This window comes from Nelumbo nucifera, chromosome 2, assembly GCF_055504915.1.
Source record: "Nelumbo nucifera cultivar China Antique chromosome 2, China Antique-T2T, whole genome shotgun sequence".
In the NCBI taxonomy this organism is placed as follows: domain Eukaryota; kingdom Viridiplantae; phylum Streptophyta; class Magnoliopsida; order Proteales; family Nelumbonaceae; genus Nelumbo; species Nelumbo nucifera.
In genome coordinates, this window is record NC_142650.1 from 56,902,597 (window position 1) to 56,974,287 (window position 71,691).

At 38.1% G+C, this 71,691-nt stretch overlaps 4 protein-coding genes, 1 long non-coding RNA gene and 1 other non-coding gene across 10 annotated transcripts; 3 read left to right on the forward strand and 3 right to left on the reverse strand.

Moving 5' to 3' along the window:
* Positions 1-12,736: 12,736 nt before the first annotated feature.
* LOC148802244 (uncharacterized) lies at positions 12,737-14,194 on the forward strand. The gene is made up of 2 exons (XR_016082086.1): positions 12,737-13,795; positions 13,853-14,194. It is a non-coding gene; the product is annotated as an uncharacterized LOC148802244 (long non-coding RNA).
* Positions 14,007-15,521, reverse strand: LOC104587353 (uncharacterized). The gene is made up of 2 exons (XM_010244920.3): positions 15,194-15,521; positions 14,007-15,003 (listed from the first exon to the last, which is right to left on the reverse strand). Exons 1-2 carry the CDS (start codon positions 15,245-15,247, stop codon positions 14,245-14,247), a joined length of 813 nt encoding a protein of 270 aa, XP_010243222.1. The 5' UTR covers positions 15,248-15,521; the 3' UTR covers positions 14,007-14,244.
* A 9,676-nt stretch (positions 15,522-25,197) lies between these two features.
* Positions 25,198-27,960, reverse strand: LOC104587352 (uncharacterized). Of its 2 annotated transcripts, XM_010244918.3 has the most exons (11): positions 27,724-27,960; positions 27,428-27,488; positions 27,133-27,308; positions 26,989-27,026; positions 26,741-26,849; positions 26,589-26,612; positions 26,391-26,459; positions 26,248-26,289; positions 26,036-26,135; positions 25,888-25,942; positions 25,198-25,797 (listed from the first exon to the last, which is right to left on the reverse strand). In XM_010244918.3, the coding sequence occupies exons 3-11, from the start codon at positions 27,280-27,282 to the stop codon at positions 25,497-25,499; spliced, it is 888 nt and encodes a 295-aa protein (XP_010243220.1). In that variant the 5' UTR covers positions 27,283-27,308; positions 27,428-27,488; positions 27,724-27,960; the 3' UTR covers positions 25,198-25,496. The 2 variants fall into 2 exon arrangements, with proteins under 2 accessions (XP_010243220.1, XP_010243218.1); XM_010244916.3 differs by lacking the exon at positions 27,428-27,488 and having other exon boundaries at positions 27,724-27,959.
* A 324-nt stretch (positions 27,961-28,284) lies between these two features.
* On the forward strand, positions 28,285-28,358 carry TRNAI-UAU (transfer RNA isoleucine (anticodon UAU)). Its single transcript has one exon. It is a non-coding gene; the product is annotated as a tRNA-Ile (tRNA).
* Positions 28,359-29,950: 1,592 nt separating this feature from the next.
* On the reverse strand, positions 29,951-40,711 carry LOC104587350 (actin protein 2/3 complex subunit-like protein). Of its 4 annotated transcripts, none has more exons than XR_733581.3 (15): positions 40,408-40,611; positions 40,088-40,172; positions 39,829-40,012; positions 39,687-39,749; positions 39,474-39,579; positions 37,813-37,917; positions 37,650-37,726; positions 37,386-37,515; positions 36,849-36,921; positions 36,416-36,607; positions 33,074-33,194; positions 31,268-31,492; positions 31,133-31,193; positions 30,705-30,760; positions 30,307-30,446 (listed from the first exon to the last, which is right to left on the reverse strand). XR_733581.3 is itself a non-coding variant. In XM_019196005.2 (15 exons), the coding sequence occupies exons 1-13, from the start codon at positions 40,469-40,471 to the stop codon at positions 31,134-31,136; spliced, it is 1,485 nt and encodes a 494-aa protein (XP_019051550.1). In that variant the 5' UTR covers positions 40,472-40,611; the 3' UTR covers positions 30,333-30,446; positions 30,730-30,760; position 31,133. The 4 variants fall into 4 exon arrangements, 3 of the variants coding, with proteins under 3 accessions (XP_010243216.1, XP_010243217.1, XP_019051550.1); XM_019196005.2 differs by having other exon boundaries at positions 30,333-30,446; positions 30,730-30,760; XM_010244914.3 differs by lacking the exon at positions 30,705-30,760 and having other exon boundaries at positions 29,951-30,446.
* A 14,620-nt stretch (positions 40,712-55,331) lies between these two features.
* On the forward strand, positions 55,332-58,881 carry LOC104587349 (putative pectate lyase 18). The gene is made up of 3 exons (XM_010244913.3): positions 55,332-56,116; positions 56,244-57,353; positions 58,558-58,881. The coding sequence occupies exons 1-3, from the start codon at positions 55,947-55,949 to the stop codon at positions 58,793-58,795; spliced, it is 1,518 nt and encodes a 505-aa protein (XP_010243215.1). The 5' UTR covers positions 55,332-55,946; the 3' UTR covers positions 58,796-58,881.
* The last annotated feature ends 12,810 nt before the right edge of the window (positions 58,882-71,691 follow it).

Genomic DNA, 71,691 nt, shown 5'->3' on the forward strand with positions numbered 1-71,691 from the left:
TATTTTTTAAAGTTTCAGTTATTTTTTGGGATGATCCAAATTGACCCATGGGTCAACCTGTTGTGGATGCATTCGTGGGGAGGACGTACTGCCGCCGGCAGCAACAGTAAGGAGGGGCCCACATGGCGGCAATTTATCTTATCAGCTCCACCAGCTTATCTTATCATATCCTTAGTAGTCTCTCTTATCTTACTTTATCTATTAGAAGAATAGTTGAAGTATGTTTATCTATTAGAAGTAGGAGTTTGATTGATCTTAGAGTTTGATTTATCCTAGCCTTATCTGTAAGTAGTCGAATCCTACAAGGAGTCCTCCTACAGGGGGGCTCTCACCTCTTGTAATCTCCTATTTAAGGAGCTGCGAATTGAGAATAAAGGCATTCAATTTTCAGTCAAGAAAAGAGTTGAGGAGAGTTAGGGTGATCTCTTGGACAAATCACCCTTAGGTCGCCACGATAGGGTCTGCACGCAAAGGGAGGGGCAAGGGGAAGCTAGAGGTTCTCCCCGTGGACCGACCCGTGACGAGATCCTACGCCCGGGCCCATAACATTTTGGTATCAGAGCCGAACGTCATGGGCGATATGGAGCAGCTATCATCTAGGGTCCACGAATTGGAACACCGACTCGCGGAGAACCACGCGGAAGTGAGAGAAGTCAAGGAAGATGTTCAAGAGCTTCGTCGCCTACTCGAGTCGTATTTCTCCACCAGGGAGAGGAGCCCTGAAGGGGCGACCACCACCAGTAACCACTGACCAGAATTGGCGGAGGCATCCGGCGAACAACAGATCGCCACCCCAACAGCCGCAGTCATACCCAAGTATAGTAGGCTGGAGTTTCCTTCATACAGCGGCAGCGGCAGCGGCGACCCACTAGGATGGTTGTACCGCTGTGAGCAATTCTTTCGCAATCAGCGCACGGAGGAAAGGGATAAGGTCAGTCTGGCCGCGTTTCATTTGATAGAAGAAGCACAGCTCTGGTTCTACCAGGTAGAGCAGGAGGAACCAGGACTTAGTTGGGACCAATTCAAGTCCTACTGCCTCCTCCGGTTTGGGCCCCCATTGACAAGCAACCCACTGGGAGAATTAATTAACCTCAAGCAAACAGGGACCATAGTCGAGTACCAGCACCAATTTCAGACCCTTCTCGCCAGAGCCGCCTCAGTACGCCCAGATCAGCAGGTGGATATGTTCACCGCTGGATTAGCCGAGCCCCTGAGAGTCGATGTGGAAATGCAGAGCACTCTCAACCTGGTCACCGCCATGAACCTAGCCCACGCTTTCGAGCGCAAGCTACAGATCAGCCGAGGATCTTTCAGCATGGGTGTTCAACGACATCATGGACAAATCCGAAGTCAACTGGGGGGGGGCTTCTTTGGCATCCAGCTGGGAACAAAAGCTTCACACAGGTAGCACTTCCAGATCGGCACCTAGCATAGGAAGCAGCATGACGGCACCTCCCATCAAACGCTTATCTAGAGTTGAGATGGCGGAGCGCCGGGCAAGAGGGCAATGTTTCAACTGCGACGAGCTGCATTCAGTCGGGCACCGATGCAAGCGGCTATTCTGCCTCCTGGTCGACGAACTAGAGGAAGATGAGGAGGAACCCACAGCACTAGAACCCGAGATCTCCCTCCACGTCATCACCGGGATAAAGACCTCTCAAACCATGCAGCTACGGGCACAGGTGGCAGGGAAACCAATACGTATTCTTGTAGACTCGGGAAGCACACACAATTTTGTCAGCGAGCAAGCGACACTTCAACTGAAACTACCGGTAGAAAGCAGGCCGCAACTACAGGTAGCCGTCGCAAATGGAGAGAGTTCACAGCCCTGGAATCTGTAGGAACATCCAAATACAGGTCGAATCTGAACCCTTCTCTGCTGATTTATTTGTGCTGCCCCTGGACGAGTTTGATATAGTGCTTGGAGTTAAGTGGCTCATTACTCTAGGCCCTATCCTATGGGACTTCAGTGCCCTAACCATGTCATTCCACCTGAATGGAAAACAAGTCACCTGGCAGGGAACCAGAGTAAAGGCAAAAAGACCGCATGTGCATACACTCCATGGTGAAACCATGCACGTCGCAGATATGGAGAGACTTCTCACCGACTTTCCGGACGTATTTCAAGAACCCAAGGGACTCCCACCTGTCCGATCATGTGACCATCGAATTCCTTTAATACCAGGTTTAGAACCCGTCGTCGTCCGGCCATACCACTACCCGCATTTGCAAAAAGACGAGATAGAGAAAGTGTGCGGAGATGCTGAAACAAGGGATCATCCGCCCCAGCCGCTCCCCCTTCTCTTTGCCGGTTTTATTGGTACCAAAGCAAGACAACACCTGGAGGTTTTGTGTGGATTACAGAGAACTCAACAACAGAACCGTCAAGGACAAATTCCCGATTCCCGTGGTAGACGAACTGCTGGATGAACTCCACGGGTCTCAGTACTTCTCAAAGCTAGATCTCAGATCAGGGTACTTTCAGGTCTGGATGGCCCTCGAGGATGTGGAAAAAACAGCCTTCTTGACGCATCATGGTCACTTTGAATTTCTAGTCATGTCGTTCGGTCTCACCAACGCCCCATCCACATTCCAGTCATTGATGAACGAGGTATTTCGACCCCACCTTCGCAGATTCGTCCTAGTGTTCTTTGACGACATCCTAGTTTACAGTAAATCATGGGTTGAGCACGTTCGTCACCTACGAACTGTTCTGGAACTACTGCGCCAACACAAACTCTTCCTGAAGTGGCCCAAATGTTGTTTCAGGGAACGCTTGGTCCTTTATCTGGGACATGTAATCAGCGGGCAAGGTGTCTCAGTAGATGGCTCCGAAATCCAAGCAATTCAGGATTGGCCCAAACCTCAGTCCACCAAAGCTCTCCGTGGGTTCCTAGGACTGACCGGGTATTACCGCAAGTTTGTGCAAAATTATGGACTCTTAGCTGCCCCATTAACCAAGATGCTAAAGAAGAACGCGTTCTAGTGGGATGAGGCAGCTAATGCCGCCTTCGCAAACTTAAGGGATGCACTCTCCTCCACCCCCGTGCTGTAGTTACCAAACTTTGACCAAGAATTTACGGTGGAATGCGATGCTTCCGGTATTGGTATTGGAGCAGTACTACAACAGCAAGGACACCCCATAGCCTTCTTTAGCCGCAAACTAGCTGACCGGCATCTAAAGCTACCGGCCTACGAGCGCGAGTTGATTGGACTAGCCAAGGTCGTGCAACATTGGAGGCCATACTTGTGGGGGAGACCCTTCATCGTCAAGACAGATCACTACAACCTCAAGTATCTACTGGAGCAGCGGCTTACCACTCCGCCCCAACAACACTGGGCGAGCAAACTGCTCGGGTTTGATTTCCAGGTAGACTACAAGGCAGGGACCTTAAATCGGGCCGCAGATGCCCTGTCCAGGCGAGACGAAGATGCTATGCTCCTTTGTGCAATCTCTCGGCCTCGCGTCACCCTATTGGAAAGCATTAGAAGCATGCTGCCCCAATCATCGGAATGGAGGGACCTTGTTTAGAAAATACAGTCCGGAACGACCAACTCGAACTGGTCCATTCACGACGGCCTAGTACTATACAAGGGACGGGTATATCTCTCATCCGACTGCTCCTTAATCCCCGCCGTTATCTTCAGCATTCATAACTCCACACATGAAGGTGTTCAGAAGACATTGCACCACGTCCACACCGATTTCCATTGGCATGGTATGAGGGCTTCGATTCGGGACTTCATCCAGAATTGTTCTATGTGCCAACAACAAAAATGGGAAAACTTACACCCGGCGGGCCTTCTCCAGCCTCTTTCACTTCCAACACAGATCTGGGCTGATATCTCCATGGACTTCATTGAGGGCCTACCGAAGGTAGGCGGGAAATCAGTCTTATTCGTGGTGGTGGATCGCTTTTCCAAGTATGCTCATTTCATTCCCTTGCCCCACCTATATAGTGCGGTTTCGGTTGCCCACGTCTTCTTCACACATTTTTCGTTTGCATGGGCTACCCGAATCCATCGTCAGTGATAGGGATCCGGTTTTTACTAGCACCTTCTGGAAGGAGCTATTTCGGTTGCAGGGAACAACCCTAGCCTTTTCCTCTGCCTACCACCCGCAGACAGACGGGCAAACGGAGGTGGTAAACCATACCATAGAGATGTACCTCCGTTGTTTTGTGGGTGACCAGCCACGATGTTGGGTGGATTGCCTTCCGTGGGCCGAATACTGTTACAACACGGCCTATCACTCTTCTCTTGGCATGACTCCATTCCGGGTCGTCTATGGTCGGGACCCCCCGCCTATTGTCCTACGAACCCGGTTCAACGCGGTTGGAAGAAATCGATCGTGGTCTACAAGATTGCGATGCCCTCCTAGCCGAAGTCTCTCTCCGCTTACAGTAGGCTCAGACACGCATGAAGAATGCCTACGATCAGCGCCACCGAGAATTAACTTTCGAACCCGGACAGTTCGTGTGGTTGAAACTCCAATCCTACCGGCAACACTCTCTCAAAGGCAGATCTTCCCCTGAACCGTCTCCCAAATTTTACGGGCCCTTCAAGATTTTACGGCGGATCGGGAAAGTTGCATATCAGCTCGAGCTACCAGAGCACAGCAAACTACATGATACCTTCCACGTATCCTTTCTCAAGCCATTTACAGGTACTCCTCCTGATAAGGTACCTCCCCTACCACCCTTAAGGGACGGCAGACCCATTCTCCAGCCTCGGGCTCTTGTTCGATCCCACGTCAATCGGGGTACTCTAGAAGTCCTAGTGGAATGGGATGACCTACCATCAGCTGAGGCCACCTGGATCCCCTGGCTTGTTCTTCAAGATGCCTATCCAGATCTCGAGCTTGGGGACAAGCTCGTTGCTCAGGAGGGGTGTAATGCTGTGGATGCATTCGTGGGGAGGACGTACCACCGCCGGCAACAGCAATAAGGAGGGGCCCACATGGCGGTAGTTTATCTTATCAGCTCCACTAGCTTATCTTATCTTATCCTTAGTAGTCTCTCTTATCTTACTTTATCTATAAGAAGAATAGTTGGAGTATGTTTATCTATTAGAAGTAGGAGTTTGATTGATCTTAGAGTTTGATTTATCCTAGCCTTATCTGTAAGTAGTCGAATCCTACAAGGAGTCCTCCTACAGGGGGGCTCTCACCTCTTGTAATCTCCTATTTAAGGAGTTGCGAATTGAGAATAAAGGCATTCAGTTTTCAGTCAAGAAAAGAGTTGAGGAGAGTTAGAGTGATCTCTTGGACAAATCACCCTTAGGTTGCCACGATAGGGTCTGTACGCAAAGGGAGGGGCAAGGGGAAGCTAGAGGTTCTCCCCGTGACGAGATCCTACGGCCGGGCCCATAACACAACCCCACCCGAAATCAACCCGAACCCGACCCACCCAACCCAATTGCCAGGTCTAGTTTCAGCACTAACTTGCTGCTTAAACTTGTGGGTAACTGGGTATAAAGGACACCACATCACTTCTCCTCGGTTCGCATGGGTTCTCCTTGCTCTGACCGTGTGGCAGTCCTTGGCTCGGCCAGTTGTCAATCCTCGGTCGGTCCACATGGTGATCCTAGTCAGACCCAGTTTATGACCACATCAGGTATATAGATGAGAAAACTGTTCATATGGTCAATATGGAGTTCCCCTATCAGATGGGTGGCTTGATATGATCATGCTTTTTTTTTTTTTAATTGACCACATCGGTTCTCCGCATGGTAGGGGACCCCTCAACTTTTGTGCTAAAGAAATACTTCTTACCTCAACTATCCTTAACCCCAAATTTCCCCACCCTATCTCTCATGATACCATGTATAAGAATGCTAAATACTGTTGTTTTTTATTGACTTCAGCCGGGAAATTGTTAAGATTTAGCACATGCCAACCAAATATTTGCATGGTTTGACCCATTGTTTTTGAACTATCTTGGTAACACCATTTATCTAAATGCAAATACACACAAGTTCTCTTTCCATTAAAGCCTTATTGGCCTTATTTGTTGATGAGGTTTGAATTAAGTTATCAGACCCAAACTTCCTCTATTATGGTGGTTTTCTTGCCCTCCTAGTCAGATTAAACTGCCTCAGGATGGGCTGGTGAAGGTAAACCCCTAGATGGGTATAGAATTGGCTAAACCAAGTGTGTGGACTACTTCATATGTTTTTTTTTTTGCCTGATCAATAAGACTTCTTTATATGTTTAAGCCTTTTTAATTTTGTCAGGCTTGGTTCAATATAGAACGGAATGGAGATGTACTGAAACCTACCATTACCATCCCTAAGTTCAGCTACCTGACTAACTTGTGGATAAGATTATCTGGGGGAAAATGTTAGATTCAAGGAGCCTCTTTAATGGTAAAAGGAAATATTAAAAGCTTGGTTGTTTGAACAAATAAAGAATCATTTATCCACTAGCAAAAATGCTCTTAATGATAAAAAACTTCCCTTGGATTATCATAAAAATTTCTCAGGGTTAAAGTTTTTCTCATATGTGCATATGCATTGAAAATTTTCCTGTTGATAACACATGATTTTGTTTTAGTTTATAGTCTTAGTATTAGTAATCATCGCTTGTAGAAAAATACTCTATTCAGATTCAACAAAGCCTTATTTCCAATCTTTGTTGAACATCCTGATGCATGAACACACAGCATACCAATGTAGTGCCAATTGTTTTGTGTAGAACCATTGCATGCAAAGACTGGATCTCTGCATGCTATATTTAGGGTAAAAGGTTCCCTTTGCCTCTTCCACATTAACTTACAGTTTTCTTTTCTATCATTTTCAAGTTTGGGAGGTGAAAGTGGCAGATTTGACTATTAACCCTGTTGTTCATTGTGCTGCAATGGGTGTTATGGATCAAAACGGTTACACTTTTATGGATATATCCATTTATATCGTACTTTTTTTTTCTTGTTCGTTTAGTATTGGTGAGGTGCACACTTACATATTCCCCCTTCTATTCAATTTCATTCTTTTGCAGCAGGGCATCTCTCTTTGTTTTCCATATCTGATTGGTAGTTTGGTACCGTAGAAGATAAGATTTCAGAGCAAGCTAGATTCTCTGATCAGGTAAAATAAAGGTAGCTCCTTGTCTTTAATGAATATTCACCTAGATGGATGTAATGCATATTTCTAGCTTCTTGGTTATAAACTGGTTGCTGAGATGCAGAGTGCTCAGAAGAGCAACCAGACAAACAATCCAGATGAAGATGGTGATTATTCAATGCAAAAAAAGTTTTGATATTTTTCAGCTTTTTAACTGGTAGTTATTCTCTTGAAACCCAGGAGTAATATATTTAACTTGTATAGGTAACCATAACTATTTTTTTTCTTAGTTATATTATGTATACAGAAAACTACAAATTCTAACATCACTGTTGTTGGATAAATCAATGGCTTGTGTTTTGGAGTATTGGACAAGCATTTTCTCAGTGGCCATCTTTGGATTTCCCACTTAAGTTGGATGATTGATCTCAAGCATATGTCTGCCATATTTATGCAGTGGCAATTACTTGATTCGTCTTGCTGATCTGCATTTGTCATCTTTATCTCAACTTAATTGGAAAATCTGTGTGTCAGGCGTTAGCCATTAAATTAGGTTAAATACTTTTGACCATCTTCATGTTGCCTTTTGTAGAGGCAATTATAGAGTTAATGTTTTGAGGAAAAATGAGATGCCACCTAGCTTCTCGCCTTCTCCACTGAAACAAGAACCTTCAAGTCATTAGGTTGTAGCTTAGCTGGTTATGCACTTGGGTCTTCAAAGAATTGGGCATCTGTCGAGTGAAACAGATGTTGGGCATTTTACGTTACAATTCAACCGATGAACAGCAAGGTTTAGATGTATTGGAGATATTTCTGTGCAGAATCAAGAACACGTGAATGGCCGCCGATCCAAAGATAGAGAAGTTTATATTGGACTTTGCCCAAAAGGGCAAAGGTGCCGTGCATTCAATGGGTTCTGTCATGTGATCTTTACAGATAAGGCTGGACTGAGTGGTGGAGGATCTCTTATCATCTTTAGTCAAATATAAATGAATTGTGAGCTTGGAGTTTGTGATGCATGTACCCACTACCCACAACCCCAACCCACCATAGATAGAATGACGTATTCTAGTTTCTAGTCCTCTTGTCATGTGCACCACAGGAAAGGCATACTTGGGGAAATACTAGAAAAATGGATTCCTTAGATGATACTAATTCTGATGGTTTAATTGACTTTTGTGAAATGCAAGGGAAATTCATTAGAATGGCCTGTGGGTGGTGGTCCTGGTAAACACCTTCCTATATTTGTTTATTTATAAATTGTTGTTGATGCATGATGCGTATATTTTGAACTTAATCCAAATGCCATCTTCCTATATTTAGATTTTAGAGGTCCTATTTATTTTTATTTTAAAATTTTTGTTGGTTTAATATTTTTTTTATTTACTTAATTAATAGCTGAATTTGTACTACTTTGCTTAAAAGATAAGAATACGCATGCATGTTATGTTTCTGTCGTTTCTGAACAATGGCACTCCTTTGTCCTTTCATGGGCGTTGTGGGTGGGTTTGCCCAGATCAGCACTCTTTTGAATTCTTATAATTTAAAGATTAGTATCTGGGACTTTGGGTAGTCTCACTTTAATACCCAAACTTCAAAATATACCACCTGAACTCCAAAAAAGTGTCAATTTAGTCCTCTACTGTTAATGAACGTCATATCAGGTATTAAAATTATCAAACTGCCCTTTAATGATTTCCACCATCACAATAGAAGCTCTAATGTAGACCAGATTCCCCAACCATGATATGGTGGTGTTCGCCTGTGTTTTCCCTCGCGTGTATACGGCAAGAGCAATGGCTTATATAAAAATATGTTGTAGGGACTTTTTTTGGTATCGTTTTGAGGGGCTACACAACCCCCCGGAGGGGGGGAGGGTAGCCCACCCCATCCCCGAACTCATAAAGTCATAATCCCCCAACCCAATTACAGGCGGGATTTGATCCCAAGCCATCCTTACCACCAGCAGGAGACCTTCCCAACCAGCTGACTGGCCATATAGGAAAAAAATGAATGAATGAATGAATGAAAGATTATTGTTACTTTGCTTCAGTTTCAAGAAAGAAGATGGAACAATGTCTTATTCTGGAGGATTGTGTTAGTATTTTTTAAAAAAAAATTTTAATTACATGTCATTATGCAATAACTTACAAATTGCTAATGGTGGGGATTAAAATGGCAATTTTCGGTTCAGTGAGACTACCCTAAAATATGTGTATTAATTTGCAATTTATCCTTTTTTTTTATGTGGTCTAACTTGTCACCTCTTTCATGTTCCAACGGTCAAAACCCATTTATGTATGGGTCCCACTGGAACATTGTGATGAACTGGTAATGTTTTACCAATCCAACTGGACATTTTTCATTGCCGCCCATTAAAATAATATTATCATATTTTTATAATTTTATTTATGCTAATTTATACACCAATTATATCATCTTGTAGATATAGATTGTCCTTATCCAGGCTGTAAAATGATCTAAGCTGTTTTTAACCTTATAAGACTTGCGCTGTGTTTGGTTGTTGTGCAAATGTGCAATTTTATTTGTATTAATATAAATGCATGGGAGTGTAAATGAAAAAACTGCAAATTCTCATTTAATTTTGTTTTATTCTGTTTCATGTCATAATTTACTTCATTTGTAATGCAATCAAACAAAATGAGCTAATTTTTGAAACAAAAACAGGTTAGAATTTACACTCAAATCTTTTGCACTTCCACAGTTTTGCATCAGTCTAGATTTATTTGCATTGCAACCAAACACAGCCTTAGGTTTTGTTTGGAAAAACGTTGGCTTTTGAGATTTGGGCTGTATGTTATGTTACAATGCTGAATCAATGTATCATAAACATAAAGGATGATTTGTATGTGTGTATGTGTCTTTTGTATTTTATTTGGCACATGTAAATGCAGTGTTGGCTTCACAGACTTGATCTAATCAAATATCTTTCTAAATGTTTTCTTTCTTATAGACTTTGCTGCTCGCTTCTTGGCTCAAGAAACCAAATCTAGGAATTGTATTTGAGTTGAGTTGGTGGAAGTCACCACCTTAATGGTTAGAACTTAGAAGTAGGGGTGTAAACTGATCGAATTTGAATCAAATTAGGCAATATTCTAGTTTAAATCCAATTAGAAAATTTGATATCCGGATTCTATTTAACATCTGATGAATCAAGGTTTTTAAAACCAACCCGGAGATCAAACCTATCAGGGGTCTAGTTTTCATGTCGAATGGTTGGCTCGTTCTGACAAAAAAATAAAAAATGGTCAAAACCATTGAACAGTTTGGATGGTTCAACCGCCTGGGTCAGCGGTTTGTTGATTAAATCAACATTTTTTATTGTAAATATCCGGTTTTGGGGAAAAATGAAACCGGTCACCTGATAGGTTTCTGGTTTTTTTGGTCTGACCGTTAGGTCCGGTCTAGTTTTGAAAACCATGCGATGAATATTGAAAATTAATATTTAAATCCAAATTTGATTAAATATTCAAATATTCAATTCTATTCGAATTCAGCCAGTTAATTATTTTAGGTAATTAATAAATATTTTATTTATATAAAGTATATAAATATATAAATTATTTGTATATATAAGTTATATAAAACATTAAATATTTTATATATTATATATAAGAATTAAATAATTGGTCAAATTTGAATATTTATCGAATCGAATCAAGTCATATCCAAATTTGATTGATTAGATATTTGAATTATCCAAATTCGATTCAATTATATTGAATCTTGAATTTGAAATCAGATTTTTGAATACCGTTGACACCTCTAATTGAAAGTTGGAGCAGGAAATTCTGTTGTATTCAGGATCTGTTGCTTGCTTGGCTGTATTCATGGGCCCCATATGTCAGTGACAGAAAATTGGTGTTCACTAGTATTTTTTTTTCTTTTTTTGTTGATTGGTTACATAGCAGGTGATAACCCTGATACACAGCCAAGCAGGCAACAAATCCAGGCTCCCCTCTTCTTTGGCAATGGGATCTCCTACAAACAAAACCTTTGCGCAAATTCTCCAACTATGGGCATCCAGCCACACGGAACATTATGGGAAATATTCCTGATATGTGATTGGATTCCATGTGTGCAGAATTTTCGTTTTCATGAGATCTGGGCCCTGAACTTTGGGTATAGTTGGAAATACAGTGCCAATACTTTCTTGTAAGTTCCCTCTTTCTTAATATAATTATTTATTTTGCTTATTAGAAAAAATAGCGGGTTAGTGGTGGCAGTTAGGGGTCTTCACGATTTGGTTAACTGAAACGTGGACCTATTTTTCAAACGAAATTAATAGTACCGGTTTTTGGAAAACTGATAATCAAAACCGAATTGAAGCTGATTGGTTAACCAGTTGATCAGTTGGGTTAACCTCCAATTTGGTTTGTCAATTTTTTGGTTTTTTGAATTTGATAATAGATATTATGAATGAATATATAATAAAAAAGCTAGAAATACATATTAAATGTAATATTATAAACATTAAATAACATATTATATTTTATATTTATATATATGTATACCGGTCAGTTTGATTAATTGCCAATTTTTTATATTGGTTAATTGTAACCGAACCAATACCTTTGTTTTTTCAAAAATGCCAAACCGATCAATTCAATTAATCGGAATTTTTAGTTTGGTCTCATTGATTTGGTTCGATTTTTGGTTTCTCGGTTTTTCATGATCATCCCTAATGGCAGTCAGGCTACATGTATAGGCTTATTGGCATTCAGTGATTCATTTGACTGAAAGCCTCTCTTTCCATGAATTTGAACCCACACCTCCTTAAGGGAGGGATGATGAATAACTGAGCTTATTAGATCATCCCGCGGCCACCAAGTCGTAAGTTGCTGGAGGAACATAATAATCTAAAATCATCACACTTTTGAGCTTCAAAGCACAAAGCCTATAAATGGGGCTTTATTGCTTTTGGGCTTTAAAACCTCCTACACAACCTTCTTTATTAAGTCATAGGTTCATTTATTTATTTATTTAGGCAAAATAAGAACTTGTTAATCAAATAAGGCTATGTTTGATTTGAGAGAAAAGGTAGGGAGAGGAAGGGAAAGGTGAGGAAACTTATACAATGTGGAAAAAGTAGGGAAAGGAAAGGAAAGAAAAGATAAGAAAACCTTTACAAATCTTGTATAGGTTTCATTACCTTTCCCTTCCTTTTCCCTGAAACCAAACATAGCCTAAGGGTATGAGTCGTATTTGATAAAAGTTTTGTCCTATTGCTAATATTCTACAGTGCCTTGTTTTTTACATGCCCGGATAAGAAAAGATTTTTCAACATAGTTGACATTGCATTTATGGTCACTCCGATTCAATATCCCCAAATCATTTTATTGGCGGTATCCAATATCAAAATCAAATTTTAGTTTAATTTATGAATAGTATTCAGCACCCAAGGAAGATTATCAAAATCTGATACAATGGATAAGATTAGTTCAAATTCGAATGTTAATTTGAATCTAGGCATATCCATGGTTCAAAGCATCCAGACTCTAAATATGAAAAAAATTGTTGAGAGTTTCAATCAGTGAAAACTCTTCTTTTTTAGTATTTTGATGCGAGAAATTGTCAACTAATATTTTGAATTTTAGGCAATATGCCGTGTATCTGATATATTATATTGATATTTTAAATCTTGAATATATTGGATTTGACTCAAATGGATACAATTGCAGCTCTTACCTTCTTTTTAGTTGAGAAACCGATGCATATATTGGCAATACAAATTGATAGAAAAGATCATTATTCATTAGAGAGATGCAAAATGTAGATGTTCCTAAAGCTAAAAGGTCTGAAGAGCTTTCCATATTGGTCTAATGAGTGTAACAACGACCCCAGACAAGGAAGGAACAATCAAGGAAGTTTCACCATGCCCATGTTTATATGAAGCACGAGCCTTTGTCAAGCAGTCTCAGAACCAAACGACAACAATCATCAACTCAGTACTCATCTATCATGTGGGTCCAACCCCACATCAATTTTATTTTTATTTTTATTTTTTTTGGTTCGGCGCCTAATATTCCAACCCAGTCTTGGTCAAAACTCACAAACCAACCTATAAAAGGTTTTTAACTCAGCAACCCACCCTCCATTAAAGTTTAACCCAACTCTGTTAATGGGTCTAGTTAGCATGCCCAGATGTCCTCTTCTCTTCACTCTTTGTTGCTTCATCCTGTTGTGGAGGATGATCTGTTGGAAGGTTGTATGATTGCTCCTTCATCTTTACCATTATCGATTGCTCTGCTTTTAGATTATAAAATGGAACAATGAAACAAAGTTACAACTTCAGTGGGAACTTAATTGCAAAAGCTAAAGAGTAATGAAACGATAAGAAATAAAGATTATATCTTGACCTTGATTTGGATTTTGGGGACCCATTTACACCCCTCACTGGTTGTTGCTTGTCCCTGTTTCCTACTTCCATACTCAATTGTTCTGAGTCTGAGCATCATCTACATGATTTATATCATCTTCTGGGATAAAGAAAGATAGATCCCATAGGCGAGCGGTCGGGATCAAAAAAAATTTCTCTGCTGAATGGACCGAGCTGACTCAGGAACTCTCTCGACTGGATCGTAATTCATATGGTGTGTGAAAAGCAATGAATCGGATATTTCGTCTACCACCTGCTCGGGATCCGATCAGTAATAGAAAGATTATGTGATAAGCCTATGAAACTCAGAAACCACCTATTTGTTATTAGGAGTAGGTGGAGTTGAAGGGATGAGAAGACATGCAACGATATCAACATGTATATTAGGAGTAGGTGGAGTTGAAGGGATGAGAAGACATGCAACGGATATCAACATGTATCTGTTAAACAGTAGTTGCAGAAACCCTCTTCTCATATGAATGTTATACTATAAATACAATTAAAGTTAATTAAGATGAACTTTTGGAGAATTCAAACCTCCATATCACATCAGAAAAAAGATATACCAATTTGAAAAAAAAAAAGAGAGAAAGAATCTCCATCAGAGCACAAGCAAGAAGTTTGAAGTCCAAGAACAATCTCTTTCTCTCTCTCTCTCTCTCTCTCTCTCACAGACACACTCAAGAGAAACTACTGTCTACTGTACACACTAAACAATTCACCCTAATTAAATGTCTCATATCAACAAAATCAGACGGACAAGGTAGAGGATAATGAGAGGAAAGTCATTGGAGAACCCTTTGATACTTGGTGGAAGAATCAGAGCCTTCACAGACTATTAGATCCCTCTTCCTTTTATTGACAATGCTGCCACAGTCGTCGTCACTGATGCCGTTGATAAAGGACTGCTGATGCAGGAGATAGGATGGTGGAGGTGGTGAAGGGATGGCCACCGGCGGGATATCTGTGGAATCAAGCGGTGGAGGGGGGTATCGCCACTGAGGGAGAGGTCCGGCCAGGAGTAGCGTCTGAAGTAGGGGCCCAGCTTTCATTACTGCCTGCAAAAGCTTCCCTTTCTCTGGCAATGGCTTCTTTGGTACTAGTTGTACTGTCGTTATTGTTGTTGTTGCAGCAGCTGCTGCTGCTGCTGGGGGCAATGGTGGAAGTGGGATTGGGTCCATCACCGGAGATGATACGATGCTTTCTTCGCAATCTGATGAGGATATTCCGGTGTTGGAGTCTCCACCTCTTCTGGTCTCATCTTCAATGCTGGAGACTCCAGACAAAGGAGTTGTTTGTTGGGGTTGTTGGTAAAGCTGCTGTTGCTGTTGTTGTTGCTGCTGCTGGAGAAGCAAGAGCTTTTCCATGAGTAGTGTTTGGCATTTGTCTTGGGCTTCGTCTCTTTCCCTGATGGCTCTGCTTAAGAGGTCTTTGAGATGGGTTGTTTGATCTTCTCTCTTCCTTATCTCCTCTTGAGCTGCTACCCTTGTTGTTTCTAGCTCAAGAGTTGTGCACAACAGAGAATGCCGCAGCTCCTCCTCAGTCTGTATATGCAAATTACAGAGAACATAACCCCATTACCAAGCATAATTTATGCAGAACTGCTAGAAAGGAACAAAACCCATAAAAAGAACCAGGAAGTTCGTGAACCATATACAAAGAAAACCCATTAATCTCTTACCAAAAGAAGACAAAAGACAAGAAAACAGGAGTGAGCCCAGATGAGTTTCCTACCTTTCCTTGGAAGAAAAAACTCCGGCCAAGAAGAGGGCTGCGTTGGCTGTCCATAACCTTGTAATGGGCTGAAACCAAGCACTACAGTCACAGGAAGAATGAGATGGAGGAGGAGGAGGAGGAGAATGTTTAGTGTGCTTCTTCCCCTCTTAATATAACAAGGTGATTTGCTTCCTCTGTTTCTTTTGCTCTTCTTTTGTATGCTTTTAATTTTTATGGGAAGGACAAAACGCATAAGTCCAAAAGCCAAAAAAAGCCAAACACACCATCCACATCTCTCCCTCTCTCTCTCTCTACTATACACCAGCAAGGGAACTGTAACTCTGCAAGGGCGGGAATGTAGACCGGCGATAAAAACGGGAGCTAAATCAAGTTCATATATACGTGAATCTTTCTTTTTAATTTATTTTATATTTTCGAATAAACCAAACAACCATGATTTAAAGCCCTTCTAACATATTATTAAAATAAGCTTGTTTCTAAGTATGATATTGTGTCAACTACATTATAATAAGCTTGAAGAATAATTAACACTAGAATTTAGAAATGGGTTTGCTTTTATTTTCACTAGAAAGATGTTTTTTTTTTTTTTTTTTCTTTCTTGCTTTGAAGTTCGGGAGAATTTTTGTTGTTTCTGGTGTAGTCTTTTTTACTCCAGTGAGTCTTGTGATCCTTGTAAACTGACGGGTTATGGCTTGAGGGTTTGAATTAGATTTCTGGGATCAAAACCATTTTATTCGTAGATCAATGGCCAGTCACATAATCGCCCATGTGATGTGCCTAACATGCTGATCACAGACTACCCACATTCTCTATCTCTATCTCTCTCTTGTCGTCTAGTCGATAGCTGTACCTATTTCAATTAGTCAGAGAAGGGAGCTGGAATTTTTCACCGAAAATTGCTCAGAAGAAAGAAGAATGGCTTCCATTGTATTTGACCAATCAAAGACTCACTATTATTGGATTGGATTGGATTGTTCAGAAGGAAGAAGAAGAATGTCTCCAGAGCATCTGCTTCTTGGTTTTACATATGTAATTATTGCAGATTTAATCATGGAGTATGGTAGCACTCTACCTAGTGATTTCTTTAATAAATCAATCAAATTAACTGCAATTTGTTAATGTGGAGCTACCAGCCTAACGCAAGCAAAAGTATAGGATCAACACTTTTTCAATTGTATCATTGTATGTAGTATTGTATTAAAATACTGTTGATTTGTTAGTAAAAGCTCTAATCACTCGCTAAATTCAATCTAGCCACTTAGGACAAATAATTAAAATGGGTCTCCAAAATTTGGAAGCAGATCCTATAGCTTAGAAAAGATGGTCAAAGAAAATAAAAATATAAAGCATAATGGAAAGACAAAAAAATAGCTGTAAATGGGAAAAAAAATCAAAAATGTCAAATGGAGAGAATCTAATTAGAGTATTAATCGAGGTTTTTAAAATCGGACCGGACAGGAACCGTTTTGGGTCCAGTTCCCAGGTTGAACGGTCCGACTGTCCGGTCTGAACAGACAGCCCGCTCAGATAAAAAATTAAATAATTAAAAACACAAAAAATGGCCAAAAACCATTCTCAGATCGAATGGTTCGACCGCTCAGGTCAATGGTTTGCTGACCAAGTATATATTTGGTTCCGTTTATGTTTATTGGTGGTGTCACATAGGCATCCCATCAGCAAATGCCTCATTAATTGCATTTGCAAACTTTGGTTTCTGTGCGCCTCTCCCATTTCAGGAAACTTCATTTTAGAGCTTCCTAAAACTGGTAGGCATTTATTGGCATTTTGCTGGTGTGGTGCCTAATGGCGCCTATGTATCATAAACGCTCTCATTAAATGTGTTTCTCGATTTTGCAGTCACACAAGTAATAAACATTTACTGAATAAACGTAAGCGGAACCAAACACCCTACAAACCAACAATTTTTTTTACCAAAAAGTGGTTTGGGGTTAAATAGAACCGGTCATGTGACCAGTTCCCAATTTTGCTTGGGGGCCCTTAAAAATAAATAAATAAATAACTCTAGAAGAACTCTGAAAGCTTTCCTTTAAAAATATGTTTTTTACCAAATAATTATTATAATAACAATAATGAAAATGATTATGATAATACAATGTTTTAGTAAAATAATTAAAACTATTTTTAAATTATTAAAAATGCTAAAATATTCAAAAAATAAAAAAAATCTTTTAATTAATAAAAATGATTTAAAATATTGCAATATGGAAATTTGTTTATTTTCTAAAGGCATTTTTTGTATGTATAAAGCATGGACATCTTTATAAATGTGCAAAAAAATAATTAAATCAATTATTAGAGATAAATAAAAACAAAAATTAAACATGTCATTAGGTTTTTGGAGATTGGAGGACCCTCTTGCTAAATATAAACCAGTCCAAAATTGGATGTTGAAACATGATTATCAAAGATGGACAAACATAAAAAATTCACTGCTTCAATGGAGTTTAATTTTACTCCTAAGCCACATCGTCTATAAAGGTTGTTTGAAAATGCATGGTATGGCTTTTTCATCCACCATGAAATGAAAATGAGCATTCATTCCTTTTTTAAGAAAAGAAGAAGAAGAAGAAGAAGAAGAAATGGAAGCTGTTTCCACTTCAATGGGCTAGCTTTTAAGGGTTATACAAAGGTTTAGAGGTATCTCAAGAACATGTATTTTAGAGGATGAATGATACTTCCTAAATAGATATACCTTGACACACTGTTGCAAGGTTTTTCTAATATTTTTGAAACCTCATCCTTGTTTTTTTTTTTTTTTAATTTTCTCACCAATCTCTCTTTGTGAAATGAATTCTAACACCCTAGTTGTGTAAGTAGTGGTGCCTACTGCCTACAAGAGAAAGTAGCATAGCATAGAGGGGTTTATAGACTTAGGAATCGTTTTATAACAACTAAAGTGGTTGCAGTGAATGACTTGTATCTTTGTCTTATAGTGAGTAAAAATAATCATATAATAAAATACCGAAGGGTATGATAGTCATTCGGCCATTGAGTAAAAGACAAAGAAATAAGTCATTCAGTTCAGTTCAGCCAGTTCAGTCATATTATGAAATGGCAAACGGGCCCTTTGAGATGGTTCCAAAAAAGAAGAGATTGTGACATGTGTCCTTATGGGGGGGGTTCAGATGTGAACATTTGTCCCATTTCCATCTCCTATAACCTGGAAAGAGGTTAGAGATGATGTTGGTGGTTGCAGCAAAGGCTACACTATAGATCTCCATGGTTTCTATCTTCTTTTTCTTTATAAAAAGGGAAAGAAAAAGAAAAAGAACTTTTGTAAATTTTTCTTCTTCAGATTCCAATCCCATGGCCCATCCGATAGAAAATAATTGAATGTGCTTGCTATACACTGCCTTTGAGGTCTAGCTTTTGGTAAATGGCATGAGGCGTATTCTAGAAACAGAATTTCTTAAGGAAGAGGTATGTCCCCCCTATAATCCCTATTCAATTGGTCAATGATGTTGACCAGAAATTGTGGAATCTCTTATCGGTTCTGAGTTGGGGCGTTTGGGCACTTGTTTATTGTTGATTGGCCCAAAAATAAGACAGATAAGACTAAATTTTGAATCAACCAGGAATAAATACTAGGAGCTGGCATAAGGTAAGTAAGGTTGTGTTTCTCATGCTTTTAGAGAATTAATTCTGATGAGTTTTTGTAATTCTAAAAATTATTTTTGAATTTGGATGTTGAAAATTGATTATAATTTACATTGAAGGGGATTTAGGATAGGGAGAGAGTAGGGTACATGTGAGGTCCACCGGTCTAACCATGAGCATGTTACACAGGTTTGATTCTACACCTCTATATTGTTGATAAGGCTCAGTTTGGGTGGAGTATAAATACAAATATGTAGAGTAAAAAGCCTTTATTTTGTACATATTTATACTGTACATATTTGTATTTATACTCTTTCCAAACTAAGCCTAAAGATGCAATTTCAGTGGGCTTAAGTTGAAATTTTGTCAAAAATTGAATGGATTGGAGAGTGATTAAAGGATTGGGAGAGAGTAGGGTGCATGTGAGCTCCACTGACCTAACCATGTGGAGTATGTAGTTACACAGGTTTGATCCCCCACCTCCATATTTAGAGGGACGTTAATAAAGATGCAATGGATTCAGATTGGGATTTTGTCAAAATTTGAATAAGCCCGAACCGGAAATCTGGGCTCAATGCACTCCAAAATCTTCAAATTGGATACCTAACTTGCACCCCTAATGTTGAGTATCTCAGCTATTGGCCCAAAACTAAATCTAAAGGTTTTCAACAGAAAAAAAAAAAAAAAATCATATTATTAACCAAACATAACTTAAATATTCTTGTATGATCCATTGATTCACTCTTCTTCTTTGTTGAAAATTGGAATTGTTTTAAGTGCACCTACATTAAAAAAAAAGCTATCAATGCATACATACATACATACATGTACTTATGGTGGATTCAGCATTGCAGAGATTAGAACATTTTGATGTTACTGTATTTAAAATTGGATTACATGAAAATTAAATGCCTCACTCGTAAGGCTTAGTTTGGAATGAGTACAAATATTTTGTATGTAATTGTAATCTTTCCAAAATCAGATGGTTAAACCATCATTTGATTAAACCGATGGTGGTCTGTGGCATTAACCATGCATTGCCATAATATGGATTTTGGAACACCCATTCTGAAGCCCAAGACCTGAGAAGTCGGCAATTATGAATTATGATATTCTCTTAATATGCCACGTGTAATTCCAACGAATCATTAGCTATATTATTAAACTTGCCACGTGTTGAATTCTCAGATAAAGTCACTTTTTTAGGCCGTGGTAAAGTGCAGGAGAGACACACTGACAGAGTACGAGATTATTTTATTCATTAGATCCAGCGCTCCCGCAAATCGCCGTTTAATTCGCTTCTCAATTTTCCTAATCAGGTAATAACCAACCCACTTTGCCACGTGGCAAACAGCAATGGGTAAAGCTAGCTTCCACGTATATAATTAAAACCCATACAAAATCTGGGCCCCAGCCTGCTTCACATGCATATGTACTAATGGAAAATCCTAAGACAAATAAATCCAGAGTTGAAAACAAACAAAAGAGAGGTAGATGCCTCTTTTAACAAGTCCCATCGCCATCAGACCCCCAGAAACACCTTTCGTTTTCTCTCTACCTGCCTCACTTTTTCTCTGCTTCTTGCACTGCCCGAGAGGCCTAGACAACGGCAAAACCCACCAATAAAGTCCAGTCTCTGGGTGGGCCGTCCAGTTTGTGGCCCACTATTCATCAAGCACTCACGTCCAGTTTACTTGCACATTACATTAGTCTTCATTACTTAATTTCTTTTTCAACAATAATGTAGGCGCCTAAGATCTCTGGGTGTTGGTTAGTTCGTCGCGATCACTTTGAAAAACAATAAAAATGAATTAAATAAAAGAAAGTTTGTTATCCACTTAGATTAAATATAAGGCTTATTTTGATAGGTTTTAAGGGCTTATTTGGTTCTTAGTTGGAATCAGAATTAGAATTGAAATTGGCTGAAATGGAATTTCATTCCTAAAGAACATAGAGGTAATGGTCATTTTCTCAAATGGAAAAATGTTATTCCACTGAAAATGGGAATAGGATTCTGATTCTAATTTTAAACCTCTATTCCCGTTAACCAAACGGGCTGAAATGGAATTTCATTCCTAAACAACATAGAGGTAATGGTCATTTTCTCAAATGAAAAAATGTTATTCCACTGAAAATGGGAATAGGATTCTGATTCTAATTTTAAACCTCTATTCCCGTTAACCAAACGGGCCCTAAATTTATTTAAAATATAGAATGGAAAAGCAGGAGACAGCAAAAATCATTGCAAGATCCCTTTTCCCCACACCATCTCTACTATAGCCTCGTGCTATAATTAATTAATGAATATTTTTTATATATATTTTACCAAAAAGCTTATTATCATATGCCATTGAGATCAACTCCATCAGCACCGTATCTAGTGGAGTGGACCCCATCGGCCCCATTAACTCGGGAGCAGTGTGATCTAGCTTTTGTTTGTTGCTTTAAAGCTATGGACAATGATAGCCACACGGGTCGTATGTCTACCATTGTTTTTTTGTTTGTTTGGAAGGGTTTATTAAAAAAAAATAGGCCCAATGCATCATTTCAATTCTCAAGTGAGCTGGTGTATATACATGCTGATTGACATAGCTTAAGCTTTAAGCTTCCATTGGGAGAGCTTAAGTGCTATCCTAATATTCACTTATATGAGTTTTTGGTGAAAAGTGTTTATTTCAAACAGGAATAATCACTTATTCAACTTTTTTGCCAAACACATAATGTTTAGAAAGTCTGGTTGATAGGGAAAGAAACAAAGGGATTAGTAACGTTGGAGGGTGGAGGGTGGAGGCCGGAGGCCGGAGGCCGGAGGAATTGCTTTTTTCGGTCCGTGCGGTAGGGCAAGTGTGTGGTGTCACGCGGTATTGGGAAGTTGGGACTTTAGAGTAAGAAATTATCACCTTTTTTTGTCGGCATGTGAGGGTGATGAGTGGGGACGTACTACTACTCCTACTACAACAAAACCCTCATAGCCAGATGAGCTCACAACAAAAATTTGTTCCAACACATTAACATCCTAACCTCACGGTGAGATGTATGGACACAGATGGTGTTGGTACAATTTTTGTTGTGAGCAGATCCTACTCCCACTTGTAAACCTCCTATGAGCCCATAGATTCTAGTTGGGCTCTGTTTTGGGAATCGCATTTGGTCTTTGGGCACAGCAGAAGAGGGCAGAGGTTTGTTTTTTGGTTGGAAGCTCACGGGCTGTATGATATCTACCTCGACTTCATCTACCCCTCTTGCCGTCCTTTGTTGAACAAATCCAGTATATAAATGCAGAGAATGAGAGAAGAGCTTCAGTTTCATTCGATGGAGGCCCATATCATTGCATGTGCTTAAAATGAAAAATGTTTGGGCCTGGCCCACGCTGCAGTCGGCAGAACAGATGGATGAAAACATGATTCAGGTGTGTGTGTTTTTGTGGGGCCTAAATGGGACGTCAGAAGTCAAAACCCAAAACTAATTTGACCATAGAAATCTCTTGCTTCTGATCCATGCATTCCAAACATCCAATTTGATGGCTTCTTAAGGTTGTGTTTGGGAGAATCTTGCATAATAAGTCACATTTGATTTGATGACTGCTCTCTTTTATTTATATATACCAGGGATTAATTCTGTCTCTGTGCAAGTATTGTAAATGCATATCATATGGCTGTGATTCCATAAGGTTGTGTTTGGGTTTCAAAAAAACGCGGAATCAAGTCTTCTTTGACTGACAGAATTGTTCTACGACCAGGGTAACAAGGGGTGGCCCAAATCCCAAAACCCCACAAACCCAACTCTAATAATGAGTTAGGATTCCATCAGGAGAAACCAACCAGTTGGAAATTTTGCCAGCAAAAGCTACATGGCACCCTCAAATGAAAGCGATTTAGACTTCCCACCAAATCAGTAGAAATCCCCCCTTCTATCCAGTGCCGACATAGTGGAAATCAGGAATCCTTTTCCACTCGGCTTTTCCGACTTTCTGTTTTTCTAAGAAACATATACTTCATTGGGAATGGTAGTTTCCATTAGCTTCTACCTATATATACAAGAGTTTACATCGGCGTCCCACAGGGTGTGCCCAACAGCACATCTCAATGCACGCTGAGATGTGCATGTGGGACATCTGTGGGGCGCTGATGTAATCTCGAATGAGTGAGTTTTCCCATTCTGAATTCTGGTAGGGAATTGAGATCTATTCCTCAAAGAGCACTCCCCACACTGATCTCACAGCCACATCTCGCCATGTAATGATAACATCTCCCATGAATAATAATATACAAATACAGAAGATATTCCTGATGTGCGGCTAATACATGTTGTGAAGTCGGTGTGAGGAGCAGATCCGGACTCTCTGGTGTGTATTGGGAAGTGTTGTAAGGGTGTCATGTAAGTCTAAAAATTAGGTTTTTTAGTCTCAAAATGAAAGAATGTCTCCACGAGGTGCAATGGATTGCAAGTTAACACCATCAAAAGAGTCAGACAGCTCTTTCACAACCCTGTCTACTACTCTACTTAAGAAACAATGTTGTTAGAAGTTAGAACCAGATTGGATGTAAAACTGGAAAGCTTAGCCAATCATGGTTCACTGGTTCAACCATCCTGTCCAGTCCGAGTCTGTTAACACTTCTTAGAAAAAAATAAAGTATATAGAAAATATTGGCTCTTACCCAATTGAAGGACACTGGACATGCATCCAATCAAATGTATTTTTTACTTTAATTTTAATATTTAGGGGTTTAGGGATTTAGAATTTAGGTTTAAAGTTTAGGAATAGGATTTAAGATTTAGGATTTAGATATAAAAGTCAAGAGGTTGTCGGACCATTTTGTCCAACCATGGTAGGAGCAAAGTAAAGCCTGTCATCATAAATCAAACTGAAAAACTCAACATGTAGATGTGGATGAAGATTTGCCCTATTAAAAAAGAAAGTAATATTTTCATACCTAAACCCTAAACTCTAACTCCTAAACCCTAAATCTTGCACCATGCATCGATCTGATTTTGAAGATACAATATCTCCTGTCTCCAACACTTCCAAAGAGGAAAGCCAATCAAATCAGTGTTTTACACGGTAAAGCTTGGGCTTTAATTTTGAACCCACACTGTTATGAATAGTGTAGACTATGTTTGGTTTGACAGGAAATAGGAGACAAACAGAGCAGGGTGCACATGAGGTCAACTGACCTTACCACTGAGAAACCTGCAATTATGCAGATTTGATCCCATATCTCCATATGTAGAGGGATGTCAAAGTGACCATCACAGATACTGAATTCATCTGCAGGGTGAGCTTTCCCTCAACATTCTGTTTTTTCTTATTTTCTATCAAACCAAACACAGCCATAGGGTAGAGACCGAGCCAGTAGTTGTAAGTTGTAACCTTTATTAAGATCCAATTTATGTAAAATTTTGCGTGCATTTGAGATATTGGATTTGTCCCTCTGGTGGCACACATGGGCCAGTCTGGTCCATTTCAGAAATGGACTTGAAATTAGGCTTAGACCCCAAATTTAAAGGCTCAGCATCTGGGCCACGGCCCACGATTGATGCAAGCTTAGATTGTAGTCATAGTCCTGATTAATGATCATGAGCATTTTCTTGAAGGCTATGAAAATTGGCAGTCCTTTGCATAAAAATTTTCTGATTGATACTGTGTTGGCATTGTATCAGGCAGGCTAGAATCATGGTGATCTAAAACAATAATATGAAGATTAAGGAATGCATTTGATCGAGAAGAACACACTCTGGAAGTTCTAAAATTTTGTTGGACTTTCGAAAAATGAAAATTTATCACAGCAAGGATAATAATGGATTAATCATAGTCAAAAACCAAGACTATGAAAACCATAACAGAACCGAACCTGGAGTTAAACTGTCCAAAATTTGGACCTGTTGTCATCAAGATGAAGTCATTGTTAGCTAGCAACAAAAATTGGACCATAAAATCGGATTTTATCCGTTTTTCATTTACTTAAATTCCATTTTAGATGAAGGCATTTTTTTAAGTTGAATTCAAATTCTATCAAAAACTGTATTCATGTTACTCGAATTCTATATAAATTCTAATATGATATATGGTGTGTTCTAATATGATATATGGTGTGCCTAAGCTTGATCATTCTGTGGGATTTTTACCAAAAAAAGAAAAGAACATTCTGTAGACTTAACTCTGTAATGGTTCTGATAAAATTTTAGAGAACAGCCATGAAAGTTCATTTTCATATCAGTTCACTGGAATCTTGCTAAAAACAGAATCTATCTCCTTAGAAAACAATATGACTTCACAGAAAGTACAAAATTCATTCAGTTGATTATTTTCTTACCTTTACATCAAATCATTAGGTCATATGCGCGTGCTGAGGAGAAACATTGAAAAAGAAAAGCAAAACCCATGGGGACAAAATAAAAGAACAACTGCATTGAGAGGTTTTTACCTGTTTGCAAAACTGTAGAAGGAAAAAAAAAAAAATCAATTATATATTTTCATCTCTCTGGCATATCATGCCTATCACTCGCAGATGATAGAGAAGAATACACCAAATGTGAATTAGCTAAATTTCACAGTTCCACAAGAAAAAAGGATTGTTACTTCTATAAAATCAATTAGATCACAGGACATAGTGATACAGTAACATGTAGGAAACACAAATGGTTCCACCCCTCTTGTACTACATGGAAAGTCAGTTTCGAATTACTCAGATCTCCGCATTTTTACATTAAGAGGCCTTTCCTTGTAAGATTGAACCTTCTCAGCTGCCCTACGCAAGGGTCTTCCAACTGATGATCTTCGTGACTGTTGAGTTTCAAACCTAGAAAAACTCTTTGCTTCTGCCTCTTCTTTTGTGGTTGACGAGTCCAATAAAGTATGAATATTTTCGTCCATTTGTTCATCAAGCAATTGATGGATTTGAAATTTGGCATCTTCTATCTCAAACAAATCTTCAGTAGGTTCAGGTTGTATAAACCTAGCAGATTGCCTTCTCAAACAAAGTCTGCTAAAGGAACAAAGTTTGTTACTAAGAACAATACTTGATGCAACTATGCATGTAATACTATAATACATGCTGATTGCAGACACAAACCTTTTATTGTCAGCCTTATCTTTTGTAGCTACTTGTGCCCCAGCAGGATCTGCAACTGCAGGACATCATTCAGAGTTTTGGATTATGCAAGGGCCCAATAAAAATCAATATACTTAAGCTAGTAACAGAGTCAAGTGCTAGTGATTACAATGGTTCCTTGAATGGCGCCTCCTACTAGGGTTGCAAGCCTTCTTATCATCATTAGTTTTCAAGGTCTCTTCTGCTGCTTCCTCACACTTAACCTTAACCTTGTTAATGAAGCACCATAAAATAAAGTAATGGGAATAAGAAGATTGCTGAGAAGCAAGATCAAGTGTAAAAGCATAGAAAATACACCACTCATAATATATGCTGAAATACCTCGGTGCTACTGTTTTGGCATGTTGCTTTTTTCTCTTTCTCCTGTGTAAAACAAGATGGGTTTAGTAAAAATAACGAGTTTATGCCCATAGCATTCGTCTCATGCAAATGAGAGAAAGGAGATAGATATCAGGCAAACTAACCTCCAGTAATAAATCCTTTGCTTTCAGCAGGGCTACCTTACACCCAAGTTCATGCTGCATTGCTTTTAGCTGCAAATGAATAATACCATACCAAATAATAGATTTATGAAACTGATACAACATGAAGATTTGAATGGAACTTCCAAAACAGTTGAACTTTAATTTTGCACATGGCTATCTTGGGAAATCAAATCATACCCTGTCTTTACCCAAGTTCAGTTCCTGCGAAATTAGAGAAATAAAACTAAGAACTTGTGTAAAAAATAGAACCAAATAGTTTTGATTAAGGAGTATGTATCTAGAAAATAAAAGGCATAATTGGTTATTAAGCATGATTAACGCCAACAGACCGTTAACATCTGGCTGTTTGATTGTGCAAGATGCCAATTCTGCTTTTGTAATTTCTGCAAATTCATCCGCAGTTTCTGCAACTCTTGCCCACTCAGTTCAATGATTTTGCTATAGATAAACATTAAGAAAAGTCCAGAAAAAGAAACAAAAGTTGAACATAGTTACAAGGAAGAAATTACAGATCAAAGATACCATTTTGCTTCCAATTAAGACGAAAGCAACGCCAAATAATCATGAAAAAGGATACTTTCTGTCTGCTAGAAGCCGCGTCAGCATAGCATTTTCCTGAGATGACAGGTCCAAAGGAGAAAATATAGTAAGCTAAAGCAACTACACCGAGGGGAAGGGGAGAAAAGAATGAAAGCCTCAAAGAAACCACTAAAAGAAATACCTTGCGCAGATGTTCGATGTAGTCGTTCGGCAAAAATGAAACGGGTAATGGCTTGTCATCTTGAACTAGAATACTTGGTCGATGTTGTGAGTTGGTTATATCTGAGAATCTCTTCCTTACAACGGTTCCCAAAGAAGTTTTCTTGACCATTTTCTCTCCTTTCACATTACCTAACTCTGAAACAATTAGAAAAGGAAAGTTACTCCTAACAAACCCAAACCCTAACCCTAATTGGTAAGCGATAAATGAGATTGCAAACAGAAACCTAGAATGATGAGAGAGGAATAAATAATACCTAGAGTATAATAATCAGTTATGTAACCCTAGAACCCATACATGGGTAAGCATGAATAGGACTGCAAATTACATAAAATGAGAAGAATATCAAAAAGAAATTACAGGAAAGAGAAGGGGTCGGGTCGTTAAGCTTTATTTGTGATCTATGAAAATGAGTGGAGGAGCAGAAAGAAATGTTTGTCTTCAAATATTCTCGGTAGATTTGGGGAGAAGATGGAGCTTTAAAAAGCTATGGAATCGTATTTCAAATCAAGAAGGAAGTATAATTTGCAATAATTAGAACGAGAGAAGTACCTGCAACTGCAAGTCCACAGTTTTCAGAATCAAGAACGAAAAAGCCCTCCATGGAGGGATCAAGAAATCCCCAACCTTCTGTGTGTGTGTGGGTATGGCAGCTTCGATTTCACTTCACCTGCTGTAAGACCGTGACTGTGAGACGTCGAAAAGAAGACGGTTTGAACTGGGGGGAGGGAAAAGAGTCATCAGAGGGAGAAGGCCAATAGAAGAATGGGGGAGGTTCGGTAACCCAACGGCTCTCCGAAGCAAAATCCGGACCTATTTTAAAATGTAAGGACAAGCGAACCAAACCAAGAAGTATCTGATCGACCGTCCAATGAGTTGACCTCCCATTTTAACGGTTGAGATCTTACGGGTTTTTACCTTACGACAAAAGCAAAGTCAAAAGACGATGGTGGGATGATAATCCAAACCGTTGAATTAATCCATTTGCCAATCCCAACAATCTACTGTTTCACTATGCTAATGTTTATCGAAAGCGATTAAATAGTCTAATCTCTAATTATGAGGCCAAAAAAAAGTTTACAAGAAAATGAAAATTCGATGTGACATAACATTGGTCCCGTAGCTCAGTTGGTTAGAGCGTTGGTCTTATGAGCCGAAGGTCGCGAGTTCGAGCCTCGCTGGGACCATTGCCTTAATCCATGAACTCACCTAACCGAAGTGTTTTGTTATCAAAAATCTAGTTATAGAATTTATATCAGAAAAAGGCAAATTCAATGTGATTCACATTTACACCATAAACAGAACCGGTTGTCTAAATGGTTTCTAAGCCGATCATCTGGATCAAGGTAGAACTATGGATTTTGAACATCTGATCTGGAGACATTCATGATTCATCTAGAGACTGCGAGCTTGGCTTTTGAATGTTGATTTACAAACGGAGCTGCGTTAGAGTTGAGATTGGAGGAATTAATAGGAACTATAAAGAGCTCCATTTGGTGTTTGATGAGTTTGCAGATAAAAATGTTTATAAATTGATCACCCGTTTTACCACAGTGATATTTTAGTTCTTAACACGATTGAGTTGTAACTGCGTTGAAGTTGTACTCTACCTTGCGAGTTCAGATCGGCGACCTTGCAGGCAGATGAATGCAGCGGGTACAGGGATTAGGTTTAGACTTTAGAGTTTCAATTTGGTGTATTGGATTTTATAAATCGAATCAAATTATATATAATTATATAAATATATGATGTATAAATATTATATATTTAAATAAAATGTATAAAATTATAAATATATATATTTTATAATAAAATATTTTAAGTTGATTTTTAGGGATACTATAATTAGGTTAAATCCAAGGTTCAAAATATCGATACACTCGATATGCCCCTACCGGGGTATCAGGTGAATAGATACTTTTTTTTAATTTTTTTCGAAACCGGTTCAGGGGAGCCGGTTTAGGGCTCCACCCCCTGAACCGGTTAGACCCCCGATACACCCACTATAGGGGCATATCGGAGGGGTCCCGGAACGATACGTATCGACCGATACAGGCCAATACGTATCGATACATTTAACCTTGGTTAAACCCAATAGAATTATAGAATAGTCCAAAGCCCTCAAACCATATTAGAAAACTGCACCAAACTGTAATGAAACAGTTTAGTCTAATTTGGTTTCTTTGCAAAAATGGTTTGATTTAGCTTGGAAATTTCTAAAATCATAATTTACTGATTTAATCTGGCATCTTCTCCAAACCGGACCACGAACACCCCTACAGATAGTTGCATTGATGAGCAGAATTCAGGCATAATTTCAGTTTAGTTCAAAGTCGAGCATCCTTTGTTAACCTTCTTAAGGCTTCGTTTGGATCCGGTGTAAAACGTCATCAATGTAAAAATACATTGATGGCATTTTACACTGAACCATATAATAGGTGACCATTACATTTTAAAAACCATGATAAAAAAAAAGTATAAAGTTTTACATCAATAATCGATGTAAAACTTTATGCTTGATAAGGATGAGGTTTTACATCAATTCACGATGTAAAACTCCACTCCATCCAAACGCCAACAAATCTAAACCGGAGCAAAGTTTTATATTGATCTTCATTTACACTCCTTCCAAACACCAACAAAATCGAAATGGTGTAAAATTTTACATCGATCTTGATTTACACTGATTTTAAACACAGCCTAAATACAGGGAAGGCCACTTAAGTTTGGCAAAGGACCAACTTAACAAATGTGAAACAGAGTAAACAGGGGCTGCAAGTCAGAGAACCATGAGTGACATGTATTAAGTAAAACAATGCTAACAGATAGATGTCATTACAGTAGACTGGATGATGAAAAAAACAAGGCCTGTATTTCTTTACAATCTGAAGCAGAACAGACGCTTTTCAGAAGGTGAAAACTTTCCCAAAAAAAAAAAGTTATCAAAATGGAAAAGACATTATAATCAAAAGGCAAAATACATAAAAGCTTTGTACATGTCCGGAAAATATGTAGAAATTACAGAGAGGGACAATTTCATTTTGTGGCACTAGGGGTATAGAGTCCAACATTCTTTCGGAGCAGAAGGCCCATTTCATTTTTAAGCTTCCATACCCAGCAAGGTTCACAGTTCAATTTCTCAATGACTTCTGTTTGAGAACTTCCATCTCTGTTGCATAACTTCCTAGATCAAACTGCACCCAAAGCCGTCCATAGACAATTATGGTCTGGACTGATTTCATTCACTTGAGCTGCACTTTCCTGCACCTGCGGTGCTGTTAAATGGACATGGAATTATAAGATGTTCTGCATATTCCAAAAATACAGACCAAGAAAACATTTATTTTAAAACTGGATAGCATACAATTGAAACCAAGTTCTACAATATGTAGGGATGACAACGCTTCAAACTCACTATCTCCAGACTATCCAGTTGAACTACTTTTGAGCAATAATTCATGATTTTTACACATCATTCTAAAAAAAAGGTATGACCATATTAAATGGCTAGACCTACTGGATTAGGACAGTACCATGTATACCCAGAAACCTACTCACATCATAGTAATCCAAGGCCTTTTCCTCATCTCTACAAGGCAAAAAGAAAAACATGAACGAATGGATGGCATACATTCTTCATAAAATGCAGTTGACTATCAATTCTACTACAACTCTACAGGCTGAAAGGGAGGAAACTAATAGTGTAAATATACTGTTTATGTTTTAGTCTTTCATTTTATGGACAAGTAAGAGAAGAAAATATTAAACAGAAGGAGAGGGAACAAATAAGAGCCCAATCAGGAGCTTTTTTAGATAGGTACCCAATCAGAAATTACGTTGAGCAAAAAAACACTTAAAACAAATTGCTTATTTTTCCCCATTTCATTAGTTTATGGAAAAGCACACATGAAGCAATATTCTAAATAAATCATCATCCATTAAAGATACAAGGGTTACATACTTCAATCATAATCCCTTCTATGCATGGTGCTTTGTAGGAGATAAGAAGCCCTGTTACGGACCTGGCAGGATATAAGGTAAGATTTGTTAGAATGAAATTCAAAATGGTATATCACAACAGAACACAGTTGCACACCTTTGATGCATAAGACCTCAAATCTGTGCTGGTAATTTGGCAAGAACAATTCCTAAGATAAACCCCCCACATTTCAAGAATCACTGGCTTGTCTTCTACTAGCTTATCAGAGAACAGCCAATTTTCTGTGAGAACCAAGTAGACATACATCTTGAAAAGATCGCAACTTTTGTCCTTTACATTGATTGAAAGGAGCAATTTAAGAATCTCTTCCATATCTTTAACCTGTACAAAAAATGGAAATATGTGTTAAAAAAAGGCTTACCATAACAGATGGAAACAAAAATTGAGGAGAAACATGGCAGATTTCTGCCATGAAATGGCCAGTATTTTCTTTGCTGAAAGAAATGCCTCATCATCAAAATTTGTTAAGCAAGTAATACAAAGTCATCATCGTGGTTTTAAATGACATTGAAATTTCTTGAAATTTTAGACAAAGCCACCAACATGATTTATGAAATATATCAGGCCGGTTTGTTTCAGTCAAAAGTTTGGCCATTTATTTCAACAAAAATTTTTGAGTGTAATCAAAATCATATAAATAAATAAAAAACACTATAAAATATTTACACATAATAACAAAATGATCAAAATTTTATCAATTTCTTTCCTGAAATACCTAAATTAAAAAAAAAAAAAAAAATCATCACAGACGAATGGTCCAAAATTTTCAAAACCTAAAACCTTGGTCTTCATGAAGAATGCTCAAAATGCATAGAGGCAATGATATGCACCTTTGACAACACAATAGATGGTTTTATTGTGACAGAATGCTGGAATTGCATCTCTCCTTGTGTAGCTTCTAATGAAGGACAAATGTTTAAGAATAAGGTAGTAATTATTAGTTTTTCTTTTGGTAGTGAATAAAAAAGAACAAACAGCCATAAACCATAAAGTCCTGTGAATTCTAATATACCTAGAACAAACAACCATAACCTGATAAATACTGTCATTTCAAGGTTGTGCCCAGGTATTGCAATGAACCTCAACCATATAATAGGCATGGGAAAGAAGCAACAAAAATATACATTAATTTTAGGAAAGTACAAGGATGAGTTTACATCAATAGTAGATACTCAATTAGCAACTCAAGGTCCATTAGGAATTGGAGGTGTTTTTAGAGATGCAGCAGGAGTAACCAAAACTTTATATTCAGGACCTATTGAAGTTCATGGTTCTATTAAAGCAGAATTAATGGTAATGTCACTAGGCTTGCAATTAGCTAAGAAGCTGGGATTCCAACACTTGGAGGTGGAGGGGGACCCCAAGGTGGTCATCCCTTTGCTAAACAGCAATATTCCAGGAGATTGGGCTTATAGGCATGTTCCAAGGGAAATCCAGTCTTTAGCCAAGGAAGTGGGAACTAGTTTTAGTTGGATTAGGACTTGGGAGAACAGCAAATGGGATGACAGATTGTTTGGCAAAACAAGGGATTCATGGGGAGCAGTTCTTTTGGGCTAATCTGTAATTGAGTTATCTTGGAATTCTTGATGGGTGACTGGACTTTTCCAGTCTTTGTACTCAATCTCTTATCTCTAATTAATTAATGAAATCCATGTTGCTTATCAAAATTAAAAAAAAAAAAAAAGCAACTCAAGGTGCCCGGATTATTGAGATATCAATCATTAAAAAGACCCTTGTAAAGGCATCTTTAACCTTTTTGCCACTCCTGTCAGTTAGAACTCCGAACTGCACAGGTACCTGAGTACCTTAACTCGATTGGCATAGTTAATGCCATATATGGAGACATTAAAGAATATTCAAACATGCTAAGTCAAGAATTTTGCAGCAAAGAAAATAGTCTACCTTTGGATCAAAGCAATTTATAAGGATTTGAAAGGATATTTCACTTCTGAGATGCTTGCTACGGGTGTCAACTCCTGAAATACACTCTACAATTCTCAAGCAGTTCAAGTCTTTTGGCATTCTGCATTTATCAACACAAGCAAGGTAAGTAAACCTCCAAAACACCAGTACATAATAATAATCATGACTGCTACTCCACAATAATGAGCCCCAAACATACGCTAGCGAAGGAAATTAAGTTATGCAGGCTACTGCACTTGGCAAACATTTGTCAATTCACAAGATTACAGACTTGTTCATTTATCAGCATACATAACAAGCATTTTCTTTTTTATAAGTTGTGATAGGTATCGTATCATATGTAATCACATTATCACAGAAAGGGGGTGAATCCTCAGAATAACAACTTCATTCAGTAAATGGTTAATGAGACAAAACCAAGAACAAACATATATACAGATGCAACCAAAAAAGAGTTAAGGAGTATTTCCTTCAATTGATGCCTAAAATGATCAAATGCCAATCCTTCAAAATTGAAGACCAGCAAGTCAATCCTTCCAACAATCACATCAGAAGAGGAGCCAACTCTGTCAAATATGTGATTACTTCTTTCTATCCACACCTACATAAAGCAAAGAAGGAGATGGAAATGGATGGTACAATGCCCACGTCACTGGCAAGAGGTATCCTTTGGTGTGACCCAATTCCTTACAAGTACAGCAAGAAAGAAGACCAAAAAGAACTATCTCAGAAAACTTAAGGGTACATTTGGTTTGTGAGAATAGGCACCTAGAATCAGAATCAGAATGAACCATTCCAATTCCAACCGTTTGGTTGATCGGAATGGGATTCCCCCACATGGGGGAATGGCCATTCCTGCCCCCCCTCCCCAGGAATGCAATTCCCATTCCCCTCTTTTTTTTTGACAAAAAAGCCCCCATTTCGATCCAAAGCCCTATTCAACCAAAGGCCTTAGCATTTCATAGGCCTTCATACAACTTAGCAGCCGCCGACCATCTCCGGTGAGGTAAGACCGGTTTCTGGCCTGCTGTCCTTCCCTTGTATCCCCCCTCCTCTTCCTTTTCTTCCTCTTCTTTCTCCCCTCTTCTCTCTTCTTCCACCCCCTCTTCTTTCTCTCCCTCTTCTTCTTCCCCTTTGTTGTTGCCACCACTGCTAATACCACTGGTGGCTTCTTCCTCCCATCTCCTTTCTTCTTCTGGCATAATTGAAAATGTTGGTTTATTCCGATTCTGGCATCTAGTTGGACCAAACAGTAACAATCAGAATCTGAATCCAATTCCTGACTGAACCGAACAAGCATCAGGAGGTGATTCCGATTATGATTCCTGGGGATTCCAACTCCAATCCTGGATGTGGACCAAACAGACCCTAAGTATTTCCTCCAGCCCCATTAATAGTCTGGTAGTTGCATTCCATTGTAGTTAATGTATTTTAAACATACAGAAAGACTGTATCTGACAACAGATCAGACATAACCAGGCCATAACACAAAGAACTTTGATTTTAGCAGATCAAGTTCAAAAGTTATTTCTGCTGATAAAAAAAAAAAAGTTCAAAAGTTATTTCCAATGACTAGAAATATCTAGCATTATTTTATATTATGGATAAATTTCTAAGGATCAGAAAGATCTTATTGCCTATGAGACCAACTTTCTCTGTGTGTTTCTAATCTGCATGACAGTGTTTTCAGGGGATTTTTTTTTTTGAAAAAGGTTAAGGTAATTTTATTGGGAATATAGAGAAAGATACAAACAGGCCCCCGGAAAGAAGGCTGACCCAAGAACCCGATTACATTACAACTCAAAGAGATCTCTCAAATTCAGCTGGGCTCCAAACTCCCTAGTTTGGAGACCATTTACAGAAGCAGTCCAAAACATCACTTTTCCAAAAGAAATAGAGATGAGGCTGTCTGTTTTTCAGGGGAATCTTTCTGTAAACATATGATTGAAAAAAGTTCGGAACACAATTGTTTTGACCAAGATTACCATCTTCCATCCAAATTTGTACATGTTAAAATACCTGCAGATTGAAATCTCCTCCATAGTAACAAATTTAGTTTTGTAGGCTTTGACCTAACTACCTAAGCAAATATCCTTGTTCATGTTGCATTGTTTAGATGCGAACCAATTTTGATGTTAATAGAAAACTCAACATCTGCAATTTGTCTGACTGATACTGACCCAAGCATCACCATATGGAAGATTTGGTTTGAAATAGCATGGTATTTGAAGGAATGGATAAAGTGGGGAATTTGAAGATAACAACAGAAAATAGATAATTAAGGTCGAAAACAGCAAAATAAATGTCATGCATTGGCATCCGGTGAGTTGCTTGAGTGTTGTTACCAAAACTAAAGATCCAAGTAGTATCTTAAACTGAATATTGATGGACACTCAAGATCCAATCACTTTAATGGTCAAGAGACTGGTTAGTCTGGTTTAGATGTCAATACCAACATTTAGAGCAGCTTTCTGTAGCACCTATGAGTTGGCATCAGATGTAGAGATAAGCTTCTTGATGACTTGTGTACATCAAAGATTATATGTCCAGTGATGATTTATGTAGGAAGCTTTTTTTATTGATAAAACTTTGATTATATTGATAGTGAAAAAACAGTACAAATTTAATTTGATGACCATAACATCATCCCCAATAACATCACTATGTTACAGAGATACCCAAAACAATTGCTGCCTTGCTACCCCTTGTTTAGAAAGGGAGTCAGCTAGCCCATTTGCACTCCTAGCCCACTTGAATTCAGCACCCAAATCTCTTGCAATCCTTTCTACTTCCCTATAAGAATTCTTGAGAGTCCAAGGAATGTTTCTATTACATCTTGCCCAAGAAATGATTACTTTTGAGTTCCCTTCCACCTCCAATTGGCATGATTTATGTAGTTAGTTATAACTTGAAGCATTTCTTGGTGATTTGATCCTTTTTAGGACAAAATAAAAATTAAATTCTTGGTCAGTTGCATAAATGACATGCCAGCAGAATCAGTTTACAGATTGGTTCTTGAGCTATTCATATTATTCCTCTAAGTTCTAGTTTTATGATCATCTCACCAATAGCTTCCAGATTCCCAAAAATTTATCAGCTTAACACAATGCATCTAACTAAAGAATCCCAGGCAGTACTTATTGAAACTAACAGCATTAAAAACTGATGACTGCACGTGTTCAGAAAATTCCCAAGTTCCCTGTAGGGCAATATCAGGTGGGTTAAATCCAAATATTCACTGTCTCTAAGTATATTAGTATATGCAAACATGGACCCCAAGAAGCAAATCAATTGAATATTTGAATAGTTGCATGCAATAACCTGTAAGCTAGAGCTTCTGCTGTTTTCTCGCAACTGCTTTTCCAATCTTTGTCTTCAAAGAAACTAATAATTGATTGCATGCAATCATACAAAAGTAATGATAAGCCTTGAAGACGACGGTCTAAGAATAGGCAGATAATAATACAAAGAAACTCTTGTGCCTCTGAAGTTGAGAAGATAGACCCTGTACCTCTGGAACAAAACACAGATGACCAGGTTAACATGAAAAGAAACAGAAGTAGAACATGTCCAAATCCATTTAAAGATGCAAATAACTATTCAAGCCATCATCAATGTACAAAACACATTTTGATATTGTATACCATTTTTTTATCAAGATACTGAATACTATCAATTAACCAAATTTAAGGCCACCGTCTTTTTACCACTAAATGCATGGCTTCTCCAGAAGAACAGTTCCAGTCAAACATACCTGATTCGGAAACAAGCAAGAAGAAATTTGATCCAATATCTAATATTTTGAGGTGGACCTTTAGAACCAGAATCTGAAATGAAGATCTTAGTTCAATATGTTGAATGACACCACTGCTACACAAAATTGAGATAACACACTGAGCACAATCAAGATAACTTTACGTACATGAAGCTTAGGAAATTATTGTTAGCAATTGATGCATACTGATTATTAAACAAGCATGCCTACTTGTATCAGATATTAAACAAGTTTTAAGAATTGGATACCTACTTGTCCCCAAAAATATATTATTATTAAACAAGCATGCCTATTTGTATCAGATAAATGACCTTACCATCTAAAGCAGTAACATGACAATAAAACTGTGCAACACATGAACAGTGCAACTGAAAATATTGCTAATTTTACATAACCAGTTTTAAGAATTGGATACCACTTTCCAGTTCCAATTAGTGAATCATCTAAAGTGGATTTGCACATTACAGTTCCATCCTCCACCTCATCTATAGAGACTGAAAAGGAAAAGGAACTCACCACCATGAGCCATATCTGAAAGGGATGAAATATCAATTGAGGAATCCAATACATATCCGTATATTTCAAGCGCCTTTTTCAGTTCAGCAGCACTAGGAAACCAGTCAATCCTAATGGATGGTGGATCAACCTGAATAAAAGTTATGAAAATTAAACTGTGGCAAGGAGAGTTGGAAAACAATAAAGAATGATAAAGTCAAACTTCTCAGACTTGAACTGAACTCTTACTCAAATTATCTGTAGAACAATAAAAATCAATATTACCTCATTTTTGGATGGAAGAATGGAGCACCAAAAGTCACATGCAGAAGACCTCAGTTCTTCACTTGATGAATACAACACTAATAAAACCAAAAAAATAAATAAATAAGTATAGGACAAAACATAAGAAACCATATGGAAACATGGAGAGGACAAAAAGACTAACTTAGATTAAAGGCCCAAATTGCTATGAATGCTTCCACGTCTCCAGACACAAAAACTAACTTTGAAATCCAACCATTTATCAATAATCTTTGAAGAAGTGTTTCCTCTGCAAGAACAAGATAGCAGGTGTTGTTCATAATATATTTACTGATGTGATGCTCTTAATCTGCCAAACTAAATTTATAAGAGAATTTTGGTTCGTGCAACTTGATACATTGGTTAGAACAATTGGGCACTATATCCTCCAAAGAAAAAGGATCCAGTACAGTAATAAATATGATTTCAGAGTGAAATATATAAGAAGGCAATAAGGAACTCAAGATCCAGAAATCATATGCATAGTGAAATGCACCAGTACATGTTAGCACTAGAATGAGGCAAAAATTAGTTTTATAGCTTAATGGTCACTAAAAAGTTTGAGGCACCAGAAATCAAAATTCAAATTAAATCAATATATCAAGTGGAAAGTGCCAGTAAATCATATTGAGGACTGCTCAAGCGCAGTGTTTTAAAAGGCGTGGGAGGCGTACGCCTGGAGGCGCTCCCAAAACGCCTGGAGGCGCTCCCAAAACGCCTTGAGGCGTATGCCAGAGGCGCTGACACCTCTGAGGCGTGCTAGAGGCATATGCCTCTTGCACCTCATGTACATCTGATATGAAAATACAGAAAAAATAAAAAAAAGAAAAAAGAAAAAAAAGGAAAGGAAAGGAAAAGAAAAGAAAAGAAAAGAAAGGGAAAGGGAAAGAAAAGGAAAGGAAAGAGAAGAAAAAAAGAGAAAAGGAAAGAAAAGAAAAGTAAGGGAAGGGAAGAAAAGATAAGGGGAAAGAAAATGGTTTGCCCCCTGTCCCTTCGGTTCGTTTCGACAAGACCCCCCCTTTGAACTACTGTTATGCATCTTTATTCTTCTTAATATAAAAGATTTTTATTAAAAATAAAGAAAAAATGAGATCCCCCCTTCCTTTTCATCCTCCTCATAACCCCCCTCCTCTTAAGGAGGCTTACGCCTCCTTGTATTCGGGAGGCTTACGCCTCTTGCGTTCTGAATTACGCCTCATGCCTCTAGGTAGTGGAACACCTTGCATCACGCCTCCGCGTTTTAAAACACTGTTCAAGCGAAAATAATGAAAAAAAAAAGAAAATACCTAAAACTCTCAACTTGCAAAACCATTATAAATATCAATTGAGAAAAATACAGGGAGAAGAAATTAAGATGAAAGAACCCAGTTATCTCAATGAAGAGAAATCTAATATGGGTTGTTTAACACCTCCAGAGCCACTACATTGTTTTCACTTACCACAGCTTATACGAGTCTTTAATGCAGTGGCTCTCCAAAGCATGTATTTATATTGCTGGAACATAGGCTAACCATATTGGCCAGTAAAAGTCAAATTCTACCTTGATTCTTAGATTCAGTAAAACCTACAGCTTGTTAGTTCATGGACACAATAATAAGCACCAGTCTGCTGAGTCAGAAGAAGCATAGCATGTTCTTGCCTAGATATTCACCAATCGCCCTTGCATGCACGTTCACATAACGGATATGGATATTCGAAATCTCTTATGAAAAAAAAAGGAACCAAAGCAAGATAATGCGAAGGATACTAACAAGAAGTACATATGTGAGAAAGATAAATGCAAAATGAACGAGCCAAAAGCAACACCTTTCTCAGCACTCAGTTCCAGAAACGAATTCTCTTTGCTATTCATGAAAGACTCCAGAAGCTTGCATCTACCAAGCTCAGAAAAAACAAGCGGTGGAGTTGCCTTCTGCAATTCATGAAAGGTAGTATACCTGTTATTCCTATTATAAGGACTTCTAACAAAGACCTCAAAATGCTGTAAAAGCAGAGAGATAAGAAATGTTGGGTACAAACCTGGTTTCCGAAAACCGGTAGACCCCATAGAGGGAACTCATCCTCGTTGCTTACGTCTTGCATCTATAAAAGAGTCAGTCAGTGAGTATGCAATATGCAAATAGTTCAAGTAGCAAAAATTCAATAAATTTGTTCATTTTACCGTCTTTTCGCACTCTCTGAAACACCTGGACAGCGAAGCCTCTTTGTTCTTCTGAACCGTGTCATCGTCATCGTCTGAATTGTAACATTTACGGGAAGTCCTCCGTTTTGACTCCTTCTCAATATTCTTACTTTGCTCCTTGTAGAAATCCTGAAGAAGATCATCCAAACCAATAACCTTCTTCCTGGAAAAAGAAAAATGGTAGGTTATGTTGTATTGTCCAAAACCAGTAAGCATGTTCAGCATTATGTGGTATTACCAAAATGAGGGGGGGTTAGCCCATTGCGCATTGCTTCCCATACAAGGGGGCTTAAAATAGCTGAACTTGTAACTGTTTGTCCTCCCTAAAAACGCTGAAAACTATCATCACTCCAAGAACTAGGCAACCGTTCAGTTACTAAAATTCTCAACAACTAACGACTTGTTAAAGTACATAGGATGCGCCCCAGCAATGGAACTCTAAGTTCATTGAGAACCCATATACGAAATTAATGGAAACACACGAAGAAGTCCTACCCAATTTGTGTTTTCGAATAGGAAACGTAAATAACAGGAACAAGAAATTAGGGTTTTACGGACCTTTTCTTTGTGGGAGCTGTGGAGATGAAAAGCGGGTCTTCGTTCTCGAAATCAAGGGGGGCATCCATTCTCTCACTCACTCTCTCTCGTGCTCCTTACGCTACCGTATAACGCTTTCAATTCTGATGTCTGAACTCTGAACTGTTCGACGATAGTGCGACTGTGCAACTTCTTTCAAAGTTTCTGTGAGAGTGAAGGAACCACCAAAACTAAACGCGGTATGGGCCGTATGGCCGGAAACTCTTCTCCTTTTTTCAAACAAGGGAAATTTCGTGATCAGTATACCCTGTATTTTGGCTTCAGTGACATTTTTGATATTTTCGAAATATATATATATATATTAAAAATAATATTTTAGAATATATTTTCTAGAAATATATTTAAAACTGAAATATACATATTATATATAATATTTCAGTGAGAATATATTTATAGGTAACTCGGTTCAGTTTCGATTTTCATGTGTGAAGATTGAAACCGAACCGAATTATCAATTTACTCATCTTTCCAACCCAAAATCGATTGATGATGAAGAAAAATCGGTCAAATCGGGTTGGGTCAGGCCAGGTCGGTCGGTTTGAACTTATTTGTGAATAGTCATAGTTGATAAAGAGAATTAGATGGCATTCAAATGGCATTTTTTGACTTTTCAAAACTTAACGGACTAGTTAACGATAGGTATTGGATTGTCACATTTTGAAAGTTTAAGTACTGGATTGTCATATTTTGGAAGTTCGGGTACTGAATTATCACATTTTAAAGTTTAGGGACCAAATTGTCACTCAAGCCAAAATACAGGATACTATGGGGAATTTGTTTCCCCTTTTTGAGAGAATTATAGACAACCGTGTACTTAGGGGATATTGATACTTAACTCCCCTATCTCATTTTGTTTTTTGCGAAAAATACCTCAACTTTTGAATCAACACTTTAATCCCCCTTACCCCTTCCATTAGCATTCCATAGCTAATACAATATTCTTTATTTCTACAACCCTAAACTATCCTTGTTTTAAGACACCATTTTGCCCTTTTAGTCAATTTTTTATAAGGTCCTAAATCTCATAATTTCTTGAATTTATTTAGATGGGTTTCACCTTAACACCTTGAGGATGATTGATAGGAAATGCAATGGTGTAGGTTTAGGGTAGGGATCATATTCCCTGATTCCAGCATTGATTTTGATCCCAACTTCTGATAGGGATAAAAGTTATCTTCCATCCTTGATCCCTTATGGAGATGGGAAATTTACTTAAAATGAAAAAATTTAATTTTAAATAATATTTAAATATATTTTGATATATAATATGAACACTATCATATATGTATATATATATATATATAAGTTGCCATCCCTAATGATTGATTGATTCATAAATGCCTTCAAGAACAAATTATGCTTTATCATTGTCATTCTCATCATTTTGGCATTTTTTTAATTATCCATGGAATATTGACATGGCGATTTAATAATTTTGTCTATAATTAACCCAGTAGCAAGTTAGGGGTAAAGTGCCAGAACCTAAAAGTTTGGAAGGGGCCTTTGTGGTGAAACAAAGTTTAAGGGTTAAGCATTATGACCTCGAAGCACAAGCTGTCTAATTATAATTTAGATTTGTCAGCATTTGAATTGAATGTAAATGAATATCGATGTAAAACTCCACTTCAGTTTGGATTTGTCAGTGTTTGGATGGAGTGGAGATTTATGTCATGAACCAATGTAAAACCTCATAAAACATAAAGTTTACATTGATTATCGATGTAAATACTATATGTAAAAATTTACACTTTTCTCATCATGCTTTTTAAAATGTAATGGTCACTTTTGCATAGTTCGGTATAAAACACCAACGATGTACTCTTACACAGATGATGTTTTACACCGATTCCAAAACGCAGCCTTAATAATATTTGAACATTTGAACATGAAATATTTTTCTTCTATAGTCTAGCCTTGTAGGTGTAATCATGGCCAAGTAGGCCCAAGCTTAATACGGATAACCATGGTGTTTTATTGGAGATTTTAACAAATTCAAATCAGTTGAAAATAAGTTAGGTGGAAGAGAGCCTCTACCTAGTCAAATTCGAAATTTTAATCAATTTTTGAATGATTGCAATCTTATGGAGCTTGAAATGAAGGGTAATCAGTTCACTTGGAAAAATAAGAATATTTGGGAAAGAATTGACTAGGTATTTGTGAATGAAGATTGGAGAATTTTATTCTCAAATGCTTCTCTCTATAACCTACCCTCCTTGGCTTCAGATCATTCCCCCATTTTAATACATACAAGTTTGATGAATTTTTTGGATCCCAAACCTTTCAAATCCGAAGCTATGTGGTGTATGGAATTTTTTGGGTCCCAAACCTTTCAAATATCTGTAAGGTTGTTGGTAGAGGTTGGAATATTGAGGTAAATAGGATCTTAGGCTATCAGATTTATTAAAAGGAGAAACAACCTTGCAAAAAAGCTAAAAAAGTGGAGCAAAGAACATTTCGGCAACACCTTCCAAAAAAATAAAAAACTAGTTAATAGATTGAATCAAATTCAGAAAGACATTTCTGAATATCCAAATAATATCACCCTCTTAAATCATGAAAATGCTCTTCAAAAACAACTTGATAAATTGTTGGAAAGTGATGAGGCTTATTGGGCTCAAAGAGCAAGAATTGACTGGATCGATTTGGGAGACATGAACAATAAGTTCTTTCATACAATGACTACTATTAGAAAATATCGAAATAGAATTATTAAAGTAAAAAATGATGAGGGCAACTGGATCAATGACCAACTAGGAATTACATCTCACTTCATAAAAAATACAGACAAAGGTTCAAATCATAGGGTATTTGTGGAATCAAAGATTTCATAAATGAAATTGACCAATGTGTTACTGAGGAACAAAATGATCAAATATATAGAGATGTTACAAATGTTGAGATTCATGAGGCTCTTGAATCCATGAAGGATCTCAAGGCTCCACGCCTACATGGCTTAAATGTTTTATTTTTCAACAAAAATCTAGAATATTATAAGAGATTCGGTGTGCGATGTAGTTAAAGCTTTCTTTCATAGCATAAAATTATCTAGGATTTTGAACCAAACTTTTATCACTCTTATCCCAAAAAACAAGAACCCTAAAACTATAAATGATTACTGATGATGCACAATCCGGCCGATCTTAGCTGTCAACGATCTTGCCTCTGAACTGAGTGGCAAGGGACCTGAAACGGAGGGGGTGAAGAAGCTCCGGGGAGAACCCGGCGTAAGGGCTCCGAAGCTCAAGTTAGAGTCTTTCAAAGGCAAGATAAGCCAGATAGCGCAAAAGTTAGCATACCTTGTTCTTGGGGGGTAGGAGCCTTTTATAACCACCTCGCGCACTCACTTCCAGGCTTTTGTCAGATCGGGCATGATTATCTCTGAGCTCCTGCCAGTTCGGATGTCATTTCCTCTGGTCGGCCAGAACCGCCACTGCTCCTTTTGTTGGAGCCATCTCTGCGGCTGGTAATGACGATGGCAGGTGGCGGTAGTAGGAGGCCGTTTGAAGTGCGGCTGTCAGGCGTCAGATCCCAAATCAGTCAGGTGCATCGCCCTTGGATACAGACGTCCTTGGTGTCAGGTACGTTTGGTCAGTCTGGTGTTTCGGAAGCAAAGTGCTGGAGTGGCGAGCGAGATGTCTTGAGTTCGGTTTGGGGAGTGTTCCGAGCTGCCATGGGCCAGCTCGGGTCACGGCTTTGTGAGGCTTAGGACCCGAGATAGTTCGGGCTCCTTGCAGGGAGCTCGGGTTCTCAGTAGGGAGCTCGGGTTCTTAATAGGGAGCTCGGACTCCCAGTAGGGGGCTCGGACTCCCAATAGGGAGCTCGGGTTCTTGGTAGGGAGCTCGGGCTCCTAGTAGAGAATCCGGTCTGGTAGAGTTCGGGCTCAGTAGTGAGCTTGGACTTCGTTACTTTCGGTGCTCGTTTTGGGCGCTCTGCTGCCCCGAGTTGCTTGCTTTTGCCACGTGTCGGGTGATTGCGAGGTCGGGCCAAATTTCCCTTCATCAATTACGGGTCTATCAATCTTTGTAATGTCATTTATAAAATCATTGTCAATAAGATTAAACATCTCCTCAACAAAATTATATCCCCTTATCAGAGTGACTTTGTGCCAAACAGACAAATAAATGATAATATCCTTATTGTGCATGAGATGATACATACTATGAAAAAGAAGAAAGGAAGCTCAAGGATTATGGCCTGCAAAATTGATATGGAGAAGGCCTATGACAAATTGGAATGAGAGTTTATTGAGAAAGCTCTAAAAAAATTTGGCTTTCATGAAAAATGGATTGCATGGGTTATGGAGTGTATAAAAATGGTCTCCTATAAGATTTTAATTAATGGGAGTCCATCAGATGAATTTAAACCTAGTAGAGGTATTAGGCAAAGAAACCCTCTATCTCCTTACATCTTTGTTCTATGTGCTGGAAAAAGAAGCAATGGATAATGAAAAATAATTTGATTGCAGAATCTCGAAAGAGGGTCCAAAGATTCCCATCTTGCAATTTGCAAATGGCCACTTCATTTTTGCAAATACCACCATTCTTGCATGCATGAAAATTAAGGAAATCATTACAAATTATGCAAAGGCCTCAAGCCAATGTCCAGATTTTAACAAATCTGCAATTTGTTTCTCAAAGAATACTTCTCATAGATTCTAGAAGATGCTCTCTAAAATGCTCGGAATCCCTTTGAAGGCTAAATCTAATTCTTATTTAGGGGCCCCCATTATCATAAGAAGAGTTTCAAAGAACACATTTACTCATATCAAAGAGAAAATGATGAATAAATTGGCAAATTGGAAAAACATTCTCTATCAACCGTGGGTAGATTAACCCTCATCAATTCAACAAAAAACATGATGCCTCAATATATAATGAGTTCCCTTAAAATCCCTAAAAATTCTATAAATGAGTTGGATAAAATTCAAAGAGATTTTCCTGGGACAATACTAATGGTAAGAAAGCTCTCTACTTGATGAATTGGGAAAAAATCTGCACTCACAAAAGGTGGAGATGTATGGGAATAAGAACTCTGTTGGGTCAATGAGGTCAGTTTGGCTAAGTTAGGGTGGAGGATACTGAATGAGGAAAATAATTTATGGGTGAAAGTTATTAAGAGTAAATATTTAAGAAGGGAAACTTTGTGAAAACCAAAATTAAAAAAACAGAATCTCTTGGGCCTAGAGAGGCATTATCCTTGCTAGAGATCTCATTAAAATGGGATCTCGTTGGCAAGTGGGTGATGGAAGCACTATTAATTTCTGGTTGGATAATTGGATATATGACAAACCTCTAACTAAAACTTTGAATCATAAAAAAGTAGCAGAAATGATTGATTTTGAGAGGGATTGTTAGAAGGAGGGCAAAGTTAAAGTTGAGGTCTCTAAATATGTTTGGCAAGACATTAAGACTATTCATATTGCCCCTAACTACATGAAGGATAGAAGGGTTTGGGGGTGTAATCCTAAGGGGACATTCTCGATAAAACAACTCATTTGCTTAAATGTTCCTCTATTTCAAACCCAATTGGCAACTTTAATTGGCTGAATAATATTTGGAAATTGAAATGCCCTCCAAAGATTAAATTATTTTTATTTTTTATTACTAAAAGCCATTTGAGAAAAAGATGATACAACATTGATGGCTCTTGTAGTTTTTGTGGGTTTGAGGAAAATACTGAACATATTTTTAAAAGTTGTGATCACACAAAGCAAGTTTGACTTACGTTAACACACATTTGGAGGGCCCAAATGAAAATGAAAATCTAAGTGATTGGTGGACAAAATAAATAAAACAAAACTCTATTCATAAAGGAAAAGCTAGCTTTTGTTCTCTAGGTTGTTTGGAAAAATAGGAACTCCAAAACCTTTAATGAGGTTACTACTCCCATTGCAATAATTTTAGATAGAGCTCTCAATATGTTTATGGAAATTTTTGATGGGATCAAATTTAGTACCTCTACCACATCCCGCAAGATTTGGAAACAAATTAGTTGGAATGCTCCAAAATAGGGCTATATTAAAATAAATTTTGATGCCTCTCGCAATAGCAACGAAAAATGTTCAATGGCCATTATAGTCCATGACCATCTTGGTAAGGTACTTGTGGTCAAAGCTTATAAACTTGGTACATGCTCTATCAACCGGGCTGAAGCATGGGTTGCATATGAAGCTCACGTCCAAGCCACAAATTATAGGGAGTTTCCTATCATCATTGAGGGTGATTCGTCTCTTGTCATCTCTTGCCTCAAAGGAAGGTGGATATTCCTTGGAAGCTCAAAGGTATTATCTCAAGTTACTTGCGGAGGAGAGATTTGATTAAAGGAGGTTGTCAGTATCAATATGTTTTAGAGAAGCAAATCAAACAATTGATTGGCTTGCTCATAAGGCTCTTTCTTTTTATTCTTCTTTAGATTTCAACACTTCATCTCTTCCCCCTTCTCATCTTCTTATTTGTTTTGCTGACTTTTGGGAACGTACTACCCCCCATTGTGTGTAGTACATTTCTATTCTTTTCAAAAAAAAAAAAAAAAAGATAACACCTATGATACAAGTATGGATCATGTAATGCGAACCAACCCATGCCCTGACTTCAGAGTATGGGTAATCATTTTCAACCTGGTCCAGAAATCCTGAACTTGGGGCTAGATTTTGTATTTAGGCCTAAGAGACCATCTCAGGTCCAACATCTAAGGAGTCATTTGGCAAGTTTTTTGAAGAAGATCTTTTGGTAGTTCTGACGGTTAAAAGAAGCATTGAGTTTTTGCATGAAGATTTGAGAAGCCTGAAGCTAGCTAGTTTGGCTACTACACGTCTTTCCGTGTATTTTTGTGCGAGAATAAAGCTAAAAAGACACGAAAAGCTCTATTTGGAGCTTCCCAAAATCAATCCAAAATAGACTTCTTGCATCTTTTCGACGCATTGACTTTTGGCAGTTAAATTTGTTACAAACCAAACAAAAAAAAATTGCGGCACGGTCTATCTAATTTATAAACAGCCGAAAGACCGCATGGAAAGACACGAAAAATGGGGCCTAAGTTGGGCCTGGGTCCATATGTATTATGCCTATAGTACCATTAAAGTTGGATTATTTTAATAGTATTGTCAGTGCAAATAGTAATTGCCCAGATAGGCAAATATTTTAATTTTAAATTTAATGAGATATTTAAAAATTACAATAAAAGTCAACATATCTAAATCTTTTAAATGTTCTTTTCATATTTTTACTTTTTTTTCCTCAATTTAAATCACGCGTTTAAATCTAAATACATGCATTTAAATCTACAATTTTCAAAATATGAAATTGAAGGCATTTCAAAATCTAAATCAACATGGAATCATAGTCCTGTAATTGGGCACTGGTCTGGCCGAGCTGAACCAGGGTTAGAATATGTTATAAGCTTAACCTAATCCATGATCACCTCTACTTCAGAGCGACAACCTTAAATAGGAATGACTACAGCCCCTGAACAACGATGCAAGTCTCAGGGTCAGGGTGGAACAGATGTAAACTGGTGGGTTCTCATCAAATGAATGGATAGCGAAAGATTGGAGAAATTACAGTTTTTTTTTATTTATTTTAAATAATGTAAATTATTGCATTAGGTATCATCAAGGTCAAGGTTCAATTGGAAATGCAAAAGAGTATCAAGAGTCAAAAATTGAGATATGTATCATGATATGTTAGACAAATTAATTTAAGATACAAATGGATATATTAGGGGAATTCATATATATCTTAATAATATACAAAATCATTAAAGAAAATGTTTGGTTATGATGTTGGAAAGATATGATACTAAAAAAATTTACAACCAATCAACTAGCATCATAACAGTAGTGATCAATCAGGCGGATTTTCATCAAAATCACCGGAGAGTGGGGAGGGTTGTGTTTGATCAAAGCCTTTTTAATATCATGTCTTTCCTTCCCTTAAAGAAAATGAATATACATATACAATAAACGTATATTTTAATAGTTTATATAAAGTATGAATTATGAGGATGTGCTTAGGCAATGTTGATGAAAACAATAGAGTAACCAAAATATGCATACAAAGCTTTGCAGAATGGGTAACCAAGGTTTGAAACATGGTAATGGAAGAGAAATCTTATGTAATAATGGAAGTAGTGTTGATGATGTTTTATTGATAAGTTTTTTTTTTTTTTTTAACATGTGAATAAGATCTAAGAATGAACTGACTTATAATTTGTCAAGTAGTGTATGCATATTTTAATCTACATGAAAATCCCTCACCCACCCCTCCCTAAAAAAAAAAAAGAAAACATAAATACATGAAGAAATGTTAATGGGTCGGATTCCACACTGGGCTCGGCCTAAGTTACAAGCCCAAGCCCACAAATTTGCATGCTGGGTCTGAAATAATTACACCCCATTTAAGCGAAAGCAAGCAGACTTCACAAATTTAACAAATGGTATCAATTTGTCCAAAAGCCATGTTTGAATTGATAAAATAAAAACAAACCAAATTCCATTCTTTTACAATTAAACCAAATATGAATCCATCCTCCATCCCAATTTCATCCAATATGATTCAATCTTACAATACTCGCATTATATAATAATAATAATAATAAAGTTGGTTTCAATTGCAGTATTGTGTATATTTAACTAAGATATATTGGTTCAGATCTCGAAGTTAATTTTAGTCATTCTATTTTGATATATAACACCAAAGTTACAAACATGTGCATATGAATCATGCTTTTCTTCCGTAGATATAAGCATATGCATTTAAAGAATGTTGAGTTATAAATGCTTTTATAAAAGTGTTTTCATAAACGTACTTTTATAAATATTTTCGTAAAGTATTTTCATAAAAGTATTTTTATAAAATTCAACTAGGGATAATTTTATAAGTGGTATTTTAAAATTCAACTTGGGATAATTTTGGAAAAGAAAAGTTGAATACGTGCTTATTGTATAAACACTTTAAAAAAGCTGGAAATTTTGGACTTAAAAAATAAGCCTATTATTTTTAAAATAAACACCTATTTCAGGCTTATTTTTTAAATACCAATAAGTGCTTAATGGCCCAAATAAGTACTTATTTTTAAATACTCCCAAACATGGCCTAAAGCTAGCTCAAACCCGGACTTACCCACATTGTATTTGAAATTTGATTCAAATAAATGTGTACACTTAAATTTTTAGTCATATTAAGCATAATTCGGGGTACTCTAGTATAGTGCCACCCAGTTCGGATCTATTACCCACAAGACACTATACCTACATATTTCATGGAGAGATGTTTCCAATATGCATTTCTAGTGTCTTGTGGGTACATGTGGATAGCCTTTGTGGATAACAGATCCACGCTCCCTTGTAGTAGCGTGGGTGAGGGCTTTGGGACATGAGTTTCCATTTGTTGAGGACTTCTTGTTTATTTACATAACTCTCACTTTATATCTTTTGAAGTCCTCTCCTCGTTGTAGAATTGAGACGGGATCTGCTCCTCACACCTGGCACCTCACAGGTGCCTCACACATACATCCTATCATACATTGGGAACATCTCTTGTACTTATTTTTTATTATTCACGGGAGATATTCCCAATGCACAGTGGATGTAAATGTGAAGTACCCATTTGTGAGGAGCAGATCCTGTCACCATAGAATTTGGATGAACTCCCCACAGAGTGCATCCCATATATGGCCCATGGTACATTCCCCAATGTATTGGGAATATCTCTCCACACTACAAAGTATGTGCCAGACCACATGCTCCTTACATTATATCCTCCAAAACATCTTTTGTCTTTGTCATGGGGAGATGTTTGCATATATAGGAGAATATGCTGTACGCGTGGGATGTGCTTTGTGGGGAGCTCCATGGCCCCATCGGAACTCCTCATTGTAGATTATATATTTTATCTTGGTGCTAATTGATCATGTAAATATATATATATATATATATATATATATATATATATATCAAAGGAGACCGGATCTATTCCTCACACATGACGCCTCATATTGACCTCATAAACACATCCCACTGTGCATTAGGAACATCTCTCTTACTGCATAGTACACAAGTGAGGATAGTATCCACAAGGACATTATTTTCATATTGCATAGTACACAATTGAGGATAGTTAAGGGTGGGGACAGAGCAGGATGCACATTGCACACCAGACCTCTTTTTACAATTAGTCACAGAAAAATTTTCCAACTGACCCACCATCAGTTGGTGCATGAGACTATATAGGGTGAACACGGATCTTCTGAAAACAAAAAACTCTATAAACGTGGCATCTTGCAGAATTTTTGTTTTTGGGACATCAAAGCATATAGTTTGTGGGTTTCATCCAATGTCCCCTCTTTAGGGTGATTATCTCAACTATTAGGTCATTATTTCTTTTTAGATCTAATACTTAGACCATATAGAGCATGAATTGGCACAAATTAGTGTGTGTTTCAATTCAGGAAGTCAAAATCTGATCCATTGAAAGCCCTAAGCCAAGGCATCCTGTAGATGGGTTTGATGAGGTGGGAAAGTCCAATGGAAAAAAAGAAAACGATGTTCGAATTAAAGGGTACACCAAGCATGATGGAAAGCAAGACAGCTTTAACCAAATGACATGTGTAATTGTGCACTTTATGATGTAAAAGTCACTATTAATTGTCACAAAGGAATGAAGTCCATCCTAGTGGGAGTATACCTCAGCCTCATGTGCCCTTTCATCTTTGCATCTGCCAACAACACATTGGGCTGGCACCTGCTCTATTATAATGTGCAAAATTGCCTCAATATTCTCTTTTATCTTCTCTTGCTCCATTTGCCCCTGTTGATACATCCATCCATGCCACAGTTCTATATATTTCATTATCTCCATCAATCATTATTTCTTTTGTTTTTTTGTTTGAAAATCAACTCTATCTATCAATCTTGGGGAAGTAATAATAAATGATATTAGTGTTCATAATTTAACAATAGACATGACCCCTCTATAATTGAGACAAGGCTTTAGGCTTAGATAATGTCGGTGATCTCTATCTACCTTATGCAATGACCTAGTGTTGAGATGGTCACTCAGCATTACCCTAAAAAAGGTGTGGGATCAACCTATGGAACTGCAAGTTCCACTGCATCTCACCTGCACCCTACTTTGTCTCTGCTACAAAATCCCCTCAAATGTGCATCAATTGCACTGTGCAGCAAACACATGTGGTTGATTGAATATTTTTTTGAAACTTGAACCAATGTAAAGTAAGCAGAGTTTAAATTAAAATGGTTGAGATCCGAATTTCACATACAGTTGAATACATCTCATTATGTAATTCAAAATATAAAAAACAAGGGTAAAATATTGTACGGACAAGTACAGATACACACGATGCAGAATTCTGAATTCCAGCCCCCTATAAACCACATCCTGTCCGTGAATTCTGCATCAATTCACGGTCAGGATGCATTCCCCCTGTACTTTGGGGCTATAAAATTCTGATCTGGGCTGATTCATCATTCTCCCAATATTGTATCAGCCATAGTGGGTGCCACATGATATTGATATTGACACATTCCTATTTTCTCCGTAGGCTGTGTTTGGAAAGTGTACAGATACAAATATATTATATAAAAAATGTTGTATATAGTATTCTTAAACCTTGTATTTTCATTGTACATATTTATATTTGTATTCAACCCAAACTGGGCCTTACCGTCTCGAGGGCCATTTTGGATATTTCATGAATTTATGTTTATTTTTTTCTAAAAATAAAATAAAAACGATTTAATTTTCTTTACACTATTCAAATAAGTCAAATCTTTATTAACGCTGAATGAATCCAAACATAAAAACCTAGTTATTTAGTAGTTGAGCCATTGCTATTATTGTTATCATCGACCATTCGACCTTGTTTTCATTCTTTTTAAAAGTTCTGAAAGCGTTAAAGCTCTCTTTGGTTGCCAATAAAACGTGTGAAAAAATGATAAAGAAGCTTGAGTTGGACGCAAATGGTCTCTTTCTTTTCTTTCATTTTCTATATTTTATCATTCACATCCAGTACAGTATTGTTTCAGATATATTTCTAAACATATGGGACTGGACAAATAGAAAAAAAAATCCCTCATTCCCGTTCTTGCTGTATATTTTATAAATAAATCCAAGTGAAATGAAATAAAATAAACTTCATCTGACAGTTTCAGAGGATTTAAATCAATGTTTTAAAAACCGATTTGAAATCATAACTGCTTTGGCCATGGTTTTTAAAACCGGATCGGACCGGACGATCGGAGCGGAAAAACCAGGAATTGGTCACTTGACCGGTTTCGTTTTCCCCTAAAATCGCTTTTTCTCTAAAATCGTTAATTTTGGTTAGTAAACCGCTGAATCGGCCGATTAATTGTTCGAACGTTTTTTAACTTTTTTATTTTTTTGTTAAAATAGGCAAACCGTTTGGATCGAACAATCAGACTGTTAGAACCGATAACCGGGACCTCTGATCGGTTCAGTCACCGGTTTGTTTTTAAAAACCATGGCTTTGGCCACAAATTTATGGATTAGTGATTTAACTGTCCGGCCTAAATGGATCAGTTTGCCCCAGTTGAAGAAAGAAAATAAAAAAGGGTTAAAAATCATTAACAAAGATCAGAACCTCGTTTGGGCAAGAAGACAGTTGCATGGGAACCGTTTGGGCAATAAATTAGAAAACCACTCTACATGTAAGCCCAGTTCCAACCTATATAGATTCACATCTGGTCCATTCTCCTCATAATTGGATAATGGGTTGGGTTTCAAGGGGGAAAGTCCACGTAAAATAGGATCCAAATCCCAGTCCATATTACGTGGCTCGTATGGTATGGCTTCAAATCACACTTTTTTTTTTTTTTTTTTATCAACTCCCGTTGGGCCTCAGGTGGTGGGGTCCACATGGTCCCACACAAGTTCAGCAAGTAGCCTTCAATCACTTAAATCACATTTGACCTCCATGCGAATTGCCAATGGCAAGTTGAAGTTGGATGGATGTGTGCAAAGAAGAAAGAGAGGAAAAACCCGCAAAAAGCTTCATGGGGCCCCATAAATTGAGGACAAACTTTCTCTAGCGGTTTAGATTAGATGCTCTGGATGAGATAGTGGGCCCCCCTTGACAAGATGCCAAGCATCTGGTCCTCACACACGGTCTTCTCACCACAGGATAGGATTGGGTTTGCTTTCACCAGTCTTTCAGCCACCGCTTTTGAGATTCATCTTCCCCCGGCTGGAGGCAATGCATCCCTGCTTTGCTTCCTGTGGAAAGCAAAGCAAAGCCCACGTAGATAAACCACGTATTTTGCATTCTTAAATATTAAACGCAGTCGTGGGCTTCTTTGTTGTGGATTCTCATTATCCAATTGCAAAGAAAGCCCAAAATCGCATTCACACTTGAATTTCATCATATATTTTTAGATTCTTTTCTCCAGTGTTTCTCTTATTGAGGATGTCTTATTATTGAAAATTTATATCTAAATTCAATCTGAAATTCGATCAGATTTGAAGATTTTGGATTTGAATTCGAATTTTAATAAATTCATATTTAATGCTTTAATTTTTAAAAATATAAAAAGACTAATTATTTTTAACTTTTCTATATAATAAATTAATGTAAATATAATATACTGAATTTTGTATATATAAATTTATAATATATATATATATACAGTTTTAAATATAATTATATACAATTTATATATTAAAATTAATAAATATTATAATATAATTGGATTCACATAGATTCAAATCCCAATCTAATCAGATTACATAAATATATTATCTCAATATAACATAATTGAATGAATATGAAATTAGGCCATAAATTTTCAAGTATCATTGACAGACCTACCTCCTATGATCTGAATAAATCATAGGAGCCTGCCATCATTGCATCATACATTTTCAAATAATTGGGTTCCACTCAAGCTACTAATTGGACCACCCGTCATCAAGGCATTTTCGAGTGGTGCCAATTTTTTCGGTTGGGTTGACAAAGGGTAGATCCTAACTTAACCCAAATTATTCAAGTTAGAGTTGATCCATGAGTGTTTCCGCAGTCGAATCCACTTGGAATTTGATAAATGCATTGCTTGTGAAGTATGTGTTTGTGTATGTCCTATAGATCTACCCGTTGTTGATTGGAGATTAGAAACTGATATTTGAAAGAAACGATTGCTTAATTACAGTATTGATTTGGGAATCTGTATATTTTGTGATAACTGTGTCAAGCAACAAATTGTTTATCAATGAATGAAGTGGTTCAACCATTCGGGCCAGTTGGTATTTGGATCAAACTGATTTGTAAACATTGAAAAGTAGATCAAACACCTTTTCAGTCTGATTCGGACCATGTTGTATCCATATCGACCCATATATTCTAGTGCCCTTACACCAACATGACATGAGAACACGGATTAATGTTCGGCTTTGTGCACTGAGAAGACAAAATCACTATAATACAGTATAACTTCAACCAATACAATTTAAAATAATTTTCAATAGTTAAAGAACAGATCCTTTTTTTTTATCTGGTTTACGGTTTACACGCTTCCAATAGTAATAATTTTAGTTGTATTTCACCTACAGCTGAAGCACTTACCATTAATAAAAAAGCTATTAACTTTTGATTACAAAAATCTTCATGACCTAGTCAATTAACTTTACAACATTGTCGCCGCCGGTAGTTGAGCAAAGCGGCCGACGCCGTGCATTGAAAAGCAAATGCAATGCAGTTAAGGTTAAAAGTAGCCTACAGATAGGAAAATGACTACTCGTCTACTCCCTCTCTGGTGCTGAACAAATCAGATTGCTTTAGCAATAGCTTATTAACTTGGATTTTTTGATACAGAAGCAACGAAGCATATATAAGCAGCCATAGCCAGACTCCTTTCTTTTCTCTTTCCGATTCACACCCACCCATTTCCATCTAAGCCATCATCTCTCTCTCGTTCAGCAAATGAGATTCAAAGCCTTATTAGTTATTACAAGAAATGAAGAACAACGACATGACAAATACATTCCACAACGAATATAATAGAGTCCAAAGGCCAAGCAAGCCGCAGGAAAAAAAATAATAATAATAATGGGGCAGATGAGAAAGAATTACTGGTATCTAGTTAGTCACGCCGACGAGAAGCAACTAAAAGACATTTTTGGAATGACTTTTCTCCTTCCTGTTCATTCATTGCTTTCTGAATTTGATTTAAATTAACTAGCACGGTAGGAATGTAAGCAAGGGAGGGAGAGAGAGATGTGAGTCTCTTCTCCATTGGGCCATTCTCTCTACGATTGTATCGTAATTTCACCAAGTCCACATCAACAACGGCTCTTAGTCTTAGCTTTTTCTTCCTTTCTTGCTCTGGTGATAAACATCTAAAAAGCCTAGGAGGAAAGTAATACATTATTGCCATTACTGTTTTTATGATTTTACATATATAAAACGGAAACCCATTATTCCCAAAATCGTAGGTTCATTCAACAAGAAGAAAGCGCGGGTTTTACAGATACATGAAACTTCCCCTCCTCAAATCATCAATCAAGATGCTTCTTAACACCCGCATTCTCCTAATCTGTCTCTTAACCACCTTTCTTCCTCTTATCAGAGTCAGAGCTACCCTCAACCTCACTCTTCCCCATCAACATCCCGACCCCGAATCTGTTGTTCAAGATGTACAGAGGTAACAAAGCAAAGCACAGCAAATGCACATTTAGCTTCTTATTTCTCTACTGCTCTGCCCCTGCTTCCTCTGTTTTCTCCGTCGTTTATTTCAATCTGGGTTGTTCCTTTTTCGTCTGATTTTGCAGGAAAGTGAATGTGTCCGTCTCGAGGAGGCAAATGCTTGGGGTTTGGAACAAGGACCAGTTTTCGTGCGTCACCGGTAACCCCATCGATGACTGTTGGAGGTGCGACCCCAACTGGGAAGCGAACCGCCAACGGTTAGCCGACTGCGGGATCGGGTTCGGCCGAGACGCGCTTGGCGGGAAGGGGGGTAAGATCTATGTCGTCACCGATTCTTCCGACCACGACCCAGTCAACCCTACGCCGGGCACGCTACGACACGCCGTGATCCAAAACGAGCCCCTCTGGATCATCTTCGCAAGCAGCATGCTAATCAGGCTGAAGCAAGAGCTTATCGTGAACAGCTTCAAGACCATCGACGGCCGCGGCGCCAATGTCCACATCGTGGGTGGTGGATGCATCACCATCCAGTACGTTAGCAATATCATCATCCACAACATCCACATTCACCACTGCGTGCCCTCCGGCAAGGCCAACGTGCGCTCGAGCCCAACCCATTACGGCTGGCGGACGATGTCGGACGGCGACGGAATCTCCATATCGGGGTCGAGGAAGATATGGATCGATCACTGCTCGCTGTCTTACTGCACAGACGGTCTAATCGATGCGATTCTGGGTTCGACGGGAATTACCATATCAAACAACTACTTCTCCCATCACGATGAGGTAATGCTGCTGGGACACAACGATGCCTATATGCTGGACTCTGGGATGCAAGTGACCATTGCGTTCAATCACTTCGGCGAGGCGCTGGTGCAGAGAATGCCGAGGTGTAGACATGGATACATCCACATCGTCAACAACGATTTCACGCAGTGGGAGATGTACGCCATCGGAGGCAGCGCCAACCCCACCATCAACAGTCAGGGCAACCGCTACATGGCGCCGACGAACCCGAACGCGAAGGAGGTGACGAAGCGGGTGGACACAGACGAGAGTGAGTGGACGAGATGGAACTGGAGGACGGAGGGGGACCTAATGGTAAATGGGGCGTTCTTCGTGCCATCCGGAGAGGGGCTTGGGGTGAAGTACGCCAAGGCGACGAGCGTGGAGCCCAAGTCGGCTGAGCTGATTGACCAGTTAACCATGAACGCCGGTGTCTTGGGAGGGACCAGGTATGTCTTTTCCTTTGTTGCTCTTTTGTTCACTTTCCGGTTTCTCATCATCGATGACTAAATTAACGTCCAATTTAACTGTCTCTTAAGAGGGGTATTTAAATAAATGTGTAAATTACATATTAGTACGTGCCATACTGCCATTACCCCCTGAACTTTCTTTTGCACAAAACCCCCTAAGCTTTCAGATTCGGACAGAAATCCCCTTGCTTGACATTCCTCATTTAATTTTGAAAAAGATCCTCTCATGTAATTGTTTATACTTTTTTAAATTCCCAAACTATCCTTTATCCAATAATTTTTTCTTTTTAAATAAGTGTTGGGGCTTGTTTTATAGCGGTTTCTTTTTTCCTGATTTCCATTTGTTTCTGGCTTGATTAATATTAATTGGATGTTGTATTTGTTACAATTCCAAGTTTTAGTAAAAGTTTTTTTCTTTTTTTTGCAATTTCCATTTTATAAAAATTCCATTAAATCGATTTCTTTTATCACGCAACTTTAACAGATAAGGGGTCTTTGTATGAATTTGAAAGTTGAAGGGGTAATCGCCACTACCCCTAAAATAGCATTTCTTTTGCTTGTTTTATTTTAGATTTTTTTGCATGTTTTATTTCTTCATTTTTTGGTAAGGAATTGTTTGATTTCTTCATTGGTAAACCAGTGGACGTTGGTTCAGAATCCCGCTGACCCATAAAGCCTTGTTAATGGGGTTTTGCAGTCTTGGTCTTTCAGCTTTTCAGATTCTTCTCTTGTTGCTTTTTCTCTTCTTTCATATGTAAAAGAAGTGCTTTCTAAAAACACTTAAAAAAATAAAAAAAAAAGAAAAGTCGTTTTCTGTTCACTTCAACAAGATAAAAAAAAGGAATTGTAGGAGAAGCTTAGGGCTACAGCTGCGTTTTGTTTGGATGTTGGGTGAGTGCTCTCAGACTGGAGTATTTGAAATTGACGGAGATGTCTTTACTTTAGATAACATGAGTCATGGTATTCCTGTAAACCTGCGCGCCAGCCCATGAGTTGGGTTGTGAATGCGGTTCGTTTTCAATGTCACTAGCCGTAGAGTGAGACTGATAAGAGGACTCAACACTCAAGGAGGCAGTTCCTAGTGTACTAAATTAATTAGTAAAAGTTATTAGGTTAAAGACAGATTGCTGCTGACTAAGTGATTTTGTGACTTTTTTGTTTATTTTTGGTGACGACTGGACAGGGACAACAGTGGGAGCATAACGTACCCGGTTTTCAACGGTGGTGGGACCAGCACCGGCACCGGCACCGGCACCGGAGTGGGGTCGGGTGGTTTCGGTGGTGGGGGAGGAGGTGATCCAGATTACTTCGGGATGATCTTCGGGAGCGGCAGCGGCGCACCACCGCCACCCTCCTTTTCCTGGCTTTCTTCCTTGTTATTATTTCTGTATCTTATCTCCACCATCACCACGTTATTATAATAATATAGATTATAGTAAATTATTATTTATAAGATTACTGAAATCGATAGAAAGAAAGAAAGAAAAAAAAATGGAGATTATAATTGCATATCTTCAAATCATCCTATCCCTCTTGTATAATTAATTAATTAAAGGCCACAAAAAAGTTCTTGAAGTTGGGTCCACCTGGATCTAACATGTTTTCATGATTGTGTTGCTGTGACCGTTGGATTTTGGATCCATAGGTATTGAAAAAAGAGTTCAAATCAGCCCCCTACAAGATTATTGTTCCTCACAACGTCCCACAGCACAATCCTGTGTGTATTGGAAATATCTCTCTCGATGATGACATAATTATTTTTAACATTGGGAGATGTTCTCAATATACAGCGAGAATGTGGAACATTGTGGGGGGTTGATTTAGTCTCTAAAAAAAAAAAAAATTCTCTGTGTGCGGCTGAGCTGGAACATGGTTCTTTTTTTTCTTTTTCCCGGATCCCCTGTCCGTTTCATGGGCACCTTTCGTTTTCTTCCCTTTTTCAACACTTTGAAGGTTGAGAACTTTACTAGTTAATTTTGTTGGATCTGTTTCACGTTGTTGAACATGGCATGTGGGCCGATTTGGCAACCAGTCCAATTTGCCTTTGTCTGTGGGCTTTGAATTGATATAATGACATCCTCCTTAGATGCACTGTCTTCCCTAGGCTAAAACCGTAGGGCTGGCACTTTTTTAACTTCTTATATCTGATTCAATGTGCTGATCCAGTCCACATTTCCACACTGCCACCACTATAGTCTCTGGACTGAGACAAGAGATTCCATTACAAGTTGCAAAAAGGTATTGGCCCATAATTAATTGGTGTGAATATGATCCACATTAATTCTCGGCCCATGGGTGATAAGGTTCCTATTCCAAGCCCACATTTTGTCCTTTGGAATTCGACGTGGAACATAATGTGGTGTTTGGTTATGCATGGAGATGGGACCCCAATCCAGTTTATCACTTCATCTGCAACAAACAATCATGGTTGTGATTGTCCAGTAATCTGCTTGATTGTTTCAAAGTTTGGGCCCAGAGAAGTAGATGGAGTGGCTCACACTGAATTCAGTAGGGCCCATCAAATCATGTTATCTGGTGAATCATATACCTAATAACAAAAAGCCACCAGGAAATAATCCAAACCCAGGCCTAACGTAAAGTCATCACCATGACTGCATGTCCCCATCAATTCAATTATATGGATTGAGGAGTGTGGGCCCAATCTGTGCTGTAGTGTTGAAAACCATGCCCACAAACTATCAGTGAGTCCATGCCTCCTCCATGGTTTATATTTCTCTCTCACACAAGTCACGAGCTTCTGGGATTGCAACTGACTGGGGGAGTACTATCTGGGTTTCTAAAAAGCACCTGTTCAACTGATACAGGAGGACAAATTGACACCGAGATTTTCTTCAACTACAGGTTCAATATGGGAATTGCTTCTGACTTCTAACAAAAACCAGATAAGAGAAGGAAAACAGCTTTAGCTCTTATAATCAGATCAAACCAGGGATCTTTTCCCACACTTTTGACCAAAACAAACTTGCTCTACCCACCAACACTCATAATTCATCTCATCCTGTCGTTCTCTTCTAAACAATTCCATGTGAAACAAAGAAAGTTGCTCTCTCCTCTCTCTCTCTCTCTCTCTCTCTCTCTCAATTCAAATTCATAATACATTGATTTATATTTTTCCTATTTATAAACTGACAAAATTCATTAATATAAAAAATGGGTTGATATTGTGACATCTGAACCGATCAAATAATGGGGGAATGGATGAGGCATCTGACATCTCCATTGCGCATGACTAGTTGCTGTGGGCCTTGTGAGTTGTGGCTAGTGATCCTCCCCCGAGGGAATCTGTCCTTGTGTTGCATAAGATTTGAACCCAAACCCATTTATTGTCTTCACCTTCTTTCTGATGAAACCCAATCTCCTGGGCCTACAATAGGGCCGGCCTACAAAACCATCAGCCCAGCCCACCGATGAGCTTACTTGCAGGGTCTGATGTGATGGGTCATTCAACGAGAGGGCCTGAAATCATAATCAAAAAAAGAAAAAAAAAAAAAAGAAAACGTAAACGGTGGGTTTAGAATCCTTCATTTTCTTTTTTATAGGGTGTAGTCGTGTAGGGTTTTGGATCTTAAATTGCAAGATTGGGCTTCTGGGTTTAAATTATACTTGTACACCTCCATCTTGGCTATGGGCTCAGGGTTCGTGGATTCCGGGTCACGGACCAGGTCCAAAACCATGAGTAGAAAGACCCATATAATTTCCTCAATTTTTTTTTTAATGATAACTCCCACTTTTTACATGACGCAATGATACCTTTCTTCGCTTTTACTGGTAAGAGTGAGGCATCAAATGTCCCACAAACAAAGAGACAAGAACCGAAAGGGTTGGCTATTTTATCACATTTTTGTTCTTTCTCATTAAATTTTTAAAAAGGTCTTTTCCTTGGTTTCCATACTTATTATTATTATTATTATTATTATTATAACAAAACGCCAAAATAATAAAGCAGAAACAAAAGGTCATTGTGTTTTTATAAGGTGGCTTGACCTAGGGACCATTTAGTGTAAATGTTGGGCCCATTAAGAGCCCATGGTGATGAACTCAGGGGTTCACTGTCACCTACAGTGAATTCGGCCAAGCCTTGTAACAGAGGCTGGGCTGAACCCATGTGGCTGATGTGTAAATCAATGTTTAGATTCCACGCCATACAAGGATACCCAATTGGGCAGCAGTTTGGAGGATAAGTGAGCACATGGACTTAATGGGCCTAAAGCCCAATTCGAATTGATTTAATATGATTAATTAAAGAGGGACAGTTCTGGGATTTAAATCAACAGATAGAATAAGGGATTGTCTCTATCCATTCAAAGAGTCCAGATCCAAATAAAGATTTTGGATTAGGAAACTCCTAATGAGATTAGGAGGGATGATCTTTATCTGTAGATAAGATAAGGGATTATTCTTATTTATTAAAGAGAGTCCAGATCCAAATACAAGATTTGGATTAGGAAACTCCTAATGAGATTAGGAGAAACTCCCTTTAAGGCTATAAATAGAGGAGGAGGGCGAATCCCAATTCACCCAATTAAATTACAGATTCAAGAGAGAAGACAACTCTAGTTGGACTGACGTCATCTTCTGCTCTTGCCTTCTCCTATTGCTACCGCCATTGCTAGTTTGATTTCCACCTCTAGGAGCGATCAAGAAAGGTTCTTGATATTAGTTTTTGGAGAAAAACTAATCTGAAGTCGTGCTCACTCACCCTCCATCGAATTCTTACTGAAGAATTCGGTTCTTGCTGAAAAACCACCTGCTGATTCTGCTCCACCTATACTGTGTCATTTTCAGTGGGAGCAATCTTTGGCGTTTTCCTTGGGCGTAAACACTTTCATTGGGAGTTACTACTACTCTGTATCAGATATTACCTCTCCTATCTTTTGGTTTCAGATCTGGTCTGGTTTAGGGTTCAAGATTGATCATTAAAAATGCAATTTTCTAAAATAGGGAATGCGATTCCCACATGGGAGAGAAAGTTTTGAAATTTCGTCCAACCTACCTACAGGGTTCGGCTATCCATATGATGGATCTCTCATCCCTTCACTTTGTTGCTAACGTAGCAATTCTAAGAGCAAATAAAGGCAACAAAAAGTAGTGCTTTGTCAAAACAGAAATAGTGATGAACTTCCTTTAATCGTTGATGTTGCTGACCAAAACCAGTAGTCAAGAAAGCAATGCTAAGTGTTTAGACCAACTTATTCTGTTTAATATCAAATATACACAATTTTTAGTTTAAATGTTTGATTTTGTGGCAAGCACTTCATGATAAAAGAACAAAATATATCTTCTCAACTATGTTTCTTACAAATATAGCTGTTGAAAGAACTACACGATGAGGCTACTGATGACAAAACTGCAGCTCATCCTATAACATGATTTAAATGCAACCTGAGCCCGTAGCCCCAACCTACTAGATCAGATAACCAAACTCTCAACGATCTGTAAATGATGCATTCATAAGGTTGAAAGCTGAATCCATAAACTGCAGAAAGAAAAGCTTCATTAGCCCTTGAACTTGGCCAATCTGTTTAGATGCAGGTTTTGGAGTAATAAAATGAACATGAAATAACAAGAAATTAGTTCCTTAAATAACTACTTTTATTGAATTGGAAAGGTTAAATTACCGCATAAGCAACTGTTTAAAACTAGAATCAGATATGCATTGATTGAACAAATGGATTTATCAATTAAAAGCTTTAGCAAAATAGATGTTATTTTAGCCAGTCTATTTTCTTCACCATGTTGCTTGTTATTTAATGAATGTCCATTACATTGAGAGTTAAGAGGGACAAAAGAAATTATTTTAATAGAAATAAATTATATGAGAAGGAGAATGCTATTAATCGGAAATATCCTTCTAAAATCCAAATACTAGCATGTGACTGTGATTTGAGTTTGCCAAGTATTTTATATCATAAAATGCAAATACAACCATACAAATCATCATTAGAGAAGGCATTGCCTGATCCAAACCTCAATATGCATGATTTGCTGTCTAAAAAGAAGAGCTCAATAGATACGGATTGTGAGGTGAGTATCTTGTATAAAATTACTTGGGTTTGGTTTCAAACACGATCTATTCATAGAGAGGAATTACAAAACATGGAAGTAGATCTAAGTTGGGTTAAAAAGGACTGCTAATGCTTTTGCTGATGTACTGGCAAAACATGGGGTGGGAAGATATCAAATGTTTTGGGCACAATTATAATCTGTTCTTGCTTATAATTCTGGTGAGGAGAGGTAAGAAAGGTTACCTCTCCTCTGTTGTATAATTTTCTCTTTGTTTAATGAAACTCTGTTTATTGATAAAAAAAATAGAGAGGAATTACTTAGTTTTGTCCTTGCAAATACAAACCTATGATTTCTGGTATTATCATCATGCACACATAATATGGTCATTCAGACACATGATTTAACTTTATTTATTTTATCAGATGTACAGCAGACACCACAAAACAGACGACTAATTTAAAATTTAAACTACAAAACAACCATAAATCTAGAACTATGAATCCTGTAATGCTATTAAGATGTCAGGTATTTCCTAAAAAATCAAGATACAAGGGATTTTTGTTGGGAATATAATTTGATTCGTGCAGAAAACTATAGTGTTTGAAGATTATAAAAAAACAAGTAGCTCATTAGAAGATAGTAGTTGAGGGGTCCAAACTTCATATATCAAGCTTTCAGGTTGGAATACAAGAACAATAGTTGATGCATATTTACTGCATGCACTTTTATGACTTTTTCTTTTCATTTCTTTTTTTTTTTTTCGGGGGGGGGAGGGGGGGGCGCTAATGAGATACACAAAGGGGTAACCCTCTCAGCAAATGGGCTTACGGAATCATATAGTAGTTCCCATTTGCCAGAAATCTTGTGCTTCATAAGAAAATGGCATAAGCAGATATAGTTTTCTTTTTTGGTCAAGAATGCAGAGTAATGTAGATAATACCCAACCAAAATAACTCCAACTAATGTTTCTTCAAAGGAGCCAAAGAGTGGATACGATAAGGTTGGCTCATGCATTTTGTTTGGAAGAAGGCGTTTGGACTTTCACCTAAATTTGTGGCTACAAGAAAATTAGAAAAATGAGAATATCAATATATTCTTCAATCTTCATGTTGTCGAGTTTGGTTCAACACAAACACCTAAACAAATTGCAAGGATTTATATCTATAAAAATACTTGTTTATTAAAAATGGTGTAAAACACAAAGGAACAGGTGTATGCAATTATCGTTGGCAAAGAAAAAAAAGGAAATAAAAGAACACATAGCTCCCTCTTCCCAAATAAATGAAAAGGAAGAAACATGAAGGTGCTGATAAAAAAAGAAGAAAGAAAGAAACAAGAAGATGTACAATTCTTAACCTTTATCCATTGTTTGGACCACTGTAGTCAGACTTACTGTTTTAAAAGACATGCAAGCATATCCATGATGCTCATTTCAAAGCAAGGATCAAGGAAAACACTTCAAAGCTCATAAGTACAAGGTACATTCCTCAAACCTAAGCAGGGGCAGAGCTAGGAAACTTTCATGAGGGGGGCCAAAACCTAAGATGAATTGGGGGGGGGGGGAGGGATAAATATGGATAGGGGGAGCCAACTCATTGGGGTGGGGAGTGGGGGAGGGGGAAATGTACATGAAACAGTGTATCCCAAGTGGGGATTTTTAGGACCATAGGGGGGGGGCATGGCTCCCCTAAGAAAGTGCATTTCATACATTAATTGGGTGTGGTGGACTGGATACGGACCTACTCTGTAGCATATTTTTTGCACAAAATGGCCACTCTCAGACTTAAACCATGTTCTCGTGTTAATCAGTCTGAGATTTTACCATTACACCAAGCAAAATATAAACTGTTTTGAGGTACTATTTTACATCTAAGGCTTTTTAAAATTATTAAAGGGCTTGTAATAATGTGACGAGTTTCTCAAGATATTTTAATATTCTTATAGTGTCCTTGTTTACATTATCATTTTCCATTTATATACTCTTCCTATATGAAATATAGTCCTAGTGCATATTTATATGGTTTTCCTCATTTTGCTTTCGTGCTTTCATTTTCCCATTAAAGAAATAATAATTTGTGAGGATTAAAACTGCTCCCAAGGCTTATCATTCAAATTTCTAAAGCTCTTGGTGCCTTGCCTCATGTCCTCATATTTTAAACATTGCTTAGACTATGCCAATATCTTTTTGGCTACCAAAACAAGAACAAAGTATATGAAGAAAAAGCACGTCTTTCTTGACAGTTGACACAAACATCGAGTCAAAGGGAATATTCCTATAGTAGAAATAAAATAAGGTCCATGCAAAAGAGATTGGACATATAGAAGGCTTTATTTCTGGGCTTTAGCCAGAGAACTGAAAACAAATGCATTAATACTACTGATCAAGAGGTCATGAATGTGAAAGGAGTCAGTCTAAAAGCCTGTAATATGCACTTCTTGAAATGCAAAAGCACTTATGTCTTCAGCTATGATACCCAGATATCTGAACACAGCAGGTGTATATATACCTGATATTAGATTTCTGTTTTGGATTTTAAGCTAATATTTAAAGTAGTTCTGTTTCCAAGTTAGAGTCATTTTTTTTTCTTTTTTTGGATCAGCAAGTTAGAGTCAGTTTTTCACTTTTTTTTAAGTCAAGTTAAAATTTGAATTTAGCATGGAGCTAGATTCTTGTAAATCATAGTATTATCATAGGCATGAGTTACTAACACATTTAACTGAGCATATTTGCATTGTAACCATGCATCTTGTATTAAAGAAAAGAGGCTTCAGTTTTTTTCCTCTTCTTCTTTTTTTCCCTTTTAGATAGGTAATCTTCTTTTTTCAGGCAGTGATTTCTTAAAGATTGCATCTAATGTGCATGTATTGTATAGTGCTTTGTATTTTCTCTCCGTGCAAAATCATTGGTGGAACCAACCATATAGAAGGAATTCTGTCATTAAAGAACGCAATTTATTGCAGAAAAACAAGAATAATAAACTCAGGGTATTACCTTTCCAATGGTTCTGAGCTCCCGTTCAACAGGTTCCATGAATTTCATGTTGATATTAATAGGCCATACCTGTATAGAAAAAAATACATAATTTGAGATTCCACTTGGGGAAAGCTGAAAGCATCTTGCTTAAGAGCTATTCTAGAAATAACTACGACAAATATGATACACTCTAGAGCAGGAGGGCTGAATTAGACAAGGTCTACCCCACACAAGTGACATTCCAGTATTTTCTGAATTCTGATTCTAATGCAACATAACCTTAATCCGTAAAGTTTCAGGTTTATCTTTCTTGTCAAACAAAATATGCTATTCACCAACGACAGAACTGACACCAAACGGTGCAATACAAAAAAGGCAATGAACAACATCAAACCAGAGCATAGGATCCTTAATATCTCTATTGGCCTATCCACCCTTTCCTTGATAAAGTGTCCGCAAGGGAGTTCGTAGACTGTTGATCTACCTTAATGAGCTCTTAAGCCTAGTCAGGTGACGTCGAGCATAACCTCAACATAACCTAGTTTTAGACCTTGTACTAGGGCTATTAGTTTAGCCACTAGGTAAGACTCCCTCTCCTATTAGTCCTGAGTACACCAAAAACACCTTACTGGTAGGAACTTGGGTTTCCCATGGAATAGGCTCCAAACCCAGCTTTATTTTTCCTAATAGCATAAGCTCCTATTCCTGCTTCCATGAGAGGTAAAAGCAGCAATTGGTTGCTATCCTGTATCTGCTGTTTTCACCAAAAAACCTTTGAATCCTTCTCCAGTTAAGACACAATGTAACAACCTGATAGTAACTAGACCATGATAGTCTTGTCATCCTGTTACTTACTGTGGAAGATTCTTGGACTCCATTATAATCATCTATGTACAATGCCATCAAACAGGATTCAATATTGACAATGTGACAAGAAGTTGGCACTTGTGGGTATTACCACAGAATTCAATGCAATTCAGAAAATCAAAAACATGCCTGTAACTGAACAAAGATCTGACATGTTTAGGCTGTAAAGTTGGGTGGGGTGAGGCTAAGGGGCTCTTTAATAACAGCTTAAGTGGCTGAACTGTATGGTTTATTGCTTTGCCTTTTAGCGAATAAGTTATTAAGGAGTTTTTTTTTTTGGTGAAATAAGTTATTAAGGAGGTTATGAACTCCTTAACGACTGAATCTGGACTTGGGTTGATTACTATAATCTCAAACTTTTTATTATCTAAAATGTTTTATTTGCTAAAAGACAAAGAGATAAGTCATTTAGTTCTATGATACCTGGAAACTTGTAGAAGGGTGCTATATATTGTCAGAATTCAGATACTTAATTTTTTTTGTGCAAATTCCATATGTGATAATGTGCCCAGTCGTGTCTGGATAACATAAATTCAGTTAAATCACTTAAGCCCTTAACAAATGGCCTCTAAAGTCTCTTGGTGGACTATATTTAGGATAATGGGTCTGTAAAGATCTTGCTCTTTGGAAGGTGGTGCATGCTATATCGAAGGACAACCCCTATGGTTGGATGTCAAAGCCCATCAACAGTTATTAGGATGCAAGTTTTTGGGGAAGCATCACAAAAAATCTTGATGGTTTCCTGCCTTTTACAGATGGTGGCGGGGCAGCAGAATCTTCTTTTGAGAGGACAGTTGCAGTAGGCTTGGCTCTGTGTGTGTGCGTGTGTTATGCTCTGCTATACGAGGTCTCATTGTGAGTTGCTAAAGACCATTGATGAATTCTCAGTGCCAAGGTGATAGCAAAACTGCAACCCCTTTTATAGGTCCCCTCATGAATAAGATGGGAGGGTGAACAACTCTCTCCGAAAAATTTGGTGCATTTTCATCTCCCAAGACCAATGTGGCAACTGATAAGTTGATTTGGAAACTGGACCAATAAAAAAATTTCCAAGTTTTAAATGTTTCTGTTGCTATTGAATATATAGTGAATTTAATTTTTTTTATCAATAACTGAATGGACTTCATTAAAAAATAATTCAGCAAATACAAAGAGGAGAGGGGAGATAAACTCTCTTAGCTCCCCCCAAAAAGAGAAAAAATTACAACATAGCCCAGAACAAATAACTTCTTCCCACCCCTTGCTTAGCCAAAGCATTAGCCAAGCAATTAGCATCTCTCTTAATCCAATGAAACTGAATTTCCATTCCTTGTGCCATATCTCTGGACTTCCTTTTTTCATTTATATAATCCCACCAACCCATCTCCTCCTTTTGAAGCCATCCAATAGCAAGCTTAGAGTCTCCTTCAATTATCAGTTGGAAATATTTAATTCCTTGGCTTTCTGAGTTCCTTCCATCACAGCTAAGATTTCAGCTCTCGGAGAGTCACCCACACCAATAGGGCCAAAAATATATAGCCCTAATAGTGCCATCCTCATCTCTGAAAAAACTCCCTATGCCCGAAGGTCCAGGATTACCCCCTCACTACTACCATCAAAATTCAATTTGACAAATCCATTGGATGGAGGGGTCCAGGATGGTTTAATAATAGCTTTCAATGGAGCAAAGTCAGCCACTTCCCTCCACTTTTTCATCAGATCAGCAGTAGAAACTCCTTCAAATATTTTTTTTTTTAAGTCTTCACCCAATGGATCACCCTAGTTGTAATTGCTTCAATGAGGGCTTCCCAATCTCTTTCCTTAGGCTCAGTTTGGGAAGAGTGCAAATACAAATACGTAGAGTGCAAAACCTTGTATTTTATATTATTTTGTATGTATTTACACTGTACATATTTATTTGTATTTGTACTTCTTCCAAACTGAGCCTTATCTGCAAATAATCTTTGATTTCTTTCTTCCTAAACTGTCCAGCACACAGCAGCTCTCGTACAATATAGTGAATTTAAATTGAGTTCCACCTAAGTGGAAACCTTTTGTGGTTAATTTTATTGGATACAGAGACAATTGATCACATTAATCATAGAGGGCTGCAAACTCCTATAGATGCATGCTATGTGAAGAGTAAGAGGAGTTGATAGGTCACTAGTTTTTGTGCTATGTGCAGGGACATATAATCTGTGTTGTTTCTTTTGTACTTCTTTTCATGTGTCTTAGACTGAGCCCCTTGTCAATCATTGTTGTCCCAGCTTCAGATTTCCTTCAGCTGTAGGAGTTACACCTTTTGGGTGATGGTACCTTCGCTTATATGCCAATCTTGGTGTATTTGGAAGAAGGGAACAATGGGATGCTTGAAGGCCCCAAACATTTCTTTTGGTGTTGTTGAAGTTTGACCTGCCATAGAATTCTGTCTTGTTCGTTGACTGTAGAGTAAAGTAGACAGCAAGAAGTAGGAGAGGAAAGAAGAAAAGAGAGAAGAGAGAAAAGAGAGAAAGGCTGGTTCGAATTCGGGAAAAAAGTTAATCCCTTGATTCGGCCAGACCTATTATTATATTATTGACTTATTGAAAAAGACTTGAGTGCCCTTCTTTAAGTAAGAGGCACTCGAACTAACATAACAGTACACATCAGCATTCTCAACAAGTACAAAGACTGAAATACCCCTTCACTAACACCACTAACACTCCCCCTCAAGCTGGTGAGTATATATCATATAATCCCAGCTTGTTACATATGTAGTCCACTCTCCCCCGACTCAAGCCTTTTGTAAACAAGTCTGCCCACTGGTTTCCCGTACTAACATATGCAGTTTCTATCACCCCATTCAGCACCTTCTCTCTCACAAAATGACAGTCAACTTCGATGTGCTTGGTTCTTTCATGAAACACTGGATTGGAAGAGATATGAACCGCTGCCTGATTGTCACAGTAGAGCTTCATTGGAGTACTGATGTCATATCCTATCTCCTGTAGAAGGTTCCTCAGCCACACTAGTTCACAAGCAGTATGTGCCATGGCCCTATATTCCGCTTCTGCACTGCTTCTTGCCACAACTGTTTGCTTCTTACTTTTCCATGTTACCAGGTTACCCCCCAGAAAGGTGCAATAGCCTGTGGTAGATCGTCTATCAGGCATAGAACCTGCCCAATCAGCATCGGTGTATCCTTCTACTACCAGTTTTCCACCACTTCTGTACAGCAAACCACGACCAGGAGCTCCTTTCAGATACCTCACAATCCTTAGCACTGCATTCCAATGTGGGACCAAAGGTTTCTGCATGAACTGATTCACCACACTAACCGCAAATGAAATATCTGGCCGAGTAATGGTTAGATAGTTTAGTTTGCCTACAAGTCGTCGGTATCTGCCAGGCTCTTCAAACACTTCACCTATATCACTGCTCAGCCTCGTATTTGTTTCCATAGGTGTCTCAGCCGGTTTAGTACCCAATAATCCTGTTTCTTCCAGTAAATCAAGCACATATTTCCTCTGGCACAAATTAATGCCATGCTTAGATCTTGCTACCTCTATGCCCAAAAAGTATTTCAACTTGCCAAGGTCCTTTGTCTGAAAGTGTTCCTGTAGGAATGCCTTCAATCTGTCAATGCCCATTTTATCATTCCCAGTCACAACGATATCATCCACATACACCACCAATATTATTTTACTTGCCGAAGAGTCAAGACTGAAGACAGAGTGATCAACTTGGCACTGTTTCAGACCAAACTTCTTGACCACCTCACTGAACCTACCAAACCATGCTCGAGGGGACTGTTTAAGTCCATAAATAGCCTTCTTAAGTCTACATACCTTACCATCCTCCCCCTGAGCAACAAACCCAGGTGGTTGCTCCATGTAGACCTCCTCGAGCAAATCCCCATGCAAAAAGGCATTTTTGATATCGAGCTGATGGAGAGGCCAACCAGACATAGCTGCAAGAGAGATGACGACACGAACTGACCCTATCTTAGCAACCGGGGAGAACGTCTCCGTGTAGTCAATGCCATAGGTTTGGGAGTACCCTTTGGCAACCAGCCGCGCCTTCAGGCGCTCAACACGACCATCTGGCAAGTACTTAACACTATACACCCACTTACAACCGACAGCCTGCTTCCCAGGAGGAAGAGCGGTGAGATCCCAAGTGTGATTATGATGCAAAGCAGAGAGCTCTTCTTCCATAGCACGGCACCACTCTGGAGAGGTAAGGGCTTCCTGGACATCCTTAGGAACAACCACGGAGGATAACAAAGATATGAACTGGCGATGGGAAGCGGAGAGGTGGGTAAGTGAAACAAAATTGGAAATAGGGTGAAGGGTGCAAGTACGCTTACCTTTCCGTAAGGCAATAGGAAGATCTAGGTCGGAGGCTGGTGTCGAAGCTGGAGCTGGATCTGTCGACGGTGATGAAGCTGGAGGAGCTGCAGCCGGTACACGTGGGCGATGTGTATACACG

Coding starts and splice junctions, on each gene's coding strand:
- LOC104587353 (XM_010244920.3), bottom strand. CDS start 15,247: ATGGACAGCCAACGCAGCCCTCTTCTTGGCCGGAGTTTTTTCTTCCAA. Junction 15,004..15,193: donor GTTTTTTCTTCCAAGGAAAG/GTAGGAAACTCA, acceptor TTGCATATACAG/ACTGAGGAGGAGCTGCGGCA.
- LOC104587352 (XM_010244916.3), bottom strand. CDS start 27,775: ATGGAGGGCTTTTTCGTTCTTGATTCTGAAAACTGTGGACTTGCAGTT. Junction 26,460..26,588: donor TGAACTTGGGTAAAGACAGG/GTATGATTTGAT, acceptor ATTCATTTGCAG/CTAAAAGCAATGCAGCATGA. Junction 25,943..26,035: donor GCGCCATTCAAGGAACCATT/GTAATCACTAGC, acceptor GATGTCCTGCAG/TTGCAGATCCTGCTGGGGCA.
- LOC104587350 (XM_010244914.3), bottom strand. CDS start 40,471: ATGCCCCCCTTGATTTCGAGAACGAAGACCCGCTTTTCATCTCCACAG. Junction 37,727..37,812: donor AATTTGGGCCTTTAATCTAA/GTTAGTCTTTTT, acceptor TGGTTTTATTAG/TGTTGTATTCATCAAGTGAA. Junction 33,195..36,415: donor GCAGAAGCTCTAGCTTACAG/GTTATTGCATGC, acceptor TGATAAATGCAG/AATGCCAAAAGACTTGAACT.
- LOC104587349 (XM_010244913.3), top strand. CDS start 55,947: ATGAAACTTCCCCTCCTCAAATCATCAATCAAGATGCTTCTTAACACC. Junction 56,117..56,243: donor GTTGTTCAAGATGTACAGAG/GTAACAAAGCAA, acceptor CTGATTTTGCAG/GAAAGTGAATGTGTCCGTCT. Junction 57,354..58,557: donor GGTGTCTTGGGAGGGACCAG/GTATGTCTTTTC, acceptor ACGACTGGACAG/GGACAACAGTGGGAGCATAA.